The sequence below is a fragment of the Ceratotherium simum genome, chromosome 1 (assembly GCF_057802395.1).
Source record: "Ceratotherium simum simum isolate JZ-2026a chromosome 1, ASM5780239v1, whole genome shotgun sequence".
Classification (NCBI taxonomy): Eukaryota; Metazoa; Chordata; class Mammalia; order Perissodactyla; family Rhinocerotidae; genus Ceratotherium; species Ceratotherium simum.
This window is the reverse complement of record NC_141900.1, coordinates 90137091-90209179: the sequence shown is the minus strand read 5'-3', so window position 1 is coordinate 90209179 and position 72089 is coordinate 90137091. Positions and strand designations below refer to the sequence as shown.

At 41.6% G+C, this 72089-nt stretch overlaps 1 protein-coding gene across 1 annotated transcript; it reads right to left on the bottom strand.

Annotated features, from left to right (window-relative positions):
* Positions 1-20931: 20931 nt before the first annotated feature.
* LOC101399129 (aldo-keto reductase family 1 member B10-like) lies at positions 20932-47420 on the bottom strand. Its single transcript, XM_087434310.1, has 7 exons — positions 47391-47420; positions 44377-44544; positions 43159-43275; positions 38129-38251; positions 36606-36689; positions 35886-35968; positions 20932-20974 (listed from the first exon to the last, which is right to left on the bottom strand). Exons 1-7 carry the CDS (start codon positions 47418-47420, stop codon positions 20932-20934), a joined length of 648 nt encoding a protein of 215 aa, XP_087290436.1.
* Between the last annotated feature and the right edge of the window lie 24669 nt (positions 47421-72089).

Genomic DNA, 72089 nt, shown 5'->3' with positions numbered 1-72089 from the left:
TGCCTCTTTCCTGATCTTCTCCCTCCTTCCAGTCATGGAGGTCTCATATCAGACTCCGGGTGCGGCTGGAGAGAAATGGGTTTCTCCAGTATCTCCCCCCAGAGCTGGGGTAGCAGAGCACTCACTCACTGCTCTCCTTTCTCCTGAGTAGGAGGTCACCGTGGATAGATTAGCACCACACTGTGTATTTTGGAGGAGAGCCAGGACTGTCAGAGTTCCTCCTACCCTCTCCAATGTGTACAAGCTCATTTTTTTGTTCCAATGGTGTGCCAGAATCTCCCTTGGAGAAGGCTAGACTTCCACTAATTCTTTTTCATCTGTGGGTATTTGCCCAAGTCAGCACTCTCCAGGTTCTCCCTGGCTGCAGGAGATGGTCCCGCAGCCTGTACTGAGGTGTGTCTGCCTATTACCAGATGCACAGGTGGGTGAGACTCCTCTTGGGTCCCTTCGTGTATAGTGCTGAGTCCCACATCTCCCACAGCGGCAGTTCTGTTCCTGGATGGATGTCTAATTAGTTGTTTAAGGAAGGGGGACAAAAAGGGGGGACATCCTGTGCTGCCATGATGCTGACATGAGAATTGTGCTTTTTAGAAAGATGCCCAAACATTACCCAAGTTAGAGAAAACATTCAGTTCTCAGTTTTACCACTTTATCTGATACTTCTAATTTGTGACTTTTAAGTATTTAAAAGAAAAATAAAATAATGTTTAAACAAGGTTGAAAGAATTTCTTTCCAAACTTTATAGTAAAATTTACTTAGGACCTACATCAGCTTTTCTTGTTTATATGACTATAAATGCTCTATACAGATCACTTGACTGATTCCCGCTCAATCTCCTTCCCATTGACACTGTGTCACCATGTCCATTTTCACCCAGATCCCTGAAGTAGCTCCTACCTGGTCTCTGTGGACCTACTCCTATCTCACTAAAAACAATGGTTCTCAAAGTCTAGACCCCAACCCAGCATCAGCATCACCTAGTATCTTAGTCTGTCAGGCTGCCATGACAAAATACTACAGACTGAGTGGCTTAAACAACAGAAATTTATTTCTCACAGTTCTGGAGGCTGGAAGTCCAAGATCAAGGGGCCAACAGGGTTGGCAATTTTGGTTTTGGTAAGGGCTCGCTTCCAGGCTTGTAGACGGCAGCCTTCTCACTGTATCCTTATGTGGCAGAAAGTGAGAGAGAGCAAGATCTCTGATGTCTCTTCTTATGAGGGCACTAATCCCATCATGTGGACCCCATCTTAATGACCTCATCTAAACCTAATTACCTCCCCAAGGCCTAAGACCATCACACTGGTGGTTAGAGTTCAACATTTGAATTGGGAAGGGACACAATTCAGTTGATGGCACCTAGATAGCTGTTAGAATTGAAAATCTTCAGCCTTCCCCCCAGACCTACAGATAGAAGAAATTTTTATATATTAAATTATAGAGGGAAGCCATTCTAGTTTTAATTTGGCCTAAATTTTATTTGAACTAAAGAAGCCTGACTTATGGCCTGTTGAATACACATTGTACATCTGCTTTAATCATTACCCTAAAGTAAAGAATGTGCTGTTTGAAGATAAGAATTGTGCCTCCCTTCTTATGAGCCAGCACTCTTTGAGGATAAGTCTCCCTTGCCATGATGCCAGTGTCATGTTGATCCGCTGTGTAGGTGCTAATGCGTAACAAACATCTTCTTGAACCCTTGAAATAATGTACCTCTGTCATGCTTGATGTAAGTCTCTTGGTTTGGAAATGGTGTATAGCTGTGCTGAAAATCACCCTTCTCTGAGTGCTTTCTTCCCTTGTGAAGGCTGAACCTCCTGGGATATAGTCCTCAGTTTGGCTCGAATAAAACTCTCTCTGGTTCTTTTACAATAGTATGATCATCGGTTATATGCATCAACACTACTGATTCAGAAACACTGGAGATACAGCCCAGCAATCTGTGTCTTAACAGCCCTCCAGGTGGATATGATGCATGCTAAAGTTTGAGAACTGCTGCTATAAACCATTGCCTACATTACACCCTTTTAACACTTAAAATGGGTCATGTTATCCCTGCTTAAAAATCCATCAATGAGTTTCCACTGCACTAACAGTGAAATACAGTCCTCAGGATAGAGGCTTCGAGGCCTCTGTGCTCTGTGCCTTTACTGCCTCTCCTGCCTCATCTTGTGCCACACTTCATTTGCTTCAATTGTGTCACCCTTGCAGGCTCCTTGCTGTTTCTCAAAGATTCCAAGTTCTTTCCTGTCCCAGAGCATTTGCTCTTGCTTTTCCCCCTGCCTGGAATCTTCTTGTACTGGCTCTTCACAGGGCTGACTTCTCTCTTCATGTTTCAGCTCAAATGTCTCCTCTGAGCTGATGCCTCCTTCCCCGACCAGCGTGTGTAAAGTGGCATGCTTACCCACTCCCCCCGACTATTCTCCACCTCACTCTCCAGTTTATTCCGCATGTCAGCTTATTACAGTGGAAATTAATGTTTGTTTACTTGTTGATTTCTTTCCCCTACCACAAGAATGTAAACTCCATGAGGAAGAAGTCTTGTCTGTCTTCTTCACCACCATCACTCCATTACCTGATAGAGTACCTGGTGCATAGGTGTTCAATACATTCTTCATGAATGAATGATTGTGGTTGATGAAAGTCTCGGTCTTCAAGGGAGTAGGCTACACAGCCTTTTACGTTGCTTAAAAGTTTGATTCAGTGCAATTTTGTTTTTCAGTAGCCAACAACTCAGACTTCCTGCAGCTTATTATGTACCTATTATTTGTCATCTTCCTCATGTCAGAGGACACTACTTGCCCCCTGGAGCTAGTGCTCTCATTTCTTCCCTGCTTGCAGCTGCTACCACCCAGGATGGCTGATAGTGGAAAGTTCCTGGAGGAGAAATTTGTTTTAAAAAGTGAAGGGAGGAGTACCCGAAAGAAAGTCACAACATTCCACTTGGCCACAGTATTTGGTGAACTTTCCATTCAAACTGTTTGAGGATGTGCCTTCAGCCAGATAGCTACACAAGCATGCACAGTCTCATTGTAGTTAAATACAGAAGGCAGGTGGAAACCATCCAAGATTGCTGACTGCATGTGGATTCCCTTTGTCCTTAAGCAAATATTAATTGAAGTAATAGATTATAGAACATCCACACCAATAAAGGGAAACCATCAGGATCAAAGGAAACGTTTTCAATCCGGAAAAAGTCAGGAAAACATGAGAAAAGGAAAATAAGTTTAGATAACAGAAATTTGATAAACTTATCCTTATTACAATAGATATGAATATGTTGAATTTATCTACTAAAAGTTGAAAGGTACAATTGTCTTTAAATGGGCGAGGACACTGTATCCTTCACAAGTTATTATTACCTAGAATAACCCTTGCTGAGTGCATACAATTCTTCTAGAATTGGACTAATGCTTGTGACACAATTAATCTTTATGACAATTCTGGTATCCCTTGAGGATTGTGCTTAATAAATATTTACTGAACGAATAGGATTAATTCCGTGTGTGGTCCAAACATATCAAATTGGGTAAAAATGCTAAATCTACATAACATGTTTCTAAGAGACAAACGAGGATGAGACACAATAACAAATGAGCAACACTTTCTGCTAGATTAATGAGGAAAACAACAAGGAATTTACAAATGCTTTCAACCAGGAATGAAAACGCAAAAACAGCTCCATAGACACAGAAGAAATTTTAAATTTTTTGAAATTATTTTACATAATTCCATACTAATAAATTTTAAATTGTGAAATATTGGTATGTTTAAGTTGCTAAAATGTACTAAAAGAGAACCAGAAAACCTGACCTATAAATAGCTACAGAGAAGAGGAAGAATTTGTCAAAGAACAGTATCTCCTTCCCTCCCACCCCCTAAAAATTCACAGGCCCACATGAGTTTATAGGTGAACTCTCTTCAAACCTTTAACACATAATCCCTCTAAGTTTTAACTCTTCCAGAACCAGGGAAAGAAGAAAAGCTTCCCAATTTCTCTTAAGAATTCATTACGACATGGTTACCAAAACTTTGCAAAGAGAGTTAACCAAAAGAAAGCTAGAGGCTCTGAGATAACGTGAGTGGACCTGGAGGGCATTGTGCTAAATGAAACATAGGACAGATAGACAAATACTGGATGATCTCACTGAAATGTGAAATCTAAAAAAACCAAACTCACAGAAATAGACATCAGATTTGTAGTTGCCAGAGATGAGAGGTAGGGGTTGGGGAAAAGAGGTAAAGGTGATCAAACGGTACAAAATCCCATTTGTAAGAGAAATAAGTCCTGGTGATGTAATGTACAACATGATGACTATAGTTGACACTGTTGTGTGGTATATTTGAAAATTGGTAAGAGAGTAGATCCTGTCTCTAGTTCTCATCACAAGGGAAAAAAATTTTTTTGTAACTATATGGGGTGATGGATGTTAAACTTTTAGTAATCATTTCGCAATATATACATATGCTAAGTCATTATGCTGTACACCTGAAACTTATATAGTGTTGTATATCAACTATATCTCAATAAATTGGAAGAAAAAAAAGAAAATTACAAGCAAATACACTAATGGATATGGGTGTAAAAATCCTACAATATTAAAATATAGAATCTAACACCACTTTAAAAGAAGTCTACCTTATGCTGAAAAGGAATCCCATTCTTATATTATGTATTAACAGCTTAAAGGAGAAAAAAAATAGGGTCTAGTGGCTGGGAGTTGGGGACAGAAGAGTGACAAGGTCCTAGGACAGGGCTCCCAAGCCCTCAGAGAACACTGCTGTAGTAAGTAGGGAGCTGGCAATAGCCCTCTCTCAGGCTGGCTACATCAAGAAGAATTAGGGAACCACCCAGTCTGAGAGAAGCAAGATAATGCCGTGTCCAGGTGCTAGTGGCCTGTGGCTGTTGGTATATTCCATCAAAACCCTGGCACCCCGATAGTGTTAACACAGGAGCTGGGGCAACACAGTCAGAGGTCAGAGGTGCCTCAACAGCTATAGTATGGTTGCTGGAGAAGACCTGGGTGGGAGAAGTGGAGCAGGCAGGGCAATAGGACTTTGCCGTCAGACTTTGGTCTGTCCCCTCATTGTCAAGGGGTGTTGGTCTTGAAGAGTCACCTGGCAATAGCAAAATCTGCTGGAAAGGGGTCTTGGAAATGTGGTGCCACCCAACATGTTTGGCAATGGTCAAACATTTCACTTGATGAGCATCTGAGTTCAGTTAAGGAAAGTCTCATCTTAAGTAAAATAAAGTAAGTAGAGCACTTAGCACAGAGACCACCCCTTCGAAGACGTCAGTGCCCTTGCCCCCTTTACAAATAATTCCTGCCTGTAATAATATAGAACTACAGTGTTAGAGCTTTCCCTTACAGTCACTGGTCTCATTGACCGAGCGTTCCTGCCTGCTCCTGCCCCCCCATCTCTTCCTGTCAGCCTTCAGGTGATCATATTTCACAGTAAACTTCCATTAAACCTGAATCTGCTGTTTTGACTTCAGAAGAAAACCCACTTAATCATACCTTGAAAAATTTACAAGGCCACCTGGTGAGCACACATGTGTGTGTACTCCCACTGCCCCTTGCCCTTCTCTCCCGTCTCTCACTTCCTGTCCTTTTCCACTCACCTGGAGAAAGATGGGACAGGCGGACAGGTGACGAACCATATCTGCCACTCTCATCAATTCACTTTTTGTTTCTTTGTCTGAGGAAGTTTGGCCCTGAGTTAACATCTGTTGCCCATTTTCCTCTTTTTGTTGAGGAAGATTAGCCCTAAGCTAACATCTGTGCCCATCTTCCTCTATTTTTGTGTGTGGGACCCTGCCACACATGGTTTGATGAGTGGTGCAGAGGTCTGCACCCGCAATTCAAACCTGTGAACCCCGGGCCGCCGAAGCAGAGCATAAATTTAACCACCACACTGCTGGCCGTCCCCTCATCAATTCACTTTTGTTTGAGAAATGTTTATTAAGCCATTCAGCGTCCACCATGGGCCAGCCACTGTGCTGGATCCTGAGATGCTTAATAAAGCTCTCTGGCAGGTGACAGTTCCAGGCACAGGTGGGGGAGGGGGATGAAGAGCTCCAGGCCCAGCCCCCACCACAGACCACAGTGCAGCTTGGGCACCTCAAGGGCTGGGGCGCCAGGAAGAGAAGAGCTGTGACATCAGGACAGCATCCTCACAAAATAAGCCAGCATGGACAGGACAGGGGGTTCAGCACAGGAGACCAAGGAGGTCCCGTGTGGCACACGAGCAGGGCCAGGAAGCCCAGCGCTGGTGCCACGGGGTGTCTGTGGTGATGGGTGTCATGTGCATCCTGGGCTGGTGAGGCCATGGAATTTAGACCACGTGATTTACATTACAGTCTAGATACGTGTAGTTGAATGAAAGCATGAATTTAACTAAGAAATTATTTTGTTAAGAATCTCAAAAACAGATATTCTTCATCAAATAGTTCAGGGAAAATGTTCTTAAGATCAGAAGAAAATAAGTGAAAAGGCAGTATTTTGAAGAGATTGGACTGCTCCCCGGGACAATGATCACTAGTAGGATCACTGTGGTGATGTCCTGAGGGCAGGAGTGGGGCCTGGACCAGAGGAAAAGCGGATAAGGGAATGTCCAAGGGCTGTCACCATGGGTGTCTCCAGCTGTCCTTCTCACTTCCCGGGACCCAGCTTTTCTCTCTCTCACAGTTTTGTCCTGTCTGCCCCATTTTTTTGTCCACCCCATTCCCTGACCTTGCTCAGAGTCCCTGACTCGCTTGACGTAACAAGGCTAAACTGGAGTCCGATAGTCTGCTCAAGAACCTTCTCTCACTTCACATTCTCCTCAAAACTAAAGTACAAACAGCAGCACACACACACCGCTCATTACACATTTGTACAAACACCAACTTTTCCTCAGGTTACGCCACAAATCACAGGCACATTTAGGAGAAATTCCTTGGCCTGCTCATTGTACAATAATAATCAATTGATAAAATGTGGTTACCAACCAAAGCAGTATACACTTGGTGACAGCCTTAATAGTGAACATATCAAAAGAGCTAATTAGTTTGGCCCTCCCTCCTGTGAGAAGAAGAGAATGAAGGATGCTTCCTTCTGCAATAAATTAACACTGAGTGACTACAATTCCATTCCAGCTACTTCTGGACCTTTCTCTGAGTGGCATGAACACATGCAGGCAGCCTCATCAGATCTGGCAACAGGCACTTAGTCTACCCAGTTGATTAATCGGCCCAGACTTCATCACGACAATCTCCCTATTTGAGTTTTCCGCGGTCACTCTGATATGAAAATGTGTACAATGATCCTGCTCTATCTCCCTGCCTCCTACCCCACATCCAAGTATAATTCTAGCGTTATTGACTCTTCTTTTAGAATGTGTCCTATCCCAATTCATACCTTCCTGTTCTGCAGCCTCCGCTTAGTTCAGAACCATATAGAATCACCCGAGACCATTGCTATGGCCTTTGGCTTCCCTTTGGCCCTCTCCTCCTCCCCACTGCCCTCGGATCATGTTAGAGGGTTTGCAAAAGTGTGGTCCAAGGAATAGCTGTTATGTGAAAAAAAAATGGATGTATTCAAAAATCTTTGGAAAATTCTGAGTTAAATTCAAATAGGTCTCTCTTCTGCAGGACACAATTGTCAGACCCTTTAATACACTAATTATGTGCATTGTGGACCTTGAAGTGGAGGTATAAGAGGCGGTTTTCCTAAATTTTTTTTGGTGATGGAACACCGTCCTCCCAGTCCCACCTGCTTTTGTTAGTAGATCATCCTTGAGACAAGTGGACTGCAGACCACACTATGAGAAACAATTCTAAAGAAAACTTAGTTCTCAAAAACAATTTTCTAGTAACCCAGAGTACTCTTACTACCCACTTAGAATTTTGCATTACATGGAAATATAAAGTATTCTTTGATATCTCATATTGATTTAAAAAATTATACCATATTTCATACTACAAAAGATAACATAATGTAAAAATAGGATATAAAGCGTGTTATAAAGGACCCTTGTGGCCCCACCACACAGCTGATGAACTAAACCAGGAGCAGAAAATGTTTTCTGTAAAAAGCCAAAATTCATCCAAAGAGCAAATTACCTTTGCCCTCTTTCCTGTGAGAAGAAGAGAATGAAGGGCTGCTTCATTCTTTGTGGGCCGTGTGGTTTGGGCCACAAATATTCTGCTGCTGTGGCATGAAAGTGGCTATAAACAATATGTATATGAATTAGTGTTCCAATAAAGTTTTATTTACAAAGCAGGTGGCAGGCCAAATTTGGCCAATGGGCTGTAGTTTGCAAATGGAGTCTGAGGTATCCCAGGCACAATGGCCAGAGATGCTACAGCAGAAGCCCACGTTCTATATTTATGGGAGACTTCTAGGCCACCCAGTTGATGAAAATGTTTAATTAGGGAATGCAACCTACTAAGATGCTCTTTCACAGCTTTAGCACCATGACTGAGGGCTAATCATTCTTTTCCCATAGTGCAATGAATGGTCATTGGGCAGATTTTAAACAGAACTGGAGCACTTCCCATTGACCCTGTTGTGGGATCTCTCTCATTGGGAAGAAATATTTATTTAAGCCATATACCCAGAGAAAAAGAATTTGGCTGTGTACTCAAGACCTTTTCTCTTTTGACTCAGACATTCTGAATCCCAGAACAACAGAAACATGGCATCAAGTTTATACTTTTATAAGAAGTAATATTTAGGTCATGGGAAGCAAAATAATGACCCCCAAGGACATTCACACCTTAATCCCCAGAACCTGTGAATATGTTAAGTTACATGGCACAGTGGAATTAAGTTTGCAGATGGAATTAAGTTTCTAACCTGCTGACCTTGAGATGGGGAGAGTATTCTGGATTATTCAGGTGGGCCCAATGTCATCACGTGGGTCCTTATAAGTGGACCAGGGAGGAAGAGAGATGAGAAGAGAGAATCAGAGAGATGGCAACATGAGAAGGCCTCAGTCTAACATTGTTGGCTTTGAAAATGGAGGAAGGGGACCATGAGCCAAGGAATATGGGCAGCCTCTAGAAGCTAGAAAAGGCAAGAAAACAGAATGTCCCCTAGAGCTTCCAGAAAAGAAAGCAGCCCTACTATCTTGATATTAGCCCAGTGAGAACCACGTCAGCCTTCTGACGTGCAGAACTCTGGGATAATAAATTTGCCTTGTTTTAAGCCACTAAGTTTGTGGAAATTTTTTACAGCAGCTATGGAGGAGTAACACATATAGCATATGCAAAGATAGTTTTTGTTGAGAGGGAAAAAATAATTACATTGTATTTATGCCTGATTTCTATTGTAACCACCATCCAGAGTACTATTTACCATCATTTAGGAAGCATAGGTGAAATTAATGTTGAAGCTAATAAAACTTATGACAATACAGATGTTGATGATCAGACATTTTGGGAGATTGAATTAAAGACCCTGCAGGACGTTGTCTCTATGGAAGAGAATTGGTCTGAAGATTTAGATTGAATTAATGATTTGATTTTAGTTCTTAATCACTCAACAGATATATAGCGTAAAGTGCAGACAGCTACAGATCAAGGAGGCAAAAGATTTGTAAAGTTATTACAGAAATATGAGATAATTTGTGCCAGAATGACTGGATGCTTCAGGTATCTGTTTCAATCTAAACCAACCCCTGCCTGGCTATAGAAAATGTTTGGAATCTGTATGTACCCTCTCATGTCAATCTGATTAGGCAATGTCATGAGGCAAGTAAGAGCTGTCAAACTGAGAGTGATTGTTTTGTAGTAAAAAGGCTTTGACCACATCGGGGTATGGGGGGTACTGTGCTGTTAGAGTTCATTCTAGCAGGCCTACAAATAGCCTAAATTGTCTTACTGAAATAAGAAATACAACTCCATGATGTTATGAATTATCTGCCCCTGGTATTGGTGAGACCCCCAGAGGAGTCCGGCACTGGAGCTGGTTACCTAGCAAGACTGTCTACATGACCAGAGGGTAGAAGAGGCCCCAGCTCAGACAACATTGGAGGCTCCATGAGGATCTGGAAACTGATTCCTTGAAACTATTTTTGCTCCCTCATCCCTTAGAAAGACCTCATTAGGACAGCAGTCATGTCTCCTTTTGTAACAAGAGGGAAGCTTCACGTGGGCCTAGGACAGCAGAGGGTGGGAGGTGGTGGACCTGACAGCAGGAGGATGATGTGATCTTCTCCATTATCTCTGTGCATTGTTGCCTTCAAATATGCAGAGATAATCAGCTAAACTTGAGGGAAAAGTGTTGGTGATTTCAGGAGGAAGGAGGAGGAGTAAAATAGTTTCAAAAGAGGGCAGGCAGTAAAGGACAGAGAGCACAACTGGCATCTTGCATTTTTTTTCACCAATGGATTTTTCTTCCTCCTCTGTACTCTTTGGCTGCTAGTAGCCATGTTGTCTTATGCCTTTCTCTTTGACTCTTTTCCCCACAATCAGTCAGCCCTGCCCCCTAGCGGCCTGCAGACAAATTTCTCTATTAACTAGGGAGTGTACACAATCCCTAAGATCACAGCTGAAGTCACCCTCCATTGTAAGATGGAAACTGGAAGGATATGCCTGTTATTATTTACAAGGAGAGGGGCCTCTCATTATCCCTTCCATCCCTGTCTTCCATAGTAATCTTTAAAGGAAAGTCCTGGGGTTTAAATTCCCAGTTCTAGAGTTCCTCTGTGGTCATTGAGGGAAGCCTGCAGATAGCCACAGTTGGGTTACTCCCAGAGTACTTGTACGAAAAACAATGAGTAGATTTCTGGAGCATAATGGTGGAGTGAGCTTTCCCCCTTCGACTATTCTGCCCTAAGATACCAAAAAAAAAAAGACAATCATATACCAACAGAGGTCATTCAGACAACACAAAAGACATCTGAGAGACCCACACAGACTTACATCTGAAGGGGGAGGTGCTGGAACACCAGAGGAAGTGGAAGGAGGTAAGGAGAACTCCTCTTCTTCCCCAGTGATGGCAACCCTGGGACTGGGACCGAGCAGCTCTCAGTGAGAGAGGGAAGAGTGGTGGCCCTCTGTGGGAAAATCATGACTCTCCAAGTTCTTTCACAGTCCATGGGAAATTCCCACACAGTGGGGACTGAATTATTGAGGGGCTCAACAAGGTAGCATCCCTGGAGAGCAGATAGCGAGGGAAGTGAGAAGCCCCTAGTATCAGGTGGGTCAAAGAAAGAGCCCACCCCCTCGGGACTGAGCATGTCTCAGGGTGGTGGGGAATGGCAGCCCTCAGCTGGAAAACCGTTGCTCTCCATGTTCCTTCACAGCCTGTGGGAAATTCCAAAATGGAGGGGACTCAACTGTTGCAGGGGTGGCTTCCTCAAGCTAGCACCCCAGGAGACCAGACAGCAAGGAAAGAGCAGGAAGCCCCCGGGATCAGGTAGGCAAAAGAAAGAGCCCATCCCCCACCCAGAGCACCAGCACAGGGGGTCAGCTAGAGCATGGACAGATCAGGGTGGACTCAGAATACACAGCTCTTGAGCCCCACCCAGTGGCAGCAGGTGGAAGCTGCAACCAGATATTTTCAGAATGAAGAAAAATAAGCCCATGCCCTCCCAGCCCCATGGCTTAGCGTTTAAGTGCGTGCGCTCTGCTACTGGTGGCCCAGGTTTGGATCCCAGGCACTCACCGATGCACTGCTTCTCCAGCCATGCTAAGCCCACGTCCCACATACAGCAACTAGAAGGATGTGCAACTATGACATACTACTATTTACTGGGGCTGTGGGGAAAAAAAAAAAGGAGGAGGATTGGCAATAGATGTTAGCTCAGATCCAGTCTTCCTCAGCAAAAAGAGGATTAGCATGAATGTTAGCTCAGGGATGATCTTCCTCACACACACACACACACAAAGCCCACACCCTCAAGCACTATGGAAAAATACATTAAATCCCCAGACCACAAGGAAAATGACAAGCACCCAGAAATCAACACTGAAGGCACAGAAATTTATAACCTAAAGGACAGAGAATTCAAAATAGCTATCATAAAAAAGCTCAATGAATTACAAGAAAATACAGATAGGCAAGTCAATGAAATCAGGAACTTCTTCACAAAAGAGATTGAAACTATAAAGAAAAACCAATCAGAAATGTTGAAAAACAGAATGAAAAACAGAATGGAGGAGATAAAGAAAAATTCCAGAATCTTTAAAGAACAGAGCTGACAATATGGAGGAAAGAATTAGCAATATTGAGGATAGGAATGCTCCAGATGGAGGAGGAGAGAGAACTAAGAATAAAAAGAAATGAAGAAGTTCTCAAATATCCAACTCAATTAGGAAATGCAATGTAAGAATTATAGGTATTCCAGAGAGAGAAGGGGGGAAAAAGGAGCAGAGAACTTGTTCAAAGAAACAATAGCTGAGAACTTCCCAAACCTGGGGAAGGAGTTGGAAATAGAAATGAATAAAGTCAATAGATCGCCTAAATATATAAACATGAAACACCCTCTCCAAGGCATATAGTAGTAAAGCTGGAAAAGTCAATGACAGAAAAAATATTAAGGGCAGCAAGACAAAAAAAAATAGCATACAAAGGAATTCCTGTCAGGCTCTCAGCCAATTTCTCTGCAGAAACTTGAGAGAGTATAATGATGTATTCAAATTCTAAAAGACAAAAACTTTCAGCCAAGAATACTCTATCCAGTGAAAATATCCTTCAGATATGATGGAGAAATAATAACTATCCCAGATAAACAAAAGCTAAAGGAGTTCATTGCCACAAGACCCCACCACAAGAAATGCTTAAGAAGGCTCTTGTGCCTGAAAAAAAGAGAAAAGGGATAGAAAGCATTGAGCAAGGAGAAAAATAGGTAGACAAAATGAGAAAAATTTCAGCTCTCTATCAGAACAGGTTAGCAAACACTTAATTATAACACCAAAGATTAAGGGAAGGAAAACACCAAAAACAAATATAACCTCATCACTTTAAAAACAAACTCACAACACAAGATGGAATAAGTTATGACAATAATAACTTAGAAGGGGAAGAGGAAAGGGGTGGAATTGACTTAGTCTAAGGAAATAAGAGGCCATCAGAAAATGGACTATCTCATCTATGAGATTTTTTATACAAACCTCATGGTAACCACTAAACATATAATCAGAACAGAGATACATAAGATAAGTAAGGAGAAAACTAAGAGAACCATCACACAGAACTGGCAAACTGAATTGGTAGTCTGAAACACATGGGACAAGAAACAAAGCAAATGCGAAAGAACTGGAAAATGAGTGATAAAATAGCAACATTAAGTCCTCATATATCAATAATCACTCTAAATTTAAGTGGATTGAATGCTCCAATGAAAAGACACAGAGTGGTGTGATGGATTAAAAAACAAGACGCCAAAAAATGCAGCATCCAGGAAACACATCTCAGCCCTAAACACAAACACAGGCTCAGAGTGAAAGAATGGAAAACAATACTCCAAGCTAATGGCAAACAAATGAGAGCAGGTGTTGCTATACTTGTATCAGACATAGTAGACTTCAAGATAAAACATGTAATGAGAGACAAAGAGGGGTGATATATAATGATAAATGGGACACATCACCAAGAAGACATATCACTTACAGATATGTATGCACCCAACACAGGAGCATCAAAGTACATAAAGTAACAATTAACAGACCAAAAGGAGATATTAACCACAAGACAATAATAGTAGGGGATCATAACACCCCACTTACATCAATGGATAGATCATGCAGACAGAAAGTCAATTAGGAAATAGTGGACTTAAATGAAAAACTAGACTAGATGGACTTAATAGATATATAGAGAGCACTCCATACAAACACAGTAGGTTATACATTCTTCTCAAGCACACATGGAACATCAATAATAGATCATATGTTGGGAAACAAGGCAAGCCTCAATGAATTTAAGAATATTAAAATCATAACAAGCATCTTTTCCGACCACAATGCTATGAAACTAGAAATCAACTACAAGAGAAAAACTGGGAAGGTTACAAAGATGTGGAGACTAACCAACATGCTACTGAACAACCAATGGATCATTGAAGAAATTAAAGGATAAATCAAACAATATCTGCAGACAAAATGAAAATGAAAATACACCATATGGACTAATATAGGGTGCAGTAAAAGTGATCCTGAGAGGGAAACTCATATCAATACAGAACCACCTTAATAAATAAGAAAAATCCCAAATAAGCAAGCTTAGGCTACACCTAACAGAATTAGAAAAAGAAGAACAATCAAAACCCAAAATCAGCCAAAGGAAGGAAATAATAAAAATTAGAGTGGAAATAAATGAAATTGTAACCAAAAAAACAGTAGGAAGGATCAATGAAACAAAGTGCTGGTTCTTTGAGAAGATTAATAAAACTGACAAACCTTTAGCCAGACTCATTAAGAAAAAGAGAGAAGGCTAAAATAAATAAAATTAGAATGAAACAAAAGAAATTAAAATGGGTACCACAGAAAAACAAACCATTATAAGAGAATACTATGAAAAACTATATGCCAACAAATTGGACAATCTAGAAGAAATGGATAAATTCTTAGACTCATATAACCTCCAAAAACTGGATCAAGGAGAAATAGAGAATCTGAATAGATCAATCACAAGTAAAGAGATTGGAACAGTAATCAAAAACCTCCCAAAAAATAAAAGTCCAGGACCAGATGGCTTCTCTGGAGAATTCTACCAAACAGTCAAAGATTCAAGACCTATCCTTCTCAAACTAATCCAAAAAATTGAAGAAGACAAAACACTTCCTTACACATTCTATGAGGCCAACATTACCCAGATACCAAGCCAGACAAGGACAATAGAAAAAAGGAAAATTACAGGTCAACATCGCTGATGAACATAGATGCAAAAATCCTCAACAAAATATTGGCAAACCGAATACAGCAATACATTAAAAAGATCATACACCATGATAAGTTCCATTTATACCAAGGACACAGGGATGGTTTAACATTCGCAAATCAACCACTGTGATATACCACATCAACAGAACAAGGAATAAAACCACATGATCATCTCAATAAGCACAGAGAAAGCATTTGACAAGATCCAACATCCATTTATGATAAAAACTCTCAACAAAATGGGTATAGTAGGAAAGTACCTCAACATAATAAAGGCCATATATGACAAACCCACAGCCAACAACATAATCAATGGGGAAAAACTGAAAGCCACCCCTCTGAGAACAGGAACAAGCCAAGAGTGCCCACTCTCACCACTCTGATTCAACACAGAACGGGCAGTTTGGGCCAGAGCAATAAGGTAAGAAAAAAGAATAAAATAAATCCAAATTGGCAATGAAGAAGGGAAACTCTTGCTGTTTGCAGACAACATGATTGTACATATAGAAAACCCCAAAACTCTATTGGAAAACCATTAGAAATAATCAACAACTACAGCAAAGTTGCAGGGTACAAAATCAACTTACAAAAATCAGTTGCAGTTCTAACAATGAATAACAGAAAGAGAACTCAAGATGACAAACCCATTTACGACTGCAACAAAAAGAATAAAATACCTAGGAATAAGTTTAACCAAGGAGGTGAAAGACCTATACAATGAAAACTATAAGACATTATTGAAAGAAATCGATGGTGACATAAAGAAATGGAAAGACATCCTATGCACGTGGATTGGAAGAAGAAACATAGTTAAAGTGTCCATACTATCTAAAGCAATCTACAGATTCAATGCAATCCCAATCAGAATCCCAATGATATTCTTCATGGAAATAGTACAAAGAATACTCAAATACATGTGGGGCAACAAAAGACCCCGAATAGCCAAAGCAATCCTGAGAAAAAAGAACAAAGCTGGAGGCCTCACAATCCGTGACTCCAAAATATCCTACAAAGCTATAGTATTTAAAACAGCATGGTACTGGTACCAAAACAGACACACAGATCAATGGAGCAGAATTGAAAGCACAGAAATAAAACCACACATCTACAGACAGCGAATCTTCAACAAAGGAGCTAAGAACACACAATGGAGAAAGGAAATTCTCTTCAAAACATGGTCTTTGGAAAACTGGACAGCCACATGTAAAAGAATGAAAGTAGACCGTTATCTTTTGCCATACACAAAAATTAACTCAAAAAAAGGGGCTGGCCCGGTTGCGCAAGTGGTTAAGTGCATGCGCTCCGCTGCTGTGGCCCGGGGTTCACCCGTTAGGATCCCGGACGCGCACCGACACACTGCTTGGTAGGCCATGCTGTGGCAGCATCCCATATAAAGTGGAGGAAGATGGGCCCGGATATTAGCCCAGGGCCAGTCTTCATCAGCAAAAAAAAAAGAGGAGGATTGGTAGATGTTAGCACAGGGCTGACTTCCTCACACACACACACAAAAAAATTAACTCAAAATGGATCAAAGACTTGAAGATTAGACCTGAAACTATAAAACTCCTGGAAAAAAACATAGGCAGTACACTCTTTGACATTGGTCATAGAGAGAACTTTTCGAATTCCATGTCTACTTGGACAAGTGAAACAAAAGAATAAATAAACAAGTGGGACTTCATCAGACCAAAGAGCTTCTACAAGGCAAATGAAACCACGATCAAAATGATAAGACAACCCACCAGCTGGGAGAAAATATTTGCAAATCATATATCTGACAAGGGGTTAATCTCCCAAATAATAAAGAACTCACACAACTGAACAACAAAAAGACAAACAACCCGATCAAAAAATGGGCAGGTTATGAACAGACATTTTTCCAAGGAAGATATACAGATGGCCAATAGGCACATGAAAAGATATTCAACATCACTAACCATCAGGGAAATTCAAATCAAAACTACAGTAAGATATCACCTTATACCATTATAATGGCTATAATCACCAAGGCAAAAAATAACAAATGTTGGAGAGGATGTGGAGACATTGAACCCTCACACACTGCATGTGGGAATGCAAACTGGTGCAGCCACTATGCAAAACAGTATGGAGATTCCTCAAAAGTTAAAAATAGAAATATCTTATAATCCACCTATCCCACTACTGGGTATTTATCCAAAGAACCTGAAATCAACAAGTCAAAGAGGCTCATGCACCCCTGAATTCATTGCAGCACTATTCACTATAGCCAAGAAGTGGAAACAACTCAAGTATCCCTCAACAGATGATTGGATAAGGAAGATGTGGTATATATATACAATGGAATACTACTCAGCCATAAAAAAGATAAAATTATCCTATTTGTACCAACATGGATGGACCTAGAGGGCATTAAGTTAAGTGAAATAAACCAGACAGAGAAAGACAATCATAGTATGATTTCACTTATATGTAGAAGATAAACTAACACATGGAGAAAGAAAAGAGTTTCGTGGTTACCAGGAGGAAGGAGGTTGGGGTGGGCACAAAGAGTGAAGGGAGGCATTTATATGGTGACTGACAATAATGTACAACTAAAATTTCACAATGTTATAAGCTATTAGGACATGAATAAAAAAATAATAATAAGTAGAGGCTGCCCTGCAGCCCTCTCGTCCTTCCTTCTGACAAAGACGCTATCTTTCCCAAATTGACTTGCTGGGCAGGAGGGGGTGGTGAAGCTCTGAAGAGTCATCCTTCCAGGTCTTGAAGGAGATTCCCACCTCCTCACAGAGCTGTGAATTGGGAGTCACATGTGAGGCAGCACGTGCATGACTGAGGGTCTAGTGTCATCTTCCCCGCTATCAGTGAAGCCCATCGCTTAGCATCTCTGGACCTCAGTTTCTTCACATGTAAAATGATGATACTGCGGTGGTTCTCAGCAGAGAGAAGGGGCTGCCTATAGCATAGCTTGGAATGCCTCTACAGCCCACATATTCTTTCTTGTCTCTTGTGAAAAAGACTCCAAAGTCATTCTCACACACCCACCACTCAATACTACAAGACCGTGAATGCTCCTAACAGATGGAACACATAATCTGAAGAGCTAGCTCTGCAGTAGTAAGCTCTGTTAAAGCTCAGAAAGTGTGGGTATCTAAAGGTTTGTTTCAGAATGAACCCACAAGGGTGGAGGAACCAATCTAATGCCTTTCCCCAGCCTAGAACTGCCCCAGCAATATGAGGTGTGAATGAAAACTCCATCCAGCACCCAGTCCAGGGCGGGGCCCACCGTGCATGTCAGACTACAACCAGCAGAGGGCAGCACATACCTCCGTACCTGGCTTTCCAAACAAATCTAACACAACACTGGCCCTCACATACTGTTTCTTGGGGAAACACAACCAGCTTTAACAAAGTCTCCTTGCATATATCAAATTAAAAGTAATTTCGAAGATGATCTGGAGCTCAAGCCCTGGTCCAGTGCTACACGAAGGCAATGTTCAGAAGTGGGAACATTTTCTCTTTGGATCCTCAGGGCTTCCTGTGTGTCCCTCTTTTGCTTCTCAGAGTGTGGTTGGGGGACTGGCAGCATTGGCCTGAGCTAGGAGTTTGTCAGAAATGCAGAATTTCAGGCCCCACCCTAAGCCATAAAATAAGGCGACTTCCTCATGTAATCATAGAGTAAATTTAACACACATTTGTGGTGTGTACCGTAGACACTCTCCCCTTTATGATGGCTGCAGCTTTAGTGGAAGACTGGTGTGGCTTTATTCCCAACAATCCAAAAATAGTGAACAAATTTTAGCAAGGATTTATTAATTTGTTAGAATTGTGAGATTGAGGACCCTGAGGCCTGCAAAGCTCTCATTACTTGAGACAGATGCGTGGAAAATAAAATCAGGAATAACTAGGAAATTGTTTTATAAAACATAGAGCATTTCTCCATATCAGCGTATTTACTTACCTCTGTTTTGTTAAATTCAAGTGAAACAAAAAATGTCATATAATTCATTCATAGGAACCAAATCTGTTTATCCTATTACCTAAGATTTTGTCTGTGTGTGTGTGAGGAAGATCAGCCCTGAGCTAACATCCATGCCAATCCTCCTCTTTTTGCTGAGGAAGACCAACCCTGAGCTAACATCTAATGCCAACCCTCCTCCTTTTTTTTCCCTTTTTCTCCCCAAAGCCCCAGTAGATAGTTGTATGTCATAGTTGCACATCCTTCTAGTTGCTGTATGTGTGACGCTGCCTCAGTATGGCTGGACAAGCAGTGCGTCGGTGCGCGCCCGGGATCCGAACACGGGCCACCAGTAGCGAGCGTGCACACCCAACCCCTAAGCCATGGGCGGGCCCCCTACCTAAGCTTTTTAATTAAGGAAATCCTAATCACAATCAAGTCAAGGAAAAAGTTTTCACAACATTTTAAATGCACACAAAACAACACCAGAGACTATGTATGGATGTGTAAATAAATATTAAAAATATAAAAATGTGGATCGGGAGTGTATCAGTCAGGGTCCAGCCGGGAGAATACAAACCACGCTAAGATTTTTGAACTTTAGAGATTTAATCCAAATTATTGGTTACATGGGGGATGGAAGAGCTGGGCTATCAAACAGGAGAAGAGCAGGTGAGCAGACTCAGAGATTAACAGCAGCAGGAAGGCTACCAGTCCTTGGGATGGAGGATTTAGGAGCAAGTGCTCTTTCCTAACCCCAGAAGCCACAGCACTTGGTGGGAGATAGAATCAAGGTGGAGGCTGCCTGGCAAGAGCTGGGACCACAGAGGAAATGTGACTTCTCTGGAGATGCCACTGAGAGAGAGAGAGAGAGAGAGAGACACACACACCTGGCTTCTCCCTTCCTCCTGCCCTCCAATCCCCTAACAGTACCTTTGTTGACCAAACCCAGGCAGAAGCCATCTGACCAGGGAGGCAGGAAATGTAGTTCATAGACCCTCGAATACAGAATAGGGGAGGGTAAGAGCTCAGATGAAATAGGCAAAAGACAAGCAGATGATGGAGGAAGCCCCTCACCAACTTGAGGATGAGCATGACCTCTGGAGAGGGAGTCAGGAGAATGGGGATGGGAAGGAGTACAGAGTGGCCCTCAACTATATTGATAACCATTTATTTTGTTAATTTAAAAAAAATAGTTTTGAAGCCAATATGGAAAAATGTTAGCATTTGTTAAGTTTGTGAGGTGGGTGGTCAGATGCTCATTATGTTATCCTTTGTACATTTCTATATAATTGGAATATTTCGTAAGAAGAAATTATTATAGAAAATAAGAAATGTTCTTGACGAATGGCAATAATAAACATTCTCCTTGTTCAGACACATCTCCCTTTCCCACTCCACTCCCTGGGATACGCCACACACTCCTTCAATGAAGGATGGCACCTTTCTGGATCTCACAGGCTCTGCCACCACCGGAGTAACTCTTTGGCATGACGACATGTTAAAAGAAGGTGGGAGAGTAAGAAAGCGAAAAGGTAGAGAAAGGCGAGGAAGGAAGGTACCAGAAGGCTTGGGAGGGAGAGGACAAGTCACAGTGAACTCTCCCAGAGCCTCCTGCCTTCACAGCTTGGTTCAGCCACTTACAACCTGGGTGGTCTTGAGCCAGTGCCTTGGCCTCCCCATTCCTGCATGTCCTCTTCTGTCAAATGGGAAGAAGAGTCTCTATCTTGAAGGTGTGGTTTCACGCTTCAGTGAGTTAACACATAGGAAAAGCACTTTGAATTGTGTTGGCACATAATAAACTCTGAATACTTGTTGCTTACTATTATTCTTCTTTATCTTTTTATCTTTATATCCTCACTGTTAGCAGAGATCCTCCCATGATTGGATCTAATGAGTGCAAAAAACTATAATTTGCTTCTCTGGGTCATATCTCCCTCTGATTTCTGGTTGAATATACTGATCTAGATACAACACTGCCTAGAATCTGACCTACGTGAGGGCCAGACTCAGTATGATTTCAGATAAGCTTGGCTAAAATAGGGCTCTAGTGGAGAGAGTCACACGTCAGTAAAGCAAAGGTAAAGAAGCTGTGGAAGCATCTTCTCAGGAGACTCAGCTTCAGTATTCTGCATTGAAGGGATATTCGTCCAAATCAGCCAACCTGAAGAGAAAACAGGCATAAAGAAGAATACGTTACCGTTAGACTCTGGTTTCAAAGGCATTCTTCTCTGGTGTATCCTGTGGTCTTTGTGCTCTCTCAGCCTCCTCCCCAGAAGATTCTCTAAGAACACAAGAAGGGGCCCCACCTCGACCTTCAATCAAACTGATCTGAAGGGTGTGCTAGGAGGAGGGCAGGTAAGCAGTGAGCAGGGCACCAGAATAGACTCATAACGATAGCTAATAATAATCCTGGTGCCAAGCACAGTGCTGGTGCCTTACAAGCATGATCTCATTTCTTTTTTTTTTTTTTTTTAAAGATTTTATTTATTTTACTTTTTCCCCCCAAAGCCCCAGCAGATAGTTGTATGTCATAGCTGCACATCCTTCTGGTTGCTGTATGCCGGACTCGGCCTCAGGATGGACGGAGAAGTGGTGCCTCAATGCACACCCGGGATCCGAACCCGGGCCACCAGCATTGCAGCGCGCGCACTTAACCACCAAGCCACAGGGCCGGCCCAAGCATGATCTCATTTCATCCTCACAACACTGCTAGAGGGGGAACAACAACAGAACAGTTTGGGGGTGTCGTGAGCATTAAATGAGTTAATAATACAGGCAAAGCGCTGAAGATGCCTGGCACATTCTAAGCTAACGTTCAGTAGATGTGTAATCAGTACCATCATCCCAGTTTTGTGATAAAGAAACCACCTTGGGAAACAGGAAATTTACCCCAGGTCTCACGGCTAGTAGATAAGTGGCAGAGCTGGGGTTTGAACTAGGTGGACTCACTGCGGAGATTTGCCTGCATTGGAAACAGTGCTGGAGAAGCAGTTTCGTCTCGGGGACTGTCACGTTTTACGTTCGACCTTCCTTTTCATTGTAAGCAGCTGCTGTTTTGCTGTCCTCCAGCAAAAGTAAGCGATTGGAAGACGGGAAAGGCTGCTCTATGACAGTGGGTTGGGCAGGACAGATATGTGATATCGTGACGTGTGAACAATGCTTGAGATACTGAAACGCTTTTCAAAAAGTGAGAAATCGGGGCCGGCCCGGTGGCATAGCAGTTAAGTGCGTGCTCTGCTGCAGCAGCCCAGTGTTCGCCGGTTCCCATCCCAGGTGCTCACCGACACACCACTTGTCAAGCCATGCTGTCGCGGCATCCCATATAATGTAGAGGAAGATGGGCACAGATGTTAGCCCAGGGACAGTCTTCCTCAGCAAAAAGAGGAGGATTAGCATCAGATGTTAGCTCAGGGCTGATCTTCCTCACACACACACAAAAAGCAAGAAATTATGTTCGCCTTAAAAACCTTTTAAGAAATTCAAATTGTCATTAGATTGGGGACCTGGCAGTAATAAATGCCATGAGCCACCTTCCCAAAAACAAACATCTTTGATATATTTAATTAGATACATTAATCAGAAAGTATTGATGGAAGATCAAAAGATCATTTAGAACAATCACCTAGTAAGAGTGAAAAACTTTCCTCTGATGCTATAAAAGATTTAAATAATTTAAGGTGAAGTTACTCACACCTCCTTTAGGGGCATTTGATTAAGAATGAATCTTGTGACTGGCAAAGACAGTAAATTGTGGGACAGCATTGTCTAACTTGTCTATTCTTGGGAAACTCACTTTCCTGGAAACCTGTTATCCAATCTTGCGGCTTCAAATACCACCCATGTGCTACTGACTCCAAGATGATTATCTGCAGCCCAGACCTTCCCTCTCAACTCCACACCGATAACATCTGATGGCCTATTGACATCCCCTCTTAGATAACCAATGGGCCTTGCAAACATGTCCCAAACCAAACTCCTGATTTCTTCCCCCAAATGGCAGTTCCATCTTGTGTGGCTCAGGTGAAAATAAAACCAAACAAAGAAAAATTGGATCCATCTTTGACTCCTAATGGTTAGCAAATTCAGTGCCTCTACTTTCTCAATGTGTCCAGAACCTGAGCGTTCCTCATCTCCCCCCACCATCATGGAGGTCCAGCCACTGTCATCTTTTCCCTGGATTATTACAACAGTCTCCCTACACAGAAGTCAATGTAGTTCTTTTAAAACATAAGTCAGATCATGCCACCCCTCTGCTCAAAGTTCTTCAATGGCTTCTCAGCCTACTCAGAGCTAATACCAAAGTCCTTCTCACAGTCAACTCCACTCTTCTAACTCTGAGCCCCTGATACCTCTCTGTGACCTTGTCCCCTCTCACTCTTCGCCTCACCCATTCCACTACACCCCAAGTGACCTCCTTACTCAAATGATCTAAACACAGTTCCACCTTAGGGCCTTTGCACTTGCTGTTCTCACTGCCAAGAATACTCTTCTCAAGTGATTTCATCATCATGGCAGAGTTAGCTCCTCCCTTAGATTCTCCCTCAAAAGATACAATGAAAAGGCTACCCCTAAACCAACAGAGGACGTCTACACAACACAATAGATGTCTGAGAGATCCATGTAACCATAGATCTGAAGGTGGAGGTTCTGGACCTCCCCAGGAGGCAGTCAACAGAGGTAAGGGGATCTCTTCTCCCTCTGTGAATGCCTGCAATCTAGGTCATGGGACTGTGCACAGCTCTGATAATAGAGCAGTGAAAGGGCAGCCCTCTGTGTGAATACCTTCGCTCTCAGAGCTGCCTTCCAGCTCATGTGAAAGCTCCACACTGAGGGGGCTAAACAATCACAGGGGTGTCTTCACTAAGCTGAGCACCCCAGGAGGACAGACAGTGAGTTCAGAGCAGGAGTGCACCTGGGCTAGCGCATGTGAAAGAAAGAGCCCCTCTGTCTGCCTTGCACACCAGCTCGGCCCATGGTCCAGAGGAAGAATCACCACCAGAGCACTTGTGCATACATGTGTAAAGCAGCAGAAGCAAGAATGCAAACACAGACAGGCCCTGTAAGCATAGCTTCCAAAGGGCAGGCACAGCTGCCAGTGATCATGGTGGGCTCAGAATACACAGCTAATGCACCACCCACCAGTGGTGGCAGGTGGAATCTGTGACCAGATACTACCACTATGCCACAGCACAAATACACCCCATCAAATAGTATAAAGAGGTATATTAACACTCTAAACCAGAAGGAAAATGACAAGCACCAAGAAATTAATCCTGAAGGCACAGAAATTTGCAATCTAAATGACAAAGAATTCAAAATAGCTACCATAAAAAAACTCAAGAAGTTGCAAAAAAACTCAGAATGACAGCTCAGTGAAATCAGGAATAAAATTAATGAACTGAGGAAATTCTTCACAAAAGAGATTGAAATTATAAAAAAAATATCAGAAATGTTCGAGATGAAAAATACAATGAATGGGATAGAGAAAAATCTGGAGTCCTTAAATAATAGAGCTGATATTATGGAGGACAGAATCAGCAATTTAGAGGACAGAAATATAGAAATGCTTCTGATGGAGGAAGAGAGATAACTAAGACTAAAAAGAAATGAAGAAATTCTCTGAGAAATTTCCAACCCAACCAGGAATGCAACATAAGGATTATAGGTATTCCAGAGGGAGAAGGGAGAAGAGAGCTTGTTCAAAGAAATAATACCTGAGAACTTCCCAAACCTGGGGAAGGAGCTGGAATTACAAGTAAATGAAGCCAACAGAACTCCTAATTACATCAATGTGAAAAAACCTTCTCCAAGGCATATATTAGTAAAACTGGCAAAAGTCAACAACAGGACTTCATCAAGATGGTGGCGTAAGCAGACTCTGAACTCACCTCCTCCAGCAGACACAGCCAATTCACAACTACTCATGGAAAAATTACCCCGGAAGGAGAACTGAAAACTGGATAATAGGAACTCCTGCAACAAAGGACAATCCCAATTGAGGTGGAAGAGGTAGAAATTCCCTTCTGGAGAGAAAAAATGCCACCTTCACAGGCTGCCAGCTTCATGGCCGCCCCAGGAGCAGCCCAAAGGTATGCAGCCTTCGCTGGAGGAGCGGGGCCCTGAGCCTGGGAGCGCTCCAACTGTAGGCATTTTGTGGAACCAGCACAATCGAGATGAGTAGCATAATATCTGACTTTGCCTGCTACTAAAACATTGGGGAGTACCCCCAGAAAAGCTGGTTCACAAAGAAATTAAAACCAGCTCTTAAAGGGCCCACATGCAAACTCACCCATTTCAGAAAGCAACCTAAAATCACCAGAAAGAAAGGTGCACTGTGCTTTAGTGAAAAGAGACTCACCTGATAGGCACTGAGTGCATCTCGGTGAGAGGTGAGACCTCTCCAGGGACGGGGACATTGGTGGCGGCCATTGTTGTGGCCTGGTGTGAGCATGCTGACACAGACACCATTGGAGTTCTCCCTGGGGCCTGCTAGCCCAGGGTCTGCCCCACCCACTAGAGCACCAATTTAATCCAGCTCAGCCAGGTCAGGCAGCCCACCCTAGAGACTGGCCCCACCCAACAACAAGCCCTCAGGCAACTTGTGGGCCTGCATAGATTGGTGACTGGATTCTCTGCAGCCTGGCAGTTGAGCCCACTTCAGCAGGGCAGGGTGTGCACAAGGAGCAGGTGGAGAGTGTGGGGCGGTGGTGGAGTGTGTGGGGCTCCTGCCGTGGAGAGACTGCGTCCACTTCAGGAGGTCGGGGTGCGCACATGGGGCAGGACTGTGTTGACTGTGTGTGTGGACCTGTGGGTGGTGGGGCTTGTCAGCTGTAGAAGACTTGTGCTTCTCAAAGACTCACATAGGGGGTGTGCCCCACCTTCCAAAGCCTGAAACAATTGGGTGCTCCTGTGCCTGAGGCCAGCCCCACCCAGCTGCAATCCTCAGAGAGCTGACAAAAGACCTAAAGGCTGGAGGCTTATAGCAATTGTAAGGCCCTGAGCCTAACAACCTGCCACGCTGGGGGCCTATTCACTTAAAGAAATACTGCAACACAAATGTGGTATTAGAACTTGCAGCCAACTGTGCTGGGGCTTCCCACACCCGATAAAGAGACTGAAGGGCCCACAACAACTACAAGCAGCTGAGCATTACAACAGCTGGCATGGAGCATAACTCAGCCTCCCTGGGCACCTACAGGGAGAGCAAACACACCACAACAGAAGGACACACGTAGATCACATACGGGTCACTCCTGGAACATTGAGAACTGAGGGAAGCACACTGAAGGCCTCCTAAGGCATCACTTATATAAGGTCACCTATCCAAGAGAAGGAGACGTAGCTTACCTACCTAATACACAGACACAAGCACAGGGAAAGAGGCAAAATGAGAAGGCAAAGGAATACATTACAAATCAGGGAACAGGACAAAACCCCAGAAAAGGAACTAAGTGAAACAGAAATGAGAAACCTATCCAACAGAGAGTTCAAACAAAGAGTGTTAAGGATGCTCACTGATCTGGGGAGAAGAATAGATGAACTCAGCGAGAACGTCAACAAAGAAATGGAAGATATAAAAAAGAACCAATCAGAAATGAAGAATACAATACTGGAAATGAAAAATTCACTAGAGGGACTCAAAAGCAGAGTAGAGGCTACAGAAGAACAGATCTGCGAGCTGGACGAAAGACTAGAATAAATTACCCAAGCTGAACAGGTAAAAGAGAAAAGAATTAAAAAGAGTGAGGACAGTCTAAGGGACCTCTGGGACAACATCAAGTGCACTAACAACCGTGTTATAGGTGTCCTGGAAGGAGAAGAGCGAGACAAAGGGGCAGAGAATCTATTTCAAGAAATAATAGATGAAAACTTCCCTAACCTAAGGAAGGAAACAGACATCCAGGTACAGGAGGCACAGAGAGCCCCAAACAAGATAAACCCAAAGAGGCCCACACCAAGACACATCATAATCAAAATGTCCAGAATTAAAGATAAAGAGAGAATCCTAAAGGCTGCAAGAGAAAGACAAGTTACATACAAAGGAAACCCCATAAGGCTATCAGCTGACTTCTCAGCAGAAACCTTACAGGCTAGAAGAGAGTGGCATGATATTTTTAAAGCGCTAAAAGGAAAAAACCTACAGCCAAGAATACTCTACCTGGCAAGGTTATCATTCAAAATGGAAGGAGAGATAAAAAGTTTCCAAGACAAGCAAAAATTAAAGGAGTTTGTCACCAAGAAACCAGTGCTACAAGAAATGTTAAAGGGACGGATTTAAGGGGAAAAAAGAAGACCACAAATAGGAAAAATTATCTCTTTCCATGGTAAGAGGGTAATGGATACAAATGCACAAAAAAGAGGTTAGATATGATATCAAAAACATAAAATGAGGGAGGAAGGGAGTTAAAGAGTAGAGCTTTCAGACAGAGGTCAAACTAAAAAGACCATCAATTCTGTATAGAGGACTACTAAAACACTGAGAAAAAAATAAGTTAAAAAATGGTAGTAAGTACATACTTATCAATAGCTACTTTAAACATCAATGGACTAAATGCTCCAATTCAAAGGCATGGGTGGCTGATTGGATTAAAAAAAAGACCCGTATATATGCTGCATACAAGAGACACACTTCAGACCTACAGACACTCATAAACTGAAAGTGAAGGGATGGAAAAAGACACTCCATGCAAACGGCAATGAAAAGAAAGCTGGGATAGCAATATTCATACCAGATAAAATAGATTTTAAAACAAAAACTGTAAAAAGAGACAAGGGCATTACATAATGATCAAGGGAACAATCCAACAGGGGGATATAACACTTGTAAATATCTACGCACCCAACGTAGGATCACCTAAATATATAAAGTAATTATTAACAGACATAAAAAGAGAAACAGACAGTAACACAGTAATAGTAGGGGACTTTAACACTCCACTTACACCAACGGCTAGATCATCCAAACAGAAGATCAATAAGGAAACATTGGCCTTAAATGACACACTTGAACAGATGGACCTAGCAGATATATACAGAGCATTCCATCCAAAAACCAAAGAATACACATTCTTTTCAAATGCACATGGAACATTCTCCAGGATTGATCACATATTAGGCCACAAAACAAGTCTTCATAAATTTAAGAAGATTGAAATAATACCAAGCATCTTTTCTGAGCACAACGGTATAAAACTAGAAATCAACTATAGGAAGAAAATCAGAAAAGCCACCAATATGTGGAGATAAAATGCAATGCTACTGAACAACGATTGGGTCAATGAAGAAATCAAAGAAGAAATCAAAAAATACCTGGAGACAAATGAAAATGAAAATACGACATGCCAGAATTTATGGGATACAGCAAAAGCGGTTCTAAGAGGGAAGTTTATAGCGATACAGGCCTATCTCAACAAACAAGAAAAATCTCAAATAAACAATCTAACAATGCACCTAAAGGGACTGGAAAAAGAAGCACAAACAAAGCCCAAAATCAGTAGAAGAAGGGAAATAATAAAAATCAGAGCAGAAATAAATGAAATAGAGACCAAAAAAACAATAGAAAAAATTAATAAAACCAAGAGCTATAGTAAGCATAATAGCATGGTACTGGCACAAAAACAGACACACAGATCAATGGAATAGAATTGAAAGCCCAGAAATAAACCCACACATCTATGCACAGCTAATCTTCGATAAAGGAGCCAAGAACATACAATGGAGAAAAGAAAGCCTCTTCAACAAATGGTGTTGGGAAAACTGGACAGTCACATGAAAAAAAATGAAAATAGACCGTTACCTTACACCATACACAAAAATTAACTCAAAGTGGATTAAAGACTTGAATATAAGACCTGAAATTATGAAACTTCTAGAAGAAAACATAGACAGTACACTCTTCGACATTGGTCTTAGCAACATATTTTCAAGCACCATGTCTGACCGGGCAAGAGAAACAATAGAAAAAATAAACAAATGGGACTACATCAAACTAAACAGCTTCTGCACAGCAAAGGAAACCATCAACAAAACGAAAAGACAACCTAACAATTGGGAGAAGATATTTGCAAACCATACATCTGATAAGGGCTTAACCTCCAAAAAATATAAAGAACTCATGCATCTCAACAACAAAAAAACTACCAACCCAATTAAAAAATGGGCAAAAGACCCGAACAGACATTTCTCCAAAGAAGATATACAGATGGCCAACAGGCACATGAAAAGATGTTCAACATCATTAACTATCAGGGAAATGCAAATCAAAACCACAATGAGATATCACTTCACGAGCGTCAGAATGGCTATAATTAACAAGACAGGAAGCAACAAGTGTTTGAGAGGATGTGGAGAGAAGAGAACTCTCACACACTGCTAGTGGGAGTGCAAACTGGTGCAACCACTATGGAAGGAGGTATGGAGATTCCTCAAAAAATTAAGGATACAACTACCATATGATTCATCTATTCCATTGCTGGGTATTTATCCAAAGAACTTGAAAACACCAATGTGTAAAGATACATGCACCCCTGTGTTCATTGCAGCATTACTCACAATAGCAAAGACTTGGAAGCAACCTAAATGCCCATCAAGGGACGAATGGATAAAGAGGATGTAGTATATACACACAATGGAAAACTACTCAGCCATAAGAAACAATGAAATCCAGCCATTTGTGACAACATGAATGGACAATGAGGGTATTATTCAAAGTGAAATAAGGCAGAGGGAGAAGGTCAAATACCGTATGATCTCACTCATTAAGTAGTAGATAATAACAAAAACAAACAAACACATAGAGACAGAGATTGGATAGGTGGTTACCAGAGGGGAAGGGGTGAGAGAGGAGGATGAAAGGGATAATTCGGCACATGTGTGTGGTGATGGGTTGTAATTAGTATTTTGGTGGTGAACATGATGTAATCTATGCAGAAATAGAAGTATAATGATGTACACCTGAAATTTATACACTGTTATAAACCAATGTTACTGCAATAAACAAAAAAATTTTTTAAAAAGTCAATGACAATGAAAAAGTATTAAGGGCAGCAAGGCAGAAGAAAATAATCCACAAAGGGAACCCTATCAGGCTTTCAGTGGATTTCTCAGCAGAAACCTTACAGCCTAGAAGAGAGTGGAAGGACATATTCAAAATTCTGGAAGACAAAATCTTTCAGCCAAGAATACTCTACCCAGTGAAAATATCCTTCAGATATGCTGGAGAAATAAAAACTTTCCCAGATAAACAAAAGCTGAGGGAGTTCATCACCACAAGACCCCCAGCCTACAAGAAATGATCAAGAAGGGCCTCGTATCTGAAAAAAAAAGGGGGAGGATTTACAAAGCCTTCAGCAAGGAGATAAATAGACAGACAAAATCAGAAAATTACAGCTCTCTATCAGAACAGGTTAGCAAACACTTAATTATAACATTAAACATAAAGGGAAGGAAAACATAAAAAACAACTATAATCACTTCATTTTTAACCACAAACTCACAACACAAAATGGAATCAGTTGTGACAAGAATAACTTAGATGCAGAAGAGGAAAGGGATAGAACCTGTTTAGACTAAGGAAATAAGAGGTTATCAGAAAAAGGACTATCTCATCTGTGAGATCTTGTATACAAACCTCACAGTAACCACTAAACACAAATGATAAATAAAGAAAAAACTGAGAAAACCATCATAGAGAACCATCAAACTGAATTGGCACTGGGAAATACACAGGTTGAGAAAAAAGGGAAATATTGAGCAACTGGAAAACAAGTGATAAAATGGCAGTATTAAGCCCTCATATATCAATAATCAATCTAAATGTAAATGGATTGAATTCTCCAACAAAAACACACAGAGCGGCTGGATGGATTAAAAAACAAGGCCCCAAAAAATGCTGCCTCCAGGAAACACATCTCAGCTCTAAAGACAAATGCAGGCTCAGAGTGAAGGCATGGAAGATGATGCTCCAAGCTAATAGCAAACAAAAGAAATAAGGTGTTGCCATACTTTATCAGACAAAATAGATTTCAAGATAAAAAAAGGCAATGGGAGACAAAGATGGGTGGTATGTAATGATAGAAGGGACACTCCAGCAAGAGGACATAACACTTATAAATACATATGCACCTAACATAGGAGCACCAAAGTACATGAAGCAACTATTAACAGACATGAAAAGGAGATATTAGCAGCAACACAATAATACGAGGGAAACCTAACACTCCAATTACATCAATGGTTAGATCATCCAGACAGAATGTCTGCAAGTAAATAGTGGAATTAAATGAAAAACTAGACCAGATGGACTTAACAGATATATATACAACACTCCATCCAAAAACAGCAGGATACACACTCTTCTCAAGTACACAAGAAACTTTCTCAAAGATAGACCATATGTTGGGAAAGAAAGCAAGACTCAAAAATTTAAGAAGATTGAAATCATATCAGCTATCTTTTCCCACCATAATGCTATGAAACTAGAAATCAACTGCAAGAAAAAAATGGAAAGGTCACATAGATGTGGAGACTAAACAACGTGCTACTGAACAACAAATGGATCATTCAAGAAATTAAAGGAGACATCAAAAAATTTCTGGAGACAGGTGAACATGAAAATACACAATACCAACTCATATAGGATGCAGCAAAAGCAGGCCTAAGAGGGATATTCATAACAGTACAGGCCCACCTTAACAAACAAGAAAAATCTCAAATACGCAATCTTTAACTACACCTTACAGAATGAGAAAAAGAAGAATAAATGAAATGCAAAGTGGGTAGGAGGAGGGAAACAATAAATAAACAAGCAGAAATAAATGAAATGGAAACCAAAAAACCAGTAGAAAGGATCAATGAACCAAACAGCTAGTTCTTTGAGAAGATAAAAAAATTGACAAACCCTTAGCCAGACTCACTAAGAAAAAGACAGAAGCCTCAAAAAAATAAAATTAGAAATGAATGAGAAGGGCCGGCCCCGTGGCTTAACAGTTAAGTGCGCGCACTCCACTCCTGGCGGCCCGGGTTTGGATCCCGGGCGCGCACCGATGCACTGCTTCTCCGGCCATGCTGAGGCCGCATCCCACATACAGCAAGTAGAAGGATGTGCAGCTATGACATACAGCTATCTACTGGGACTTTGGGGGAAAAAAATAAATAAAATTATTAAAAAAAAAAAAAAAACAAGTCGAATGGAGTAGAGTGCCTCCTACTGAACCTGGTTCGTAGTGGAAGCTAAGTGGTAGATATTAAAAAAAAAAAAAAAAAAGACATGAATGAGAAGAAATTAAAGTGGATACCACAGAAATACAAAGGATTATAAGAGAATACTATGAAAAACTATATGCCAACAAATTGGACAATCTAGAAGAAATGGATAAATTCTTAGACTCACATAACCTCCAAAAACTGATTAAAGAAGAAATAGAGAATCTGAATAGACCAATCACAAGCAAAGAGATTGAAACAGTAATCAAAACCTCCCCAAAAATAAAAGTCCAGGACCGGATGGCTTCTCTGGAGAATTCTACCAAACACTCAAAGAAGATTTAATATCTATCCTTCTCAAACTATTCCAAAAAAATTGAAGAATACAGAACACTTCCTAACACATTCTATAAGGCCAGCATCACCTTGATCCCAAAGCCAGACAAGACAATACAAAGAAGGAAAATTGCAGGCTAATATCACTGATGAACATAGATGCAAAAATCCTCATCAAAATATTGGCAAACAGAATAGATCAATACATTAAAAGGATCATACAAAATGAGCAAGTGGGATTTGTACCAGGGATGCAAGGATGATTCAACATTCACAAATCAATCAGTGTGATATACCACATTAAAAAAATGAAGAATAAAAACCACATGATCATCTCAGTAAAGGCAGACAAAGCATTTGACAGATCCAACATCCATCTATGATAAACACTGTCAATAAAATGGGTATAGAAGAAAAGTACCTTAATATAATAAAGGCCATATAAGACAAACCCACAGCCAACATCGCAATCAATGGGGAGAAACTGGGGGTCATCCCTCTGAGAACAGGAATAAGACAAGGATTCCTTCCCACTCTCTCCACTCTTATTCAACATAGTGCTAGAGACTTTGGCTAGAGCAATTAGGCAAGAAAAAGAAATAAAAGGTATCCAAATTGGCAAGGAGGAGTGAAACTCTCACTGTTTGCAGATGACATGATTTTACATACAGAAAACCCTAAAGAATCCAACAGAAAACTATTAGAAATAATCAACAACTACAGCAAAGTTGCAGAGTACAAAATCAACTTACAAAAATCAGTTGTATTTCTATATTCTAATAACAAACTAACAGAAAGACAACTCAAGAAGACAATCTCATTTACAAATGCAACTAGAGAAAAAAATACCTAGGAATAAATTTAAACAAGGAGGAGAAAGACCTATACAACGAAAACTATAAGACATTATTAAAAGAAATCGATGATGACATAAACAAATTGAAAGATATTCTATGCATGTGGATTGGAAGAATAAACATAGTTAAAATGTCCATATTACCTAAAGCAATCTACAGATTCAGTGCAATCCCAATCAGAATGCCAATGACATTCTTCATGCGAATAGAACAAAGAATTGTAAAATTCATACGAGGCAACAAAAGACCCCAAATAGCCAAAGCAATCTTGAGAAAAAAGAACAAAGCTGGAGGCCTCACAACCCCTGACTTCAAAATATACTACAAAGCTATAGTAATCAAAACAGCATGGTACTGGTACAAAACAGACACACAGATCAATGGAACAGAATTGAAATCCCAGAAATAAAACCACACACCTACACACAGCTAATCTTCAACAAAGGAGTCAAGAGCATACAGTGGAGAAAGTAAAGTCTCTTCACTAAATGGTGTTGGGAAAATGGGACAGCCACATGCAAAGAGTGAAAGTAGACCACTATCTTTTGCCATACACAAAAGTTAACTCAAAATGGATTATAGACTTGAAGGCAAGACATGAAACCGGAAAACTCCTAGAAGAAGATATAGGCAGTACACTCTTTGACATCAGTCTTAGAAGGATCTTTTCAAATACCATGTCTACTCGAGCAAGGGAAACAAAAGACAAGATAAACAAATGGGACTTCAACAGAGTAAAGAACTTTTGCAAAACAAAAGAAACCAGGAAGAAAACAAAAAGACAACCCACCAATTGGGAGAAAATATTTGCAAATCATATACCCAACAAGGGGTTAATCTCCAAAATATAAAGGACTCATACAACTCAACAACAAAAAAACAAACAACCCAATCAAAAAATGGGCAAAGGGCACTGGCCCAGTGGCATAGTGGTTAGGTTTGGTGTGCTCCACTTCCAGGGCCTGGGGTTTATGGGTTTGGATCCTGGGTGTGGATGTACACCACTCATCAAGCCATGCTGTGGCAGTAGCGACCCACATACAAAATAGAGGAAGACTGCCACATATGTTAGTTCAGGGTCAGTCTTCCACACCAAAAAAAAAAAAAAAAGAAAAGAAAAGAAAAAATTGGCAGAAGAAATGAAGAGATATTTTTCCAAAGAAGATATACAGATGGCCAACAGGCACATGAAAAGATGTTCAACATCACTAATCATCAGGGAAATGCAAATCAAAACTACAATGAGATATCACCTTACACCTGTTAGAATGGCTATAATTACCAAGACAGAAAACAACAAATGTTGGAGAGGATGTGGAGAAAAGGGAACCCTCAGACACTGCTGGTGGGAATGCAAACTGGTGCAGCCACTATGGAAAACAGGATGGAAATGTCTCAAAAAGTTAAAAATCGAAATACCATATGACCCAGCTATCCCATTACTGGGTATTTATCCAAAGAACTTTTAATCAACGATCAAAGAGACTTATGCACCCCCATGTTCATTACAGAATTATTCATTATAGCCAAGAAGTGGAAGCAAGCCAAATGCCCATCGACTGATGATTGGATAAATAACATGTAGTATATATATAAAATGGAATACTACTCAGCCATAAAAAAAGACAAAATCGTCCCATTTGCAACAACATGGAAGGACCTGGAGGGTATTACGTTACGTGAAATAAGCCAGACAGAGAAAGACAAACACTGTATGATTTCACTCATATGTGCAAGATAAACAAACACGCGGACAAAAGAACAGATTAGTGGTTACCAGACGGGAACGGGGTTGGCATGTGGATGGGCATGAGGGGTAAAGGAGCACATATATATGATGACTGACAAATAATAAAATACAACTGAAATTTCACAATGTTATAAACTATTATGACCTCAATAAAATTAAAAAAAAAAAAGAATACTCTTCTCCCAGATATCTATATGGCTCACCTCTCACTTCCTTCAGGTTTCTCCTCCACTGTCGCCTTATCAGCAAACCTTCCCCTGCCCCATCCTATTGAAAGTCTCAATCTCACCACCACCTACCACTTCCTATCAACCTTCACCTGACATTATTTTTCTCAATAGCATTTATTACTATCTGACATATATATTTTGAGTTTATTTCTGTACTCCCCCAATAGAGAAGAATAGAGAAGTTAGAAAAGAATAGAGAAGAGAATAAAATAGAGAAGTTAGACAATGCTTTCCTACAATTTATTTTCTTTGTCATTCATTCTTGTAGGATTCATTCTTAACAGATATATTTAATTGAGTTTATTTCTGTATTCCATCACTAGGATGCTAGCCTGTGATGTGTTAGTCCAGTGTCATATCGCCAGCACCCAGAAAGGGCCTGGCACGTAAGAGATGCTCAATACGTACTTACTGAGTGAATGGATGAATGGATGCTTCTACCTGCTTCCTAGTGACGACAAGTCCTTTCTTGAAATTCTAGCTCTACATCCAGAAGTTCAGAAAATAAACAGCAATTAGGGATGTGTCGTTCCTCATAATGATTCCAGGCGGTCCAATTGTAATTTTCGAAACAACCAGAAAATAGTATTTAAAGATAAAAGTAGTCCCAGCTGCCTTCCAATCCTTCCAGCTAACCCTCTACCAGTTTAGAAAAACTGACGATCCTCCTAGTTAACTTAGCCCGGTGCCACTTACAATTCCACAAGGAAGAACCTCCAGTTTCTGTTGAAGCTGAGTATGGTGGCCATCTCCTTATCACTCAGTTTAAAGTCAAAGACCTAGAAAGACGAGAATTGCAAAACATCATCGGTAAGGCAATTTCTGGTGTGATTTGTGATTCTCAGCCAGGAGTAAGCTCGCATCTGCAGCACTAACTGGCCGTAGGATTTTCTTCCAGCGTGTCCACTGGATACGAATTTGACTCTAAATCAAGTCCTACACAAAGACTGCCGTGTTTATAGTGTATAGTGTTCTAAAGAGGAGAGCAACCACGATTACAGGCATTAAGCCACAGACGTGCACCATGTCAGTGCTCCCCAATGCACACATGGGTTCTTCCAGGTCAGTTCAAGTACGGTCCATACCTCCCCTGCAGCTGGGAGGCGGGGTGTTTAGGCCAGAACAGTCTGCTCCTGCCTGTGGCCCATGACCTAACTGCTCAGGGGCAACCAAGGGTCTTCTCAGTGGTGAGAGTCACAGCTGGGCTCAGATCTGACAGGACTCCCTGGCCGCTCCCCTCAGCCCATCCTTGGCCCCTGGGTCATTCATCTTAGCGTTGCTGAGGTCAGCTCCCCGGCCTGAGATAGGATGGGGTGGGGGAAAGGTGCTGAGGCCCACAGACAAGACAGGGATGGGATGAGAAACCCATCCCTTCCTCCACCTAGGAAAACCAGGGCCACCCAGCCGAGATCCTACCTGAAAGTTCTCCACCATGCGTGCTGGTGTCACAGACTTAGGGATCACAGCCACGTTCCTCTGTATATGGAATAGGATCAAAACCTGTACAGAAAGAGACAGCACGTTTCCACTTCACTGTAAGGAGCCCCCCTCCACCGAAAGGAAAAATAAAATCTCTCTGCCACTCACTGTGTCTTCAGTTACAACAGCTATTATGGCTGAGCACTTCATAGCTGTCAGTCACTTTTCAGTCCAGTGGTCAATTATCTTCCTTAATCCTCACAACAATTCTATGATTTTCCTTTTTAAAAAATAAGGAAAGTGGCTTGGATAGTGTTTGGGGTCATAAGGCTGATAGGAGGTGAGCTGGCATCTGAATCCAGATCTCTCAGCTCTTGTCGCTGAGCCATAGGGCTCAACAGAAGCTGTTAGACAGATGATATCCTGGTTTCAGCAAGAATCATGGTATTTCCTGGAGGTCCAAACAGACTTTCTAGGAAGGGCCTTAGTGGGCTTCTCCTGTTTTCTTCCTCTGCAAGGAGTTAAAAACACAATGTAAGGAACAAAACAAAAGAATGGTTTGCTGGGGTAAAAACATACACACACGCACGTGCATGTGCATGTGTACACATACATTGTACCTGGGCTGTAATTTTCTTGTGCTTTGCAGCAATCTCCTTAATCTTGGGATCCTCCAGTAGGGAAGGGTCATCTGGCTTGGCCCTGGAGACAGAAAGATGGCTGGTGTGAATAATCATCATTGTTACCATATGCAAACGTGTATTACTCCAATGATGGTTCCAAGGCTGATCATTAGTCTTCTCCATGTGGGAGACAAGGCAAGAGGATCTGAAAGCTTTGTGTCTTACCCCTGAGCCCACCCATGGGCTCTGATGCCTCAGCATTTTGCAAAGGCTGGTCCAGGGCTGGGTGGCTGAACTCGAGTATTTCCACAGGATCAGGCATGTTGCTGTTTTTTTAAAGCTTCTATTTTTCCCCACTGTTTGGGTGTGCCAGCCACATTGCCTCAGACACACCTTTCCTCCTGATGGCTTTCTTCTCATACCAACATTAACCAATGATAAAATAATTTTTTAAGCGTTCATTCAAGAGAATGAACATTCAAGAGAATGATCCCTCAGAAGCCTCACCAAGGTCTATCTGGAGAGCCCAGAGGGCCGTACGCCGTGACAGTGATGCCTTTGGAGTGGCAGTACTGGATCAATTTCTCCTGCGTGAGGTATGGGTGAACCTCAACCTGCAAAAGCAAACAATCCTCATCACTAGAGAGTTGGCCTGCTTTGTGAGCTGCTCATAGGGAATTCTACACACAAAAAAGACTGCCCACAAAGGCCAAACACTCCCCTGCTAGACTGGCTACACCATTTCTAGACCGGCTAAACCAGACCCTGTCTCCCACCTCCCCAAGTGTCCTCATTACTGTGCCCTGAGATAAGACTCAGTACATAACAGGGAACCTGCTTCCAAATGTTTAAGAAGTAATAGGGCAGGACCCTTATCCTTGATTAAATGGAATTTACCTGGTTAATCACTGGTTTGTATTTCAGTCCAGGTTTGTTCAAGAGCCTCTCGATCTGGAAGTGGTTGAAGTTGGAGATCCCAATGGCTTTCACCAGCCCCTCGTCCACCAGCTCCTCCATGTCCTGTTATAGAATGGAGCACTTTGGGCATTCTTAGAAGCTTGGCTCAGTCCTCTCTGTGGCAGGAGAAACTGGCAAAGGAGCCACTGCACTAGGATTAGCTGATGCGTTAAAAGGAAATTTCAATCCAGCCCGTGGATGCCCATCAAGGGTTGATTCCAGCCCTCCTGCCCTTCCCCAGCCTTAATGAAACTAGGCGTAAGAAGTAAAGGTTTTATACACTTGCCGTTCTCCTCTCACCCAAACCGGGATGGCCTGGGTTACTCCAGAAGAGGCTGCAGCATGCGCAGAAGCATCGGTTCTTTGGGTCTGGGCCACCCCCTCCCACACAACCATGGTTTGGCTTGCAGTATCAGGATCACTGGGGAAGGTTGTGCAGATTGTACCCTGGCCGGGGCACCTGGCCAAGGGGTTGAGCAGGGTGAAATATGACCACCATTCACTTACCAAACCATGCTCCCTGGTGCACAAACTGCGTTGACCCCAAGGAGAGATACCTTTCTATAATTTTTAGCCAATAAGGGGCATTTTTCCAAATTTGCCAAAGGACACCATATGTGTTAGCTGCATTTCCACATTTAACATTTATTTGTATTCATTTATTACATGTCTAGCTCCTGTCCAGGAGTTGTCGGGATTTAGAAGTATACAATGTGCTTCTTTCTTCTGAGAATCTTACATCCAATGAAAGTGCTAGGGTTGCCTCCTGGGGAGCAGTCAGCCACAAAACTGAAGCTGCCTCAGATCACTGGGCAGAGACACAGCACTGAGAATCTGGGAGGTCAGAGAAGGAAGGGCCACAGTTGTCAGGGGAGGCTTTGTGCGTGGGGTTTAAACCGGGACTCAAAAAACGGCTTGCAGAAAAGAGAGAAAAAACGAGAGCAAGTGAGGGAGGAACGTGCGAGCAAAGGCTAGGAGGGAGGGACAGGCGTGAGGTGTTTAGAGGATGCTCTATCCAGTGGCTCTGAAACTTGGCTTCAATTTGGAATCACGTGAGAGCTTTAAAATATACTGATGCCCAGGTTTCACCCCCAGAGTGTCTCACCGAGTTGGTCTGGGCTGTAGGCCAGGCATAGAGAGTTTTAAAACTATTCGGGTAATTTTAACGCACAGCCAAAGTTGAGGACCTACGGATAAATGATGTAGGTCTTCAAACTGGGCAAAGGAGTTTAGAATTGATGAGATCGCAAGGTCCCCGAAATGCCCAAGTTGGGCAATGAGATAACATAAAAGTTTCATGTGTCATAGATCAGGTGCAATTGAGTCTATGACAACATCTTGACTTTTTTACACTTTTTTTCGCCCATCTGCTTCAAGGTGGTCAAGGAAGTGTCTATTGAACTGGTTGTGGGTCCACATAAATATTTATCGCTTACGTGTTCAGTCGTGTCCATTTCATCTTAGACCCTCTGACCATGATCATCAAAAACCTTTTCCTGCCTTCAAAGTCTTTTATTTAGCAGTTATTTTCAAATCCACTGAAAGGACATGGCACTGTGAAAATCCGGGTACTTTTTGCAGAGAACAATGACATTATTGCCACATTTGGTCACTTCCTAAAAGCTAGAGCAAAAAGTCCTGTGGAAACAACATTAGAGGTGTGCTAATCTCCCCATCTCACAACGAACAACTCCTAATATATGTAAGCCCTCGTGTTTTACCAGGGTCATATAGATGACAGAGCCCTCTTATCACCTTTAATGCAAAGGCTGAGTCTGCTGAAATTTTAGACAATCTCTCGGTCTTACCACACTTTTCATTCTCAGGAATAAAGCATTTGGTGAGTGGAGTCCATGCACATAAACCATTATATTCTTCATTAAATCATCAATCTTGAAACATTGCTCTCACAGGAGGTTGTTCATGGCAGGAAAATAACTACATTGACTTTTTTTTATAGTTAAGTACCAGAATTTGAGTTTCTTTTTATGGTATAATTTTATCACTAGCATAGAGAGAGTAATATCTTTTATTGAGATTCAGGCTCTATAAATTTATTTTAGTGAATTTATCAAACAAGTATTTCAGACCATGTAGTCGGATAATGACTTGTGTGGTCGTTAAGGTAAAAAGGAATGTGTAAATCTAAAAAAAACAGCATTTCCAACTTGTAGTTTGAACTCTCTTTCTAGTATGTGAGCTCAACCTCCTCATGGCTTGGACAGCAGTGATGTTCTGTCACATTTACCACCGATTCACATTTAATTGTATGATCAAAATAGCAGAATGTATGACAAATTGATGCCTTCAGAAGATTTTCCCAAGATTATTTGACTTACTTCTACATACGTATAGTCTCTTGCTCATGAGATACGATATTTCCCGTAATTGATTGTTTAGTGTGACTCTTATTTCCATAAATCATTGCTCTTTTTTGTTGTTAAGTTTAACTTGTAGAACCTATCTGCAAATGACATATGCTTATGGAGCAAATCCAGTAGAAATACTGAAGATCCTTATCCTTATCATGGCTGCTAGTTTTTTGCTTTTATTTCCCCTTAACCCACAACCTAGAGAGCTTCATAACAGTGTTAAAAACCCCCCCGTAGAAATCCAGATAGTTTTCTCCACACTTTGTTTTAACAGGCTTTCTGATGTTAGTAGGCAAATTTAACGATTTTACTTGGCAAAGATAATTTTCCTTACTAATACATTTACAGGATTGCTAACCTTGCCGTTGTAAAATGATTACTTTTCTGCTTCATTACCCTTTCCTTCAGTTATCAAACCAATTTTCCTATCTAAATTATCTTACCGCTAGTTACTGAAGTTCAAAGCAGCAGGAATGCTGTGCTTACAGATACTTTTGAACACACAATCCATAGAAAAATTACATTGAATTTAATTATAACAATTCTAAGCTCCTCAGAAAAGTTCAGTTTAAAACATTTTTAAGCTGTAAAACACAATACCAACTCAGAATGACATGTGCCCCCACCCCGCAAGTTGACAAAATAACACGATTAATTCTTGGAGTTTTCCTGTTTTCTTCACTCTTCATGTACAACCTGTTTATTCACTTTGTTCTCTACTAACATTTGTAAGAGAATACAATGATTTCAGAAAAAAATTATCAGAGAAAGACTTTCATTCCTTAATTCCATTTCGGATGTGAATTACATGGAACAGGTCATTATCTGATCTGAGAAGCGGGCACTCATGTGCCCTGATGTTTGGACCTGCATATTCACTGTGTGCCACCACCAGGTTAAGGGTGTTAGCAGTTGGACTTTTGAGACAGAGAGACCTGGGTCCAATCCCACCTCTGCCACATACTTGCTATGTGACCTGAAAAAGTCACCAACCTCTCTAGGTCTCGATTTCCTCCTTAATAAATTGGGATGCTAATAGTACATGCCTCGCAGGGTTGAATGATAAATCAACTCCATGACTAAAGTTCCCGGCACTAAATAGATGTTGGCTATCTTAATCCTTAATTGATATATCTTAAAAGATATATATGATTAATATGTATTATGAATTCTTTTTCAGATGCAGAAACCGACTTATCGGAGTTAAAATACTTACCCTAGTTTGCTCAGCAAAGACATGCAATCCTAGGGCGAAACCTCTGTTCTAAATGCCTCCTCTGGTTTGAGAATAGCATATGTATCCTCCAAATTGAGGTATATTATATTCCCAGTCTCATTAGAAGACTCAGTCTTAGCCTTTGAAAATATAAATAGTGTCACATGGACCCAAAAGCAAAAACTGATTAGGATGGAGTTCAAAGAATTAGAGAATAACAATGAAACAGAACAGCATCAAGTACACAGGCTCTTTCACACAGTGTACACCATTGTGGAACACTGAAGAAAATTCTCACTCCCAGCACACTTAGAAGAAGATGGAACCTACCTCCCAGGCATCCAAGAATGTTGTTTTACTGGTAAGGAAATGCCTTTATAATCTTTGGAGAATAAGTCCTCCCCAGGCTGTAAATGCAGAACAAAAATCTTAGTGCAATGTGCATCTGAGCATCTGGTTCTGCTACCTGGTCTTAGGATCCTAACTTGTGCTCTACACTCACATTTCATACCATTTTCTCAAGTTCCGGGGTACAAACCTCAAGAATGTGAGTTTACTGAAATCTCTAAATCAATCTACTATATTACATAAATTCTTATATTTTAGAAACTGCTAGACTTATTGTAAAATCTATAATTAGCACATTCCAAAAGCTGCCATCAACAACATGGGCAATAACTTCAGAAACCCAGTTTCCATACACGCTTGGGGGCAAACTTCAATTTCAAAATCACCAGACAAGGGTTAGCTCCCAAAAGAGTGGCTTCCTGGGAAAGATACCGGTCAACTGCTATTCTTGCAGCCTCAAGAAGCCTGCACTTAGGGATGGCACGCTATCATCCCCCTAGCTGATCACGAGGTGAGGGAGCTGGGAATTCATGTCCCTCTCCGTCTCAGGAGTAGGCAGGAGCAGAGCCCCAGGTAATGTGTGCTGTTTCTTCCATGAGGACTGGCTACCTTCCAGCATGACCACACTTGGGCTTTACTCCAAGATGGCACTCCCAGGGCGGGCTGTGGTTCACACGAGGGTTAGCCCTGAAATATCGTTATGTAAGAGCCCCCTGGGGGGACGCTTGGCATGGAATCAGGACCATGGTGACGTGGCAGTTGCAGCTTGCCTGGGCTGCCAGAAATCCTGATTCTCTCAGATGCAGCTGAGAGAGAACCTAGGCCCGCGGTCAAGCTCCGCAGCCACACGTGGACTCGGCCTCCCTTCCAGACCAGCACCTTTCTTCCCCATCGTCTCCTCCTCACAACCTGCAGCTCAAGTCATGAAGCGCAAGGCCTCCTGCTTCAGCCTGCCCAGCCCCCAGGCCTGGTCCAGCTGCTATTCTCCAGCTCCCGCTTGGGAACTGGAGTCTGGGACAGAGAGTAGCTCAAACCTGTAATCCCTGTGGCCAGTGAATAAGATAGATGTCCAGATAGTCCAGTTTCAGATCCTTGAGGGTCTTCTGACAGGCTTGCTTCACTAGAGGTCTCTCGAAGAAGGTGGGCCATAACTGCAGAGATGCAACAGTGAGACGTCAGTACTGGGGAGAGAAAGCGCCACGTCACACTCCTCCTGCTTTTTGATGGACACCTTCATCTAACCTGGGGGCAGGCCATTTATAGCAAAGTTGGTTACGACACGTGATGCAGGTATGGAAGATAACCAGGGTGCTGAGCAAGTCAATGACATTTCTTACATGTTGATGGTAGGTTATTGTTTCAACTCTCCTGGTGTTCTACATGTCTCTTGTGTTATTTAGCATATTTGGCCACTGATCTTGTATTTGTTTACATGTGTTATTCCCTTCCTTGGTTGTAGGCTTTCTGAGGGCAGGAATTGTGTCCAGCAGTTAGACGTCAAGTATTCTTAAGCCTTTGGGAGCAGATGGTGCTCTCTCTACACTCCCATGTCTCCAAGCCTGTGGGCTCCCAGTGGTGACTAAACAAGGAGTCTATCCAGACTCAGCCACTGCATACAGTGGGGTCTAATTGTCCCAACAGGTGCATGCACTTCCAAAGTACTTGTAACAAGTGTTTTCTATCAAGTTGGGTATAATACAGATCCAGTGATTCTCAGTCCTCTCTCAATTGACCCATTCCCTTTTTTTTATAACATTTTGTAACTCACCTTTTACCAGACTAAATTAAAATGAAATTCACACATGACAATAAAACATTCTCCTGCCATTTTCCGAAGTACCCCCTTGGTAAGTACCTCTGGGCTACAGGCATTGAGACCACAGTGCAGAAACATGGGGCTTCAGGATCATTCCCTGACTCCACCCTTAGCCTGTGAGTGCCACCGGGCAAATGAATCCCACTGTTGGTGAACAGGGAGGCCAAGGGCACGGCCATGGCTCAATGGACCCATCCCACTAGGGGAAAACTGTGTGGAGATGGGCAGGGCAGCACCAATGTCTCCACATCCCAGTACTGGTCTAGAGTATGGATTTGTTTGTGTCCAGAGACATTATAAAGGCAGCGAGGAAGAGGGCTGAGAGAAATGAAGTGAGAACTTAGAGGCAAGGCTTGCAGACTTCTGGGTGCTGACCAAGTCCAAATACTTCTGCCTGCCTTGAAGTCAGTCCTCCTCCCAAATGAGCCCCATGTACCTTGCTAACAATGAAGAGGTCCTCCCTCTTCACAGCCTTCTCTTGGATCTTCTCTTGGATGGCTTCCCCCACCTCATTCTCGTTCTCGTAGAGACAGGCACAGTCGATGTGGCGGTACCCTGCATCAATGGCCACCTTCACAGCCTCTTTAACTTTGCCTGGGGACGACTGAAAGGAAAAAGAAAAGACCATCACATACTGTCATTCCCTGACCACCTTCATCTTTCTCTCCTACACAGCCCAGCTCCTCCAAACCAAGGCTTTACTGGGATCCCATTTTCCAGGGGACACGTGGGAGGAAAACACAACTTGGAAGACTCTTCAAAAGAGAAGGAAGGAAAGTGAATTAATTTTATGATTATGGCCTCATGTCCTATGGTGGCTAAAACCCCATTCCTTCTCATTCAGGTTAACCCTCCTTCCCTGAAATGTCTCCAGGTGTGTGGGAGAGAGTGCTGGCCCTGCTGCAACCCTTTCTAAAGACCAGGCTGACATCTGGATTCTGTAATCACCCAGAGGAATTTTCAGACGACTTCCCCAAATGGCCATTACAGCATAAATCCAGGCTCACCACTTCCTAGGTGTGTGACCTAAGCAGATTACTTAATTTCTCTAAACCTTGTCTGCAAAATGGGGATAACAATAGAATTTGCCTCCTGAGGTCGTTGTGTTGACTAAGTGCATGGTGAATGTAACGTTTTAGCCCAGCGCCTGGCACACACTAGGGGTCAGTGGGAGCACACCATTATAGAATGATTGTTGCAGAAAAAAGAGAAATAGAAAACTTTGTTCAAATGGCGTTTCTTTTCCCCCTAAAAGCAAAAAAGAAAGAAAGCATTCAAAATACCACTTTCTGTCTAACCTATTCAAGCCAAGCAATGGAAAAAAAATCACTTAATAGTGATCTTTCACAAAATCTTTTTGAAACCTCTTCTATTGCAAAATAATGAACGCATTCAGAAGCATCTAGGGGTGCCCTTGTTACCACACAAAATTGGGGTTCTCTGCCTGATGTGCATAAAGAAGACAATTAATTACGACATCAGCCTTTGGGGGAGAAATCAGCTTTTATTCTGCGAGATCAATCTGCAGGGAGACAGGGGTGTGTGCCCCTAGATCTGTCTCCCTGATTCATGATTTGGGGCAAAATTTAAGAGGTCAGGGAAACAGGCTGGCATGTGGAAAAGCTGGTGGGACAGGCTTAGATTGGTGGGCTTCAAGCATTTATGGTAAGGTTTTAAACATTTATGACAGGGTGGGGAAGGAATAATAACACCTGATCTTCCTGAATGAGGGAACCCTCACTTCTGCAAGAGTCCGATTTTGAGCCAGCCATGATGGCCTACTGGTTAAAGTTCAGCGTGCTCCACTTTAGCAGCCAGGATTTGGTTCCTGGGCCCGGAACCACACCACTCATCTCTCAGTAGCCATGCTGTGGTGGCGGCTGACACAGAAGAACTAGAAGGACTTACAACTAGAATATACAACTATGTACTGTGGTGCGGGGGAGGAAAAAACAAAAAAGAGAGAGAGGAACCTAACAGATGTTAGCTCAGCACAAATCTTTCCCAGGAAAAAAAAAAAAAGTTGATGCCAAAAAATAGGTCTGACTTCTGGTGGTATCTCGGTCCTTGGGTTCCATGGAAAGGAGGATCTTTGGTCCCAAAGTCGTTACAGGTCATGATTTCTTCTTTCACCCATTTGACCTGGCTGTGTGACTGTGCAGTTTTTCAGAGAGGCAATTCTGAGTCACTTTGTTGATAAGAGATGGGGTCTGTTCAAACTGGTCCTGGAGGGTCCACGGTTACACACTTCCCAAATAACACACCCTCTATTACCTTCACTGGTAAAGGTACATGATCCTTTAAAATTAGATGGTCTCCACATCTTGAAAATGGCTCCCTTCATAATCTTACTTCTGAAAAGAATTTTCTGGTAAGTTTAAACAGGGTGAGCAGATTCACTGGAGATCTGGAAGTGATTATTTGTCATATCTGTTTCAAGGTCAATGCTGTGATTTGGGGCAAAACAGCCCTGTTCAAGTAAGAGAAACTGGGACTGAATCCAGCTAGAATTGATCTGCTCGCTCAGACTGACCAAGAATGCTTCCTGAGAATGACCCAGCCCTGGAACAAAGAGTGATCCCACTCTCTAACCCTGGAGAGGTGAAGGGTAAGAGGAGGCTCATAGAAGAACAGAGCCAGTAGAGAAAAGAATCAACAATGGACAAGAGAAGAAGAAATGCAAAGACTGCTCCTGGTACCTAGTCAGGATGGTACTGTCACTGATGGAAATGAGAAAGAAGGCAGTTAGGAAGTGATGGGGAAACATCACCTTAGGAGAGGCTCAGGAGTCTGCTTTCCTGTGCACTGGGAAGTGCCTGTCTGGGTTTTGCCAGTTGACTTGAGCACACCTTGGGAACCTGAGCTCCTGACTCCCACCCTGGCTCTCCTCTTGCTGGGTCCATCCTCCCTGTGGTCTCAGCACTTCTCAGACTCTACTGTGCACCAGGACCTCCTGGGGATCTTGCTGATGTGCAGATCCTAACTCAGTAGCCTGGGGTGGGGCCTGAGACTCTGCGTTCTCACAGGCTCCCTCCCAGGGGTACTGGTGCTGCCAGCCCAGGTTCCATGCTGTGCGGTGAGCAGTGCCAGGGCCTTCTGAGCCCTGGCATCCCCTCCTCTCAGCCACCCAGGCAGCAGCAAACCCATGGCCCCTTTAAGTGTCCTAGAGCCAGGGAGAGTTTAGAGGGAAAGGTGGCTAAGAGAGAAATTGCCCTGGAAAAACTTGATAATTGTTAGTGAAGCTCTCACCATTCCTGCAAAAAGCCAGACTTGCAGCCTGAATCAGCCCTAAGAAAGGAAAGCCACCTCAATCCTGCCTCCAAGGCCAAACTCTCACCTCCCCAGACCCCTGCCTCTGGGCATTCCCTACCGACAGAGGAGAGAAAACTGCCTAAGCACTCCCGCAACCCACCCCAGAGAGATGCACATTCCAAATATTTGTATATTTACCCTCCAGGTGCCCAGGCCCACAATGGGCATCTTGGCCTTGGTACTGAGGTCCGGGAAGCCGGCCATGGTGAGTACAGAAATGGTTCTGAGCCAGCAGGTAGATGTCTTGTGCCCTGGTCAAGGGCAGGACACCGGTCTCAGTGCAGAGGGAGGAGCTGGAGGTCGGGTGCGGGCAGTCGTCTCTCGCCGTGGCATGAACCGGAAGTCCTTGCAGCATTTTGTAAGACTGAGTACTGTTAATGAACTTCAAACATCTCAACCTCATGTAAAGTTCTCCCTGCTACAAAATGCATGAATTAATTTTATCAATTTTTGTTTTCCTTTGCTAGTTTAATAAACAGAAAATAAAAGTCCATTATTTTAATTTGCTCCTATCTAATTGCTCTAGAGTTGTACATTTTTACCCCAAGACCATAGACATTATCTGTTAACCACCTAGATAGGATCTTCAGATGCTAATATTCTTCCTATATTTATTTAGGACTTGGGGCTTTGACCAATAATTGTGTTTATAATGAACATTTTAAATGCTTGTGACTTCCTTAAAAAAAAATCTTGACGATTATAAAATGATAAATAGAAAAAATTGGAAAGTGTAGAAGATTACAAATAAGGAAATATTAATCACCTTTATTCTTACCACTTAAGATACCACTGAGAGAGCACTGTTCTTCTCTAGCCTTTTTTCTGTGCATTATATGTTTTTAATACACTGCATACGTTAAATATCACAAAATACATTAAATTTAATACCACAAAATAAACTATTTTATACATTTATAAAAACTCTTTTTAAAATTGTTTTTACATCACACATCGTTTTTAATGGTTGTAAAAGATTCTGTTTTACGGATATTTTATAATTTATTCTATCATTTTCCCTATTCTTAGACATTTAGGTTGTTTCCAGTTTGTTTCTATTATAAATAAATAATATTTCAAAGAACCTCATTGTGAGTAAAGCAATGGACACATTTTGATTAACTTTAGGCTAGTTCTCCAGAAGTGGGAGTATCTGGTCAAAGGAAATTTACTTTAGTTTATCATGTGAGATGTGGTTCAAAATTGAGTTTTCCCCAACATCATTTATAGAATAAAGCATGCCACTGTTTGTGATGTTTCAGAAATCATTGATAAAGCATTTACAATTTTCATTTTTTAATATTATAAAAGTCATATACATGATCTTTGTAAAAAAAGAAAAAGAAAAATCAATAGAGAACAGAGAAAAGATTATGTAAGAAAATAAAAACCATCCATACTCCCACATTTAGAGAAGGTCATTGTTGACATTTGGGGCATACCTGTAGATGCCCACTTAAGTCAGGAAGTTTCAAAGCGGAGGAGAACTGTGCCCCGTTTCCCAGGGTGAGGCTGGGAGGAAGACGTCAAGTCTGGGTTGGAAGCTCCGGGACCCCTAAACTGTAGAGTGGCAATGACTGCAGGTGGTGTGCAGGTGAGTGGGCCCGAGGGTGGCCTCAGGATGTCCCATGAGCCCCAGCCCAGAGCTGGGAGAGCAGCCTGATTACTCAGTCCCCTGGGGAAGCTGGCTGAAAGGAAGGAGCCGGGAGCCCACAGATGTCTTAGAGCCGGGCTTGTGGAGGTTGTCACGTGGACATACACAACCTGCACATCATATTCAGGGGAGCTGGATCGAGGTTTTAGAGTGCGCTGTGAGGCCAGGGAGTTGATGGGGATGCGGACATCTGGAATGACTGCACAAAGGGATGAGCACACCTGAGGACCAGATATATGAGTCATATCTCAGGGGAAGCCAGTGTCAGATGGTGATCCACACCAGGCACCGCTCCCACACTGACATTTAGCGAGTCTCCCCTAAACCCAGCTGAGAGCTGGAAAGAAGAAATCCTAAATGTGGTGGATTTTAATCCTGAAACAAATAGAAGTCAGAGTGAAACAAAGGAGAAAGCCAGTGTAAGCTGGAAGTTTAACAAAAAAATTTTCAGAAGTGGATAAGATCTGTCAGAAGCAGTTGATGCCAGCCCATTTTTATTTTCATGCCTTCAGAAATTAATTTTAATTTCATTTATTAAAAAAAGTTTTATTTCCATGATGAACTGAGGAATTTCTGGTTCAGAATTTAGCACTTCAGAAGAATGATCCAGGCACAAGTCTTACCCAGCTTAAAACAAAGAAACCAAAAAAAGCCTTCATTATCACATGGGGAGAGCGGCGATTCTGAGTCCAGCACATTCTCTGCGTGGTTTATTATTATTACTATTATTAAACAGAACCTGTACCACCTAATATTACATGGATTAACATATTTTCTCATTTACTCTTCAAAGCAAACTCATATGGTAGATACTATTATTTTCCTCACTTTGGATGAGGAACTGACACAGAGACGTTGAGTTTTGAACTTTATTTCAGTGTTTCAGTGGAACCATATGCTTCACATTCTTTTGTGTCTGGCTCCTTTCACTGAAAAGTTTGCTTGTGAGGTTCATCCATGTTTGCTGAATGTAGCTGTACTTTGTTTATTTCTGCTGTTGTATAGTATTCCACTGTATAAGACCACAATATTTTTATTCAACTACTGATCAGCATTACGGATCTTTCCACTTCTTGGCTATTATGAAGTAGTGATGCTATAAACATTCTCATATGTATCTTTAGGTGAATATATGTTCATGTTTCTAGTGGGTATTTCCATGGGAGTGGAACTGGGGAGTCTGAGGGTAAAACACTGTTGTTGTACAAGGCTCACTGGGGGATCCTAGGGTGCCTCCAAGTATGAGACTATACCCTAAACACCATGCGGATGTTTCTTATAGTGCAGTCTACCAACCCTGGCACCTAAATCAGCTCCTATAATTGTTAAAAATTCAGATTCCTGCATCTACTGAACCAGAATGGGGAGAGGGGGATGTTCCTTGTGAATCTACACTTTAACAACCCCCCACAGTGATTCTTACACATCCCAAATTTGGAAAACCACCACATTATGCCATGTGGCAAAGAAGAAATCAATTCAGGCCTAATAATATTTCTTGATCCAGTGTATTTTGAAACTGATGGAAATGCAACTACTAAAGGGAATGATGATTTTTTTTGCCTTCAGTGAGTATTTTCGAGTAAAACCACTCCTCTCAGGCATTGTTAATTTTGAGAGCTTACTACAAGAATAAAGACAGTTTAAAGATTTTTATAAAACTTGAAAACTCATGAAAGCATTCTTCTTTTGGATTGTTTACCACTGGAGCTGATAGAATATGTTCATTACTCATATAGAGTGAGAGGCATGGGATGGGTCTAAGTCAAGGCCATAGCATTCTTATCAGCAATGAAAGAACAAACACAGGCTTTCTTCCAGGAAATATTTCCTATTTCTTTGTAAAACACAAGCACCAGAAGTGCTTACCAGGCCTGTTCAGTCTCTACCCATTCAGAGTGGGGTCTCTCCCTCTGGGGTCCCAACCCCTTTGAGAACAGGACTCTTCTCTATCTCACCTGGTCCCTGCCTACAAGAATCCAGCCCCGTCTAGCTGTTCCCTGTATCATTGGTACCCAATGCCTTAGTTCCTCCCAGCCCAGCTTCTTACCCAAGTTAGATAATACTCTGGCTTCGCCTCCATCTTATTCCTGCTCATGCAGTTTCTGATTTGCTTTTTAATTCTTTTCCAGCAGTCTGGTTGCCCAAACTTCTTCTGGAACAACTTGTGCCAGGCCTCCTCTTTTGTTTTAACATACTAGCTCTGTATGTAAGCTCTTGGGTCCTTTCCAGCTGAACTCTAGCCATGGAGCAGGCCCACATCCAAGCTCACTGGGTGTTATGTTTCACCCACACACAGCAATGGCCACATTTTGACATTTGTGGGCCCTGGACACTTTTGCCCTTGGGGTCCCCTTCTTCCATAAATAAATATTTAAAAGTGTATTTTATGACAGCATTGGTATGAAGACTAGATTCATGATTATATATTCCTTACTATATTCACATTATTCTTCTGAGTTTAAAAGAAATTAAAATTAAAACATCTTTGTGGGTCCCTAAAATTGTCATGGGCCCTAGACCCTGTGCCTACTGGGCTTCATGGATATGTGGGCCCTGCACATAACCCTTTTTAAGATGTGACAGCCTTATCCTTTTCTTATGACTTTTTTTTCATTAATAGGATTCATTGTTTTGAGAAGTTTTAGGTTCACAGAAAATTTTGATACATGATTATTAAATAAAGTCGATAGTTTACATCAGGGTTCACTCTTTGTGTTGTACATTCTATGAGTTTTTACAAAGGTATAAGGACATGTTCGTCATCAAAATATCATACAGAGTATTTTGACTGCCCCCCAAATCCTCTGTGCTCTGCCTATTCATCCCTACCCCCTTCACCCCCAACCCCTGGCAACCACTGATTACTTTACTGTCTCCATAGTTTTGCCTTTTCCAGTATGTCATATAGTTGGAATCATACAGCATGTAGCCTTTTCAGATTGTCTTCTTCCACTTCACAATATGCATCTAAGTTCCCTCCATGTCTTTTCATGGCTTCATAGCTCATTTCCTTTTTCACTGACCAGTGTCCATTGTATGGGTGTGCCGCAGGTTGCTCATCCATTTACCTATTAAAGGATATCTTGGTTGCTTTCAAGTTTTGCAAATATGAATACTGCTATAAGCATTCATGTTCAGGTTTTTGTGTAGACATAAAGCTTCAACTCATTTGAGTAAATAGCAAGGAGCACAGTTGCTGGATCATATGACAAGAGTAGTTAATTTGGTTCTTATAACATTTTTCTTTCTGAAACCTTGCTTTTACTTTTTACACACCCAGCCCACTTGTCTAGGGTATCTAAAAACCCACTGTGATTTTCTCTGCACTTCTCTCTGAAAAGTGTGTGCTTGCTCCCACAATGGGAAGGCCTTCCCATCCACCCAATGTTGCTTTTCTCCTCCATCCTGCCAATAAGTCCATGGGGCTTCTAACTACATCGCATTTCTATTGCTCTACAGTGAATGCTATTATGCTGATGAAAATAGGGGTGAAGCAAGCTTTAAAAGGCCCATTTCTGTTCCATCCAGATCCTGCTAATAGACCAGAATCAAGTTACAGAGCCTCAGATCACAAGTAGAAGAGGAGTTCTGTTTGTTCACAGTGAGGCAACAAGTTCAACACAGCTGAAATTTGGAAAGCTAGAGTTCTTTTGTGTAAAAGGAACTCAGCTAGAGGAGGAAGACAGGAAGGAAGAAAGTGATGAAGGAAGGAAGATGGGAAGGAACGAAGGAAGGAAGGAAGGACGGACGGATGGACGGTCGAACAGCGAGAAAGAAAAGGACAGAAAGGGAATCTTCTTGCTTTGTGATTGTTTCCACTGTGAAATGGGGTCCAGAAGAGGAGAGGCGAGCAGCAGCATCTCCCTTTGGAAGACTGCAACTCCAGGTTCAGCTTGGAGATCGCCAAATACTGACCTGGTTCAAGTCGGCCAAGACTAGCTAGGTAGTCAGCAATCCAGGGTACATGACGTAGACTTCTGGCATGGCATAGCATCAATTTGGGGCTGCAGGTAGTAAGTTTTTCTGTCTTTTATGTGTTCTCACTTGTTTTTGAGTTGGCTCTGATTGAATCTAGATGTGAATATTCGCTTCCAGGCTGCGGATTATGACACAGTTTGTTAGGGTCAATTGGCATGATATTCTGTACCTACGAGTGGAAAAGCTTAACATACTCCATTAATGTTTGTTAAATTATCTACTTGAATATTAGGTAACATATGCATGTTTCATAATTGGGTGGCCACTATGTTGTAGTAGCAAGTCTTGTTAATCTAGACATGTGGCGTCTTATTGTCTATTGATTTAGTAAATTCTCTGTGACTTACAGAATAGAGAAAGATGTATTCTCTTTTATAATATTTCTTCTAGAACTACTTAAATTATGAGTCAGTGAGAAGATCTTTATTAGACAACTAGGATTAGGAAGGTGTATAGGTTAGCTTTTTCTGTGTAACAAATGAGCTCATTATAATGACAACCATTTATTTGCTCATGAATTTGTAGGTTGGCAATTTGAGCTGAATCAGTTGGTAAGCTTGTCTCTGCTCCACTTAGTCAGCTTGGCTCATTCCCGAGTTTAGTCTTCATTTGGCAGGGCTGGGATGGCTGAGACTCCTCACCACACCTCTCGACCTCCAGAGGCTAACGTGGACTTGTTCACAAGACAGCGGCATTTTAGGACCTCTTCTAAGAACATTCACACTGTTACCTCTGCCACATTCTATTAGTCAAAGCAAGTCACAAGGCCAACACAGATTCAAGAACTGGGAAAATACGCTCCACTTCTTGATGAGAGTTGCTGCAACCAATTTGTGGCTATTCTTAATCAACTCCAGAAGGCTTAATAAGAGCTTTGATAAGGTACTTTCAAGTTTCATAGTTTTACGGTTTTAAAAAGTGGAATTTCTCTTTTATTTACTCTAAGGAATATATATGTGGAATAAGTTTTACTTTGTTTAAAATAAGTAAAAATTGAGAGAAAATTTTATAGAAGAAGAATGAGCTGGGGGCAGGGATCATCTTTCACCCCTTCCACCATTCGTGCATCAGTTTATCCAAGAGGGAGAGGAAGCAGCAACTAATGTATCTGGTAGGAACAAGGAAGAAAAGAACAATTCTAAGAATGGTGGGGTGCAGAAAACTTTCTCGGCAGAGAGACAGTATGAGCCAAGGTCCTGTGGTGGGAGAGACTGAAATACATTGGAGGAAGCCAGTGTGTGGATGCTCCAAGAGCAGAGCTAAAAGGTAAAGCCAGAGAGGTATATAGAAACCAGATGGTCCAGAGCCATAAAGACATTTCATGGAGGTAGATTTACCATGAAGCTAACAAAACCTAAGTTTAAGTTGCCTTCACTTAGGCCCTGCCTTAATGCTTCAACTATTTTTCTCTCAGAGATCATTTTTTTACTCAGCTTTATTGAAGTATAATGGACAAACACAATGATAAGGTATTTAAAGTGGACAACATGATGATTTGATATACGTATACATTGGGAAAGGATTCTCCGCATCAATTTAATGAACACATCTATCATTTCACATATTTCTCATTTCTGTGTCTGTGTTTGAGAATATTTAAGTTCTACTCTCTTAGCAAATTTCTACTATACAATACAATGTTATCAAATAAGTCACCAAGCTATATATTAGATACTCAGAACTTATCCATCTTATAACTGAAAGCTTGTACTCTTTTAAAAACTTCTATTTCCCCCTCCCCCAGCCCTGGCGACCACCATTCTAGTCTCTGTTTCTATGAGTTTGACTTTTTTTTTGGATTCCATATACAAGTGATGCCATGCAGTATTGGTCTTTCTCTAGCTTTCACTTAGCATACTGCCCTCAAGGTTTACCCATGTTCTTGCAAATGGTGGAATTTTCTTCTTTCTCATGGCTGGATAACATTCCATTTTATATATATACCCCATAATCTTTATCCATTTATCTAGTGACAGACACTTCAGTTGTTTTCATGCCTTGCCTATTGTGAATAATGCTGCAATAAACATGGGAGTGCAGATATGTTTTTCATATCCTTTTTCCATTTTCTTTGGATATACACAAAAGTGGGATTGTTGTATCATATTATAGCTCTATTTTTAATTTTGGAGGCACCTCCATACTATTTCCCATAGTAGCTGAACCAATTTACATTCCCACCAACAGTGCACAAGGGTTCCGTTTTCTCCACATGCATGCCAAACTTGTTGCCTCTTGTCATCTTGATGATAGCCATTGTCTCTTTATCTTTGATTTTTGACAAGTTTCCTCATAACGTGTCTTGGAGAAGGTCAATTTGCATTGAGATAAACGGGTGATCTATTAGCTTCATGAATTTGAATGTCCAAGTCTCTTCTCAGGTTTGAGAATTTCTCAGCTATTATTTCTTCTTTAGATAAATGTTCTGCCCCCTTCTCCCTCTCTTCTCCTTCTGGAAACCTGTTTATTCTAATGTTTATGTGGTTCATGGAGTCTCATAAATCATGTAAACTTTCTTCATTCTTTTTCCTTTGTTCTCTGATTGGGTATTTCAAAGTTCCTGTCCTCTAGATAACTTATTCTGTCTTCCATTTGGTCTACTCTGGTGCAGATGCTGTCTATTGCATTGCATTTTTCATTTTATTCATTGAATTCTCCAGCTCCAGAATTTCTGTTTGGTTCTTTTTTATGATTTATATCTCTTAGTTAAATTTCTCATGTTGTTTGTGTATTTTTTCCTGATATCATTGAACTGTCTTTCCATGTTTTCTTGTAGCTCACTGAGTTTCCTCAAAACAGCTATCCTTAATTCCTTCTTGGCTAGATCGCAAGATTCTGAGCCTTTGAGCGTGGTTATTGGAGAATTATTATCTTTCAGTAATGATATGTTTCCCTGAATCTTCATATTCCTCTCATTTGCTTTGCTGCTTTCACAGCTGAGTAGTATGCACCTCCTCAAATCTTTACTAGCTGCCTTCGGATAGGGTGTACTTTTCACTGGTCCTGTTATGTCTGGGGTTTTCTCTCCGACTGTGCATGGATCCACCTGCTCCACACTTCTTGCTCCCTGTTGTGGCAGAATTCTTAAGCTTTTATGTCTTCTCTGGTGCTTACAACTCACCCAGCTAGTTGCCAGAAACTTCTCTTTTGTTTTTCAGAGGGTGGCTGTACAGCTCAAGCTTGTGATTTCTCACTTGCCCACAGACCTGGTCTGCTCTTCCGATAAGCACTCCTTTTACTGCACTCACTCTTGCCACCACACTTGGGAGTGTGCACAAGGAGCTGGCTGTAGAATGTGGGGAGGTATATATTTAGTACTTGGGGTACTCGGGTGTCTGCGGGCCACGGGGAGATCCACAGGTGAGGTTTTCCCAGTGGCTTGTGGGTAGGCTTCCTGCTGGAGTCCTGAGCACAGTCAGCCCTTTGATATTCTTATCTGCCTCTTTCCCAATCTTCTCCCTCCTTCCGGTCATGGAGGTCCCATATCAGACTCTGGGTGCTGCTGGAGAGAAATGGGTTTCTCCAGCATCGCCTCACACAGCTAGGATAGCAGGCCACTCACTCACTGCTCTCCTTTCCCCTGAGCAGGAGGTCACCGTGGATAGCTTAGGCCCACTGTGTATATTTTGGAGGAGAGCCAGTGTTGGCAAAAGTTCCTTTTATGCTCTCCACTATGTACTAACTCGTTTTTTCTCCAGTGGTGTGTCAGAAAGCTGTACTTTACCAAATTATTTTTCATCTGTGGGTATTTTCCCAGTCCTTGGGATGGAGGATTTAGGAGGAAGTGCTCTTTCCTAACCCCAGAAGCCACAGCACCTGGTGGGAGATAGAATCAAGGTGGAGGCTGCCTGGAACGAGCTGGGACCACAGAGGAAATGTGACTTCTCTGGAGATGCCACTCAAGGTAGGGAGAGAGGGAGACACACCTGGCTTCTCCCTTCCTCCTGCCCTCCAATCCCCTAACAGTACCTTTGTTGACCAAACCCAGCCAGAAGCCATCTGGCTAGGGAGGCTGGGAATTGTAGTTCATAGTCCTCCGCCATGCAGAACAGGGGACGGTAAGGGCTCAGATGAAATAGGCAAAAGGCTAGCAGAGGATGGAGGGAGCCCCTCACCACCTTGAGGATGAGCGTGACCTCTGGGGAGGGAGTCAGGAGAATAGGGATGGGAAGGAGTACAGAGTGGTCCTCAACTATACTGATATCAAGGAACCATTTAGTTCCTTGATAATTTTTTTAAAAAAGTTTTGAAGCTAATATGCCAGAATGTTAACATTTGTTAAATCTGTGAGGTGGGTGGTCAGATGCTCATTATGTTATTCTCTGTTCATTTCTATATAATTGGAATATTTCGTAAGGAGAAATCATTACAGAAAAAGGAAATGTTCCAGATGAGTAGAAATAGTAAACATTCTCCTCGTTCAGACACGGCTCCCTTTCCCACTCCACTCCCAGGGCTACACCACACACCCCTCTTTCAATGAAGGATGGCACCTTTGTGGGTCTCACAGGCTTTGCCGCCACCAGAGTTGACTCTTGGCATGACGACACGTTAAACGAAGGTGAGAGAGTGAGAAAGGGAAAAGGTAGAGAAAGGCAAGGGGACAAGGTGCCAGAAGGCTTGGGAGGGAGAGGACAAGTCACAGTGAACTCTTCCAGAGTCTCCAGCCTTTGAAGCTTGGTTCAGCCACTTACAACTGGGTGGTCTTGAGCAAGTGCCTTGGCATCCCCATTCCTGCATGTCCTCTTCTGTAAAACAGGAAGAAGAATCCCTACCTCGAAGGAGTGTTATCAGGATTCAATGAGTTAACACATACAAAAAGAACTTTGAATTGTGATGGCACATAGTAAACTCTGAATACGTGTTGCTTACTATTATTATTCTTTATCTTTTTATCTTTATATCCTCAGTGTTAGCAGATATCCCTCCGTGATTGGATCAACAAGCAAAAACAACTGTAATTTGCTTCTCTGAGTCATATCTCCCTGTGACTTCTGATTGAACATGCCATTCTAGACACAACACTGCCTAGAATCTGACCTACAGCAGGGCCAGACTCAGTATGATTTCAGACAAGCTTGGCTAAAATAGGGCTCTAGTGGAGAGAGTTGCACTTCAGTAAAGCGAAGAGAGAAAATCTGTGGATCCATCTTATCAGGAGATTCAGTATTCTCCGTGGCAGGGATATTCATCCAAATGAGCCAACCTGAAGAGAAAACAGGCACAAAGAATAACGTGTTACTATTGGACTCTGGTTTTAAAGGCCTTCCTCTCTGGTGTATCCTGTGGTCTTTGTGCTCTCTCAGCCTCCTCCCCAGCAGATTCTCTAAGAACACAAGAAGGGGCCCCACCTCGACCTTCCATAAAACCAATCTGCAGGGTGTTCTAGGAGGAGGGCAGGCAGGCAGTGAGCAGGACGCCACAATAAACTTGCAATGATAACTAACAATAAGTCCGGTGCCAAGCACAGTGCTAGTGCCTTACAAGTATGATCTCAGTTCATTCACAAACCACTGTGATGCAGGGAATAACAACAGAACAGTTTGGAGTTTGTCATGAGCATTAAATGTGTTAATAATACATGCAAAGGGCTGAAGATGCCTAGCACATTCTAAGCGAACACTCAACAGACGTTAACTGTAATTAGTACCATCATCCCAGTTTTGTGGATAAAGAAACCAACTTGGGAAACTTAGGAAATTTACCCCAGGTCTCACGGCTAATAGATAAGTGGCAGAGCTGGGATTTGAACTAGGTGGACTCACTGCGGAGATTTGCCCGCATTGGAAACGGTGCTGGAGAAGCAGTTTTGTCTCGGGGACTGTCACATTTTATGTTTGACCTTCCTTTTCATTGTAAGCAGCTGCTGCTTTGCTGTCCTCCAGCAAAAGTAAGTGATTGGAAGATGGGAAAGGCTGCTCTATGACAGTGGGTTGGGCAGGATGGATATGTGATATCATGACAAACAAACAACTTTTGAGATACTGAAATGCTTTCTTAAAGAATGAGAAATCATTTTGGCTTTAAAAGTCTTGGAAGGAATTCAAATTGTCATTAGTTTGGGGAACTGGCAGTAATAAATGCCATGAGCCACCTTCCCAAAGACAAATATCTTTGATATATTTAAGGAGATACATTAATCAGAAAGTTCTGGTGGGAGGGAGTCAAGATGGCGGCGTAAGCAGACTCGGAACTCACCTCCTCCCGTGGACACAGCCAATTTACAACTACTCGTGGAAAAATTACCCCTGAGACAGAACTGAAAACTGGATAAGAGGAACTCCTGCAACAACGGACAATCCTAACTGAGGCGGAAGAGGCAGAAACTCCCTTCTGGAGAGGAAAAACGCCGCCTTCACAAGCCACCAGCTTCACGGCCTCCGGGAGCAGCCCACAGGTACGCAGCCCTCCCTGGAGGCGCGGGGCCCTGAGCCGGGGAGCGGCACCGCTATGGGCATTTTGTGGACCCAGCACAATCGAGACGAGTGGCATAATATCTGACTTTGCCTGCTAGGAAAACACTGGGGAGTACCCCCAGAAAACCTGGTTCACAAAGAAACTAAAACTGGCTCTTAAAGGGCCCACGCGCAAACTCACCCGTTTCAGAAAGCATCCTAAAATCACCAGAAAGAAAGGTGCACAGTGCTGTGGTGAAAAGAGACTCACCTAATAGGCCCTGAGTGCATCTCGGTGAGGGGTGAGACCTCACCAGGGACTGGGACATTGGCGGCGGCCATTGTTGTGGCCTGGTGTGGGCATGCTGACACAGACGCTATTGGAGTTCTCCCTGGGGCCTGCTAGCCCAGGGTCTGCCCCACCCCCTAGAGCACTGATTTAATCCAGCTCAACCAGGGCAGGCAGCCCACCCTAGAGACTGGCCCCACCCAACAACAAGCCCTCAGGCAACTTGTGGGCCTGCATAGATTGGTGACTGGATTCTCTGCAGCCTGGCAACTGAGCCAACTTGAGCGGGGCAGGGTGTGCACAAGGAGTGGGTGGAGAGTGTGGGGCAGTGGCGGAGTGTGTGGGGCTCCCGCCGTGGAGAGACTGGGTCCACTTGGGGAGGTTGGGGCGCGCACACGGGGCAGGACTGTGTTGACTGTGTGTGTGGACCTGTGGGCGGCAGGGCTTGTCAGCTGCAGAAGACTTGTGCTTCTCAAAGACCCACATAGGAGGTTTGCCCCACCTGCCAAAGCCTGCAACAATTGGGTGCTCCTGTGCCTGAGGCCAGCCCCACCCAGCTGCAATCCTCAGAGAGCTGACAAGAGACCTAATAGGCTAGAGGCTTACAGCAATTGTAAGGCCCTGAGCCTAACAACCTGCCACGCTGGGGGCCTACTCACTTAAAAGAAATACTGCAACACAAATGTGGTATTAGAACTTGCAGCCAACGGTGCTGGGGTTCCCCACACCTGATAAAGAGACTGAAGGGCCCACAACAACTACAAGCAGCTGAGCATTACAACAGCTGGCCAGGAGCATAACTCAGCCTCCCTGGGCGCCTACAGGGAGAGCAAACAGGCCACAACAGAAGGACACACATAGCACACATAGGGGTCACCCCTGGAACATTGAGAACTGAGGGAAGCACACTGGAAGCCTCCTAAGGCATCACTTACATAAGGTCACCTATCCAAGAGCAGGAGACGTAGCTGACCTACCTAATATGTAGACACAAGCACAGGGAAAGAGGCAAAATGAGGAGGCAAAAGAATACATTCCAAGTAAGGGAAAAGGACAAAACCCCAGAAAAGGAACTAAGTGAAACAGAAATGAGCAACCTACCCGACAGAGAGTTCAAACTAAGAGTGTTAAGGATGCTCACTGATCTGGGGAGAAGAATAGATGAACTCAGTGAGAATGTCAACAAAGAAATGGAAGATGTAAAAAAGAACCAATCAGAAATGAAGAATACAATACTGGAAATGAAAAATTCATTAGAGGGACTCAAAAGCAGAGTAGAGGATACAGAAGAACGGATCTGCGAGCTGGACGAAAGACTAGAAGAAATTACCCAAGCTGAACAGGTAAAAGAGAAAGGAATTAAAAAGAGTGAGGACAGTCTAAGGGACCTCTGGGACAACATCAAGCGCACTAGCATCCGTGTTATAGGTGTCCCGAAAGGAGAAGAGTGAGACAAGGGGGCAGAGAATCTATTTCAAGAAATAATAGATGAAAACTTCCCTAACCTAAGGAAGGAAACAGACATCCAGGTACAGGAAGCACAGAGAGCCCCAAACAAGATAAACCCAAAGAGGCCCACACCAAGACACATCATAATCAAAATGTCCAGAATTAAAGATAAAGAGAGAATCCTAAAAGCCGCAAGAGAATGTCAAGTTACATACAAAGGAAACCCCATAAGGCTATCAGCTGACTTCTCAGCAGAAACCTTACAGGCTAGGAGAGAGTGGCACAATATATTTAAAGTGCTAAAAGGAAAAAACTTACAGCCAAGAATACTCTACCCAGCAAGGTTATCATTCAAAATGGAAGGAGAGATCAAAATTTTCCCAGATAAGCAAAAATTAAAGGAGTTTGTCACCAAGAAACCAGTGCTACAAGAAATGTTAAAGGGACAGATTTAAGGGGAAAAGAGAAGACCACAAATAGGAAAAATTATCCATTTCCATGATAAGAACGTAATGGATACAAATGCACAAAAAGGAGGTTAGAGATGATATCAAAAACATAAAAGGAGGGAGGAGGGGAGTTAAAGAGTACAGCTTTCAGACACAGGTCAAACTAAAGTGACCATCAATTCTGTACAGAAGAAGAAAGGAACAGAGAAGGACTACTAAAACACTGAGGAAAAAAAAAGTTAAAAAATGGCAGTAAGTACATACTTATCAATAGCTACTTTAAATGTCAATGGACTAAATGCTCCAATTAAAAGGCATAGGGTGGCTGACTGGATAAAAAAACAAGACCCATATATATGCTGCATACAAGAGACACACTTCAGACCTAAAGACACTCACAAACTGAAAGTGAAGGGATGGAAAAAGATACTCCACGCAAATGGCAATGAAAAGAAAGCTGGGGTAGCAGTACTCATATCAGACAAAATAGACTTTAAAACAAAAACTGTAAAAAGAGACAAAGAAGGGCATTACATAATGATCAAGGGAACAATCCAACAAAAGGATATAACACTTGTAAATATCTACGCACCCAATGTAGGTGCACCTAAATATATAAAGCAATTATTAACAGACATAAAAAGAGAAATAGACAGTAACACAGTAATAGTAGGGGACTTTAACACTCCACTTACACCAACGGATAGATCACCCAAACAGAAGATCAATAAGGAAACATTGGCCTTAAACGACACACTAGAACAGATGGACCTAGTAGATATATACAGAGCATTCCATCCAAAAACTGAAGAATACACATTCTTTTCAAATGCACATGGAACATTCTCCAGGATTGATCACATATTAGGCCACAAAACAAGTCTCCATAAATGTAAGAAGATTGAAATAATACCAAGCATCTTTTCTGAGCACAACGGTATGAAACTAGAAATCAACTATAGGAAGAAAATCAGAAAAGCCACAAATACGTGGAGATTAAACAAAATGCTACTGAACAACGACTGGGTTAACGAAGAAATCAAAGAAGAAATCAAAAAATACCTGGAGACAAATGAAAATGAAAATACGACATGCCAGAATTTATGGGATACAGCAAAAGCGGTTCTAAGAGGGAAGTTTATAGCGATACAGGCCTATCTCAACAAACAAGAAAAATCTCAAATAAACAATCTAACAATGCACCTAAAGGGACTGGAAAAAGAAGCACAAACAAAGCCCAAAATCAGTAGAAGAAGGGAAATAATAAAAATCAGAGCAGAAATACATGAAATAGAGACCAAAAAAACAATAGAAAAAATTAATAAAACCAAGAGCTGGTTCTTTGAAAAGATCAACAAAATTGACAAACCTTTAGCTAGACTCACCAAGAAAAAAAGAGAGAAGGCACAAATAATTAAAATCAGAAATGAAAGAGGAGAGGTTACAACAGACACCTCAGAAATACAAAAGATTATAAGAGAATACTATGAAAAGCTATATGCCAACCAATTTGACAATCTGGAAGAAATGGATAAATTCTTAGAATCATACAACCTTCCAAAACTGGATCAAGAAGAAGTAGAGAATTTGAATAGACCAATCACCAGTAAGGAGATTGAAACAGTAATCACAAACCTCCCCAAAAATAAAAGTCCATGACCAGACGGCTTCCCTGGTGAATTCTACCAAACATTCAAAGAAGACTTAATACGTATCCTTCTCAAACTCTTCCAAAAAATTGAGGAGGGGGAAAGCTCCCTAACTCATTCTACGAAGCCGACATTACCCTGATACCAAAACCAGACAAGGACAACACAAAAAAAGAAAATTACAGGCCAATATCACTGATGAACATCGATACAAATATCCTCAACAAAATACTAGCTAATCACATACAACAATACGTTAAAAAGATTATACACCATGATCAAGTGGGATTTATTCCAGGGATGCAGGGATGGTTTAACATTCGCAAATCAATCAACGTAATACACCACATTAATAAAATAAAGAACAAAAATCACATGATCATCTCAATAGATGCAGAGAAAACATTTGACAAGATACAGCATCCATTTATGATAAAAACTCTGAATAAAATGGGGATAGAAGGAAAGTACCTCAACATAATAAAGACCATATATGACAAACCCACAGCTAATATCATCCTCAATGGTGAAAAACTGGAAGCTATCCCTCTAGAAGCAGGAACCAGACAAGGATGCCCACTGTCACCACTCCTATTTAACATAGTACTGGAAGTCCTAGCCAGAGTAATCAGGCAAGAGAAAGAAATAAAAGGGATCCAAATTGGAAAGGAAGAAGTGAAACTGTCACTATTTGCAGATGACATGATTTTATATATAGAAAACCCTAAAGAATCCACCAGAAAACTTTTAGAAGTAATAAACGAATATGGTAAAGTTGCAGGATACAAAATCAACATACAAAAATCAGTTGCATTTCTGTACAATAACAACGAAGTAGCAGAAAGAGAAATTAAGAATACCATCCCATTTGCAATTGCAACAAAAAGAATAAAATACCTAGGAATAAACTTAACTAAAGAGGTGATAGATCTGTACACCGAAAACATTTCTGAAAGAAATTGAAGAAGACACAAAGAAATGGAAAGATATTCCATGCTCTTGAATTGGAAGAATTAACATAGTTAAGATGTCCATACTTCCTAAAGCCATATATAGATTCAATGCAATCCCTATCAAAGTTCCAACAACATTTTTCACAGAAATAGAACAAAGAATCCTAAAATTTATATGGAACAACAAAAGACCCCGAATAGCTAAAGGAATCCTGAGAAAAAAGAACAAAGCTGGAGGTATCACACTCCCTGATTTCAAAATATACTACAAAGCTATAGTAACCAAAACAGCATGGTACTGGCACAAAAACAGACACACAGATCAATGGAATAGAATCGAAAGCCCAGAAATAAACCCACACATCTATGGACAGCTAATCTTTGACAAAGGAGCCAAGAACATACAATGGGGAAAAGAAAGTCTCTTCAACAAATGGTGTTGGGAAAACTGGATAGCCATATGCAAAAAAATGAAAGTAGACCCTTACCTTACACCATACACAAAAATTAACTCCAAATGGATTAAAGACTTGAATGCAAGACCTGAAACTGTGAAACTTCTAGAAGAAAACATAGGCAGTATGCTCTTCGACATCAGTCTTAGCAACATCTTTTCAAACACAATGTCTGACCGGGCAAGAGAAACAATAGAAAAAATAAACAAATGGGACTACATCAAACTAAAAAGCTTCTGCACAGCAAAGGAAACCATTAACAAAACGAAAAGACAACCTAACAATTGGGAGAAGATATTTGCAAACCATACTTCTGATAAGGGCTTAATCTCCAAAATAATAAAGAACTCATGCATCTCAACAACAAAAAAACTACCAACCCAATTAAAAAATGGGCAAAAGACCTGAACAGACATTTCTCCAGAGAAGATATACAGATGGCCAACAGACACATGAAAAGATGTTCAAAATCACTAACTATCAGGGAAATGCAAATCAAAACTACAATGAGATATCACTTCACGCCCGTCAGAATGGCTATAATTAACAAGACAGGAAACAACACGTGTTGGAGAGGATGTGGAGAGAAGGGAACTCTCATACACTGCTGGTGGGAGTGCAAACTGGTGCAGCCACTATGGAAAACAGTATGGAGATTCCTCAAAAAATCAAGGATAGAACTACCATATGATCCAGCTATTCCACTGTTGGGTATTTATCCAAAGAACTTGAAAACACCAATTTGTAAAGGTACATGCACCCCTGTATTCATTGCAGCGTTATTCACAATAGCCAAGACTTGGAAGCAACCTAAGTGCCCATCAAGGGACGAATGGATAAAGAAGCTCTGGTATATATACACAATGGAATACTATTCAGCCATAAGAAACGATGAAATCCAGCCATTTGTGACAACATGGATGGACATTGAGGGTATAATGCAAAGTGAAATAAGTCAGAGGGGGAAGGTCAAATACTGTATGATTTCCTTCATTAAGTAGATAATAACAACAATAAACAAACACATAGGGACAGAGATTGGATTGGTGGTTACCAGAGGGGAAGGGGGGAGGGAGGAGGGTGAAAGGGATAATTTGGTACATGTGTGTGGTGATGGGTTGTAATTAGTATTTGGGTGGTGAACATGATGTAATCTATGCAGAAATAGAAGTACAATGTTGTACACCTGAAATTTTTACAATGTTATAAACCAATGTTACTGCAATAAACAAAAAATTAAAAAAAAGAAAAAAGAAATAAAAAAAAAAAAGAAAGTACTGGTGGAAAATCAATAGATCATTTATAACAATCACCTAGTAAGAGGGAAAAGTTTTCTTACATGCTTATAAATATTTAAGTAATTTAAGGTGAAGTTACTCCCACTTCCTTTAAGAGGCATTCAATTGAGAATGAATCCTGTGACTGACAAAGACAATAAATTGTGGAACGGTTGTCTAACTTCTCTATGCTTGGGAAGCTCACTTTCCTAGAAACCTGTTATCCAATCTTGTGGCTTCAAATACCACCCATGTGCTACTGACTCCAAGATGTTTATCTGCAGCCCAGACCTTTTCTCTCAACTCCACACTGATATAGCTGACTGCCTATTGACATCCTGTCTTAGATGTCTAATGGGCATTGCAAACATGTCCTGAACCAAACTCCTGATTTCTTTCCTCAAATGGAAATTCCATCTTGTGTGGCTGAGGTGAAAACAAATCAAACAAAAAATAACTTGGAGCCATCTTTGACTCCTAATAGTTAGCAAATTCAGTTGCCTCTGCTTTCTCAGTGTATCCAGAACCTGATGATTCCTCATCTCCCCGCTACCATCACCCAGGTCCAGCCACTGTCATCTTTTCCCTGGATTATTACAACAGCCTCTCTATGCACACGTCCATGTGGCTCTTTTAAAACGTAAGTATATCACGCCAGCCTTGTGCTCAAAATTCTTCAATTGCTTCTCAGCTCACTCAGAGCTAAAACCAAAGCCCTTCAAACAGTCTAAACCCCCCTATCTGCTCTGAGCCCATGATACCTCTCTGTGACCTCATCTGCTGTCACATCATCCCTCACACATTCTGCTTCAGCCCCACTGGACTCCTTACTTGAGTGATCTAAACATAATTCCACCTCATGGCCTTTACACTTGCTGTTCACACTGCCAAGAATGCTCTTCTTGAGTGATGTCAGCATCATGTCGGAGTGACTTCTTCCCTTAGACTCTCCCCACTAAGATACAATGAAAAGGACACTCATAAACAAAAATAGGACATCCAGACCACACAATAGATATCTGAGAGATGAGTGCAGCCATATGTCTGAAGGTGGAGGTGCTGGACCCCCTCAAGAGGCAGCAGAAGGAGGTAAGTGGATCTCCTCTCCCTCCTTGAATGGCAGTAATCTAGGGTGCAAGACTGCATGTGGCTCTGAAAGGACAGGGAGGGAAAGGGCAGCCCTCCAGAGATTCGACTTCACACTCGAAGCTGCCTCCCAGACTGAGGAAAAGCTCCACACTGAGGAGGCTAAGCAATCACGGGGGCATCTTCAGCAAGCCAAGCAACCCCGACGGGCAGACAGCAAGTGCAGAGCGGAGTGCCCCCAGGATTGTGCACCCAAAAGAAAGCATCCCTTACCCCTGCCTGATACACCAGCTCAGCTGTCTGTCAGAGCAAGGGACCCCTGCTGGAGCATCTTTGCATTTATGGGGAAAGTAGTGGCGGCCAGTGGGCAAATTCAAACAGCTTCCAAAGTAGAGGCACCACTGCCATGAATCATGGTGGACTCAGAATATATAGCTCCTGCCCCTCCCATGAGTGGCGGCAGGTGGATTGTGTGACCAGATAATATGCAATGGCACAAATAGACCCCATGAAATAGGATAAAGAGGTTTCTTCAAACTCCAGACCAGAAGGAAAGTTACAAGCACCCAGAAGTCAATCCTGAAGGCACAGAAATTTACAATCTAAATCACAGAGAATTCAAAAGAGCTATCAAAAAAAAAACAAAACTCAATGAGCTACAAGAAAACTGAGAAAGAGAGTTCAATGAAATCAGGAATAAAATTCATGAACAGAGGGAATTCTTCACAAAAGAGAATGAAATTATTAAAAAAAAACAAACAAATGTTGGAGATGAAAAGCACAATGAATCAGATAAAGAAAAATCTGGACTCTTTAAATAAGAGAGCTGATATTATAGAGTACAGAATCAGCAATTTAGAGGACAGAAATCTAGTAATACCTCAGATGGAGGAGGAGAGAGAACTAAGACTACAAAGAGATGAAGAAATTCTCTGACAAATATCTGAATCATTAGAAAATGGAACATAAGAATTATAGATATTTCAGAGGGAGCAACAGATAGGAGCAGAGAGCTTGTTCAAAGAGATAATAGCTGAGAACTTCCCAAACCTGGGGAAGGAGTTGGAATTACAAGTAAATGAAGCCAATGGAACTCCTAATTACATCAACGTAAACAGATCTTCTCCAAGGCATATATTAGTAAAACTGGGAAAAGTAATTGACAAAGAAAAAGTACTGAGGGCAGCAGGGCAGGAGAAAATAACCTACAAAGGAACCCCTACCAGGCTTTCAGTAAATTTCTCAGCAGAAACTTTACAAGCTAGGAGAGAGTGGAATGATATATTCAAAATTCTGAAAGACAAAATCTTTCAGCCAAGAATACTCTATCCAGCAAAAATATCCTTCAGATATAATGGAGAAATAAAAACTTTCCCAGATAAACTGAGGGAGTTAACTGCCAAAAGACCCCCCTACAAAAAATGATCAAGAAGATCCTCGCACTTGGAAAAAAAGAAATGATTCAAAAGCCTTAAGCAAGGAGATAAATAGGCAGACAAAATCAGGAAATTACAACTCTTGATCAGAACAGGTTACCAAACACTTAATTTTATCTTTAAAGGTAAAGGGAAGGAAAGCATAAAAAATCATTATGATCACACCATTTTAACCACAAACTCACAACACAAAATTGAATCAGTTGTGACAAGAATAGCTTAGATGGAGAAGACGAAAGTGATGGAACCTGCTTAGACTAAAGAAATAAGAGGCTATCAGAAAATAGATTATCTCATCTATGAGATCTTTTATACAAACCTCACAGTAACCACTAAATGCAGAATCAGAACAGAGACACAAATGATAAATAAAGAGAAAACCATCATAGAGAACCACCAATCTGAATTGGCAGTCTGAAATACATGAGACGAGAAACAAGGGAAATACAGAAAACCAGAAAACAAGTGATAAAATGGCAGTATTAAGCCCACGTATATCAATAATCACTCTAAATGTAAATGGATTGAATTCTCCAATCAAAAAACACAGAGTTGCTGGAGGTAATAAAAAACAAGATCCAACAATATACTGCCTCAAGGAATCATATCTCAACTCTAAAGACAAACACAGGCTCAGACTGAAGGGATAGAAGACGATGTTCCAAGCAAATGGCAAACAAAAGAAAGCAGGTGTTGCCATACTTATATCACACAAAGTAGACTTGAAGATAAAAAAGGCAATGAGAGACAAAGAGGGGCAGTATATAAAGTTAAAAGGGACACTCCACCAAGAGACCATAACACTTATAAAAATGTATGCACCCCACAAAGTAGCACCAAAGTATATAAAGCAACTATTAACAGACATAAAGGAGATATTAACAGCAACACAGTAGTAGTAGGGGACCTTAACACCCCACTTACATCAATGGATAGATCATCCAGACAGAAAGTCAACAGTAAAGTAGTGGAATTAAATGAAAAACTAGACCAGATGCACTTAATAGATATATGTAGAACACTCCACCCAGAAACAGCAGAATACACATTCTTCTCAAGTGCACATGGAACATTCTCAAAGATAGACCATATGCTTGGAAACAAGGTAAGCCTCAAGAAATTTAAGAAGATTGAAATCGTATCAAGCATCTTTTCCAACTGTAATGCTGTGAAACCAGAAATCAACTACAAGAAAAAAGCTGGGAAAGTTACAAATATGTGGAAACTAAACAACACGCCACAGAACAACCAATGGATCATTGAAGAAATTAAAGGAAAAATTAAAAAATATCTGAAGACAAATGAAAATGAAATTACACCCTATCAACTCATATGGGATGCAGCAAAGCAGTCTCAAGAGGGAAATTCATAGCAATACAGGCCCACCATCACAAACAAGAAAAATCTCAAATATGCAATCTTAGACTATTCGTAAAAGAAATAGTAAAAGAAGAACAAACGAAGCCCAAAGTCAGCTGGAGGAGGGAAATCATAAAAATTAGAGGAGAAATAAATGAAATTGAAATGAAAAAAACAGTAGAAAGGATCAATGAAACAAAGAGCTGTTTCTTTGAGGAAATTAAAAAAAGGACTAGACAAACCCTGAGCCACATTCACTAAGAAAAAAAGAGAGAAGGCTCAAGTTAATAAAATTAGAACTGAATGAGGAGACATTACAATGGATACCACAGAAATACAAAAGATTATCAGAGAATACTATGAAAAACTATATGCCAACAAATTGGACCAATTAGAAGAAATGGATAAATTCTTAGACTCATACAACCTCCAAAAATGGTATCAAGAAGAAATAGAGAATGTGAATAGACCAATCACAAGTAAGGAGATTGAAATAGTAATTAAAAACCTTCCAAAAAATCAAAGTCCAGGACCAGATGGCTTCTCTGGAGAATTCTACCAAATGTTCAAAGAAGATTTAATACCTATCCCTCTCAAACTATTCCAAAAATTTGAAGAAGATGGAACACTTCTTAACACATTGTATGAGGCCAACATCACCCTGATACCAAAGCCAGACAAGGACAATACAAAGAAGGAAAACTAGAGGCCAATATCACTGGGGAACACAGATGAAAAAATCCTCAACAAAATATTGGCAAACCCAATACAGCAACATATTAAAAGGATTATACACCATGATCAAGTGGGATTTATACCAGGGACACAAGGATGGTTCAACATCCACAGATCCATCAATGTAATACACCACATTAACAAAATGAGGAATAAGATCCACATGATCACCTCGGTAGACACAGAGGAAGCATTTGACAAGATCCAACAACCGTTTATGATAAAAACTCTCAACAAAATGGGTATAGAAGGAAAGTACCTCAACATAGTAAAGGCCATACGTGACAAACCCATAGCCAACATCATACTCAACAGGGAAAAACCGAAAGCCATCCCTCTGAGAACAGGAATAAGACAAGTGTGCCCACCCTCGCCACTCTTATTCAACATGCTACTGGAGGTTTTAGCCAGAGCATTTAGGCAAGAAAAAGAAATAAAAGGTATTCAGGGGCCGACTCAGTGGTGCCAGCGGTTAAGTGCATGCCGCTTCGCTGCGGAGGCCTGGGGTTCACCGGTTCGGATCCCGGGCGTGCTCCGAAGCACCACTTGGTAAACTATGCTGTGGTAGCGTCCCATATAAAGTGGAGGAAGATGGGCATGGATGTTAGCCCAGGGCCAGTCTTCCTCAGCAAAAAAAAAAAAAAAAAAAAAAAGAGGAGGATTGGCAGATGTTATCACGGGGCTGATCTTCCTCACAAGAAAAAAAAAGGTATTCAAATTGACAATGAAGTAATGAAACTCTCACTATGTGCAGACAGCATGATTTTATATATAAAAAATCCTAAAGAATCCATCGGAAAACTATTAGAAATAATTAAAAATTACAGCAAAGTTGCAGGGTAAAAAATCAACTTAAAAAGTGGGTTGCATTTCTATTCTCTAATAACGAACTAACTGAAAGAGAACTCCAGATGACAATCCCATTTACAATCGCAACAAAAAGAAAAAAATATCTAGGAATAAATTTAACCAAAGAGGTGAAAGACCTATATACTGAAAAGTATAAGACATTTTTGAAAGAAATCGATGGTGACATAAAGAAGTGGAAAGATATCAATGCACATGGATTGGAAGAAGAAACATAGTTAATATGCCCATACTACCTAAAGCAATCTACAGATTCAATGCAATCCCAATCAGAATCCCAAGGACATTCTTCATGGAAATTGAACAAAGAATCCTGAAATTCATATGGGGCAATAAAGGACCCCAAATAGCTAAAGCAATCCTGAGAAAAAAGAACAAAGCTGGAGGCCTCATAATCCCTGACTTCACAATATACTACAAAGCTATAATAATCAAAACAGCATGGTACTGGCACTAAAACAGACACACCAATCAATGGAACAGAATTGAAAGCCCAGAAATAAAGCTACACATCTATGGAAAGCTAATCTTCAACAATGAGCTAAGAACATACAATGGAGAAACGAAAGTCTCTTCAATAAATGGTGTTGGGGAAACTGGACAGCCACATGCAAAAGAATGAAAGTAGACCATTATCTTTCTCCATACACAAAAATTAAGTCTTAATGGATTAAAGACTTGAAGGTAAGACACGAAACCATAAAACTCCTAGAAGAAAATATAGACAGTACATTCGAAAAGAAGGATCTTTTCGAATACTCCAGCAAGGGAAGCAAAAGAGAAAATAAACAAATGGGACTTCA

Bases quoted from the DNA above. Each gene is read 5' to 3' on its own strand.
- LOC101399129 (XM_087434310.1), bottom strand. From the start codon at position 47,420: ATGCCCATTGTGGGCCTGGGCACCTGGAGG. The intron at 44,545-47,390 runs GTAAATATACAA...TTTTCCTTTCAG, and splicing joins TGGGCCTGGGCACCTGGAGG to TCGTCCCCAGGCAAAGTTAA. The intron at 43,276-44,376 runs GTACATGGGGCT...GCATCTCTGCAG, and splicing joins ACCTCTTCATTGTTAGCAAG to TTATGGCCCACCTTCTTCGA.